General features: G+C 31.6%; 3 protein-coding genes across 4 annotated transcripts; all 3 read right to left on the bottom strand.

Moving 5' to 3' along the window:
* Nucleotides 1-611: 611 nt before the first annotated feature.
* On the bottom strand, nt 612-18,351 carry LOC127720288 (uncharacterized). Of its 2 annotated transcripts, XR_007990689.1 has the most exons (5): nt 18,195-18,351; nt 12,707-12,723; nt 5,764-5,847; nt 4,178-4,231; nt 612-2,203 (listed from the first exon to the last, which is right to left on the bottom strand). XR_007990689.1 is itself a non-coding variant. In XM_052226803.1 (4 exons), the coding sequence occupies exons 1-4, from the start codon at nt 18,196-18,198 to the stop codon at nt 1,911-1,913; spliced, it is 435 nt and encodes a 144-aa protein (XP_052082763.1). In that variant the 5' UTR covers nt 18,199-18,351; the 3' UTR covers nt 612-1,910. The 2 variants fall into 2 exon arrangements, 1 of the variants encoding a protein (XP_052082763.1); XM_052226803.1 differs by lacking the exon at nt 12,707-12,723.
* Nucleotides 18,352-23,662: 5,311 nt separating this feature from the next.
* On the bottom strand, nt 23,663-29,001 carry LOC127719237 (uncharacterized). Its single transcript, XM_052225254.1, has 3 exons — nt 28,869-29,001; nt 26,563-26,709; nt 23,663-24,573 (listed from the first exon to the last, which is right to left on the bottom strand). Exons 1-3 carry the CDS (start codon nt 28,870-28,872, stop codon nt 23,663-23,665), a joined length of 1,062 nt encoding a protein of 353 aa, XP_052081214.1. The 5' UTR covers nt 28,873-29,001.
* Nucleotides 29,002-35,253: 6,252 nt separating this feature from the next.
* On the bottom strand, nt 35,254-63,555 carry LOC127720283 (protein mono-ADP-ribosyltransferase PARP11-like). Its single transcript, XM_052226795.1, has 7 exons — nt 63,352-63,555; nt 57,915-58,022; nt 50,397-52,083; nt 47,463-47,699; nt 46,178-46,374; nt 42,582-42,803; nt 35,254-41,517 (listed from the first exon to the last, which is right to left on the bottom strand). Exons 3-7 carry the CDS (start codon nt 50,784-50,786, stop codon nt 40,944-40,946), a joined length of 1,620 nt encoding a protein of 539 aa, XP_052082755.1. The 5' UTR covers nt 50,787-52,083; nt 57,915-58,022; nt 63,352-63,555; the 3' UTR covers nt 35,254-40,943.
* Nucleotides 63,556-72,089: the final 8,534 nt, after the last annotated feature.

Genomic DNA, 72,089 nt, shown 5'->3' with positions numbered 1-72,089 from the left:
TAAAATACCTATTATAGCTTTCTGCTGTCACACTGGTAGACATTATCTATGATCTGTAACAAAAACTTTGGAAATAATATCTTGCAGAAGATATCCACAACCATATAATATATACAGATCTATTCAGAAACAAAAGTGTAATAATTGTATAGTGAAAAAAAAAAAAATCACCAAGATACCCGACTGAAACTTTTGTACGCAAGACGCACGTTTCGTCTACAAGAGACTCATCAGTGAAGCTCGAAAATAAAAAGAATTATAAATCCAAATAACTTAACTGATTCACAAGAACATGCGCATTATCACCTGCACAAATCATAATATTGCTACTGGTTGCACAGATGAAATTGTGAAGACTGTAAGTTGTTCTCTATTTGTCTCTTAAGCTTGTTTATATTTGAAGACCAATAGAAAATGGAGGAAAAGAGAAACAAAAACATCGAAAACAGTACAAAGATTTATCAATGTCTTGTCAAAACAATGGGAACAGCAGTAAAAAAAATATCTAAAAAAATAAAACATTTTATACATCAAAGGCAAATTGATCCGCAGGGAATTTAATCGTTATTTCATTTTTATGAGAACTTGTATCCTACTGAACGACTACGATGTATTTGTATGTACAACCTGTTTATTGTGAAACATATTATAAAGTGAAATATCAACATGTTTTATATAATATTCACATAACACCATTACCTAATAAGACAACTGAAAAATTCCACCACACTTCACTCGTGTTGTTATTAAACTGTCTATATTTACCTAACATGACACACCTATTGCAAACAAGTATGGTTTGACCACTTTATAAGTTGAAAATAAACATAATTTGAAAAAAGCATAACATGCAGAGACTAAAGAAAGAAAAAAAAATAAAAAGATGCCCAAGATACAACGAGATCAACAAATAGGGATTCAAGAAATTACATTTGTGATAAACGATAAACGATAAAACAACACATAGGAAGAAAAATAAAATAAAAACACACTTTATCAATTTCAGGAGTACGAAGCACTTTCTGGATTTAACTTCATCAAGAACGCTCAAAGCCGAATATTTGAAAGCCAATGATACATAAGCACTGCAATAGTAAACGAGCTACATGAGCAAAACAGAAACAAAATAATTATCCGAGAGAACAAAAAATAATGAGCTGAAATGAATAACAGAACATTTGTTCAATAACAGCAAAAAATACACAGAACATTTCACAATATCATCGATCAACAAATAGGAAGTTTATCCGATTCGTCTTCATCCGAGTTTCCATCACTACTATCAGCCTTCTGTTGAATCAAATTCTCATCCATGTCAATAAAATCGCTACCTTTGTATAAATCGTCATCATCGTCGTCAATGTATTTGTATTGGTCCAAGTCACGTTTATCATTATTCGGATAACTGGGAACTCTTTTAGGTGGAACGTAGATGTTTTTCAAGATTTTTTCTTCTGGCCAGCTCCTCATCTCAAATGCTCTGAGAACCCATTTATTATGATCGTTATTGAGTTTATGAGTTCGTTTGTATTTGCATGGTTCTTCACATTTTCCGAATTTATATGCACCACATAAATGTAATTTGACACATTTTTTCTTACCAACCTTGCATTTTTAAAGAAAATTATAGTCCCTACAGATGGATGGGAAATGATTATTAAGGACCCTTTTAATTTGGTTTTCGCTAAAATTCTCTAATCCAAATCGTACTTTGAGTCGACTATTGTGCTGATTTGTAAAATCATGAGCTAGCCTGCAACCTTTGAAATTGCAATATATGTTTCTGACAAACCGGTGACAAACATGGAAGAAGTGACAGTTGGCATAATCACATTTACCAGGATATTGACGATTATTATAAAGAGAACAAACGCCAGCGGTTTTTACAAATGGTAATACTAGTATGTATTCTATCTTTTCATTTTTTTGAAAAGATGAAACTGCATCATATGCGTTTCAAACCACCTTGGAATATCAGCAGAAGAGGGGAAAAGGTTACATTGTAATAAAAAATCTTCAAATGTGCAGCCACTTTCAAATATTGTGATAACAAATTCCAAAATCTCGTCTGCACTAACACCTTCGATGTTGTAGGTATCCGTTCCACCTGTTTTGTTTGCTATGGCGTTCAAATAATTTCTACTCTTTTTTCTGCGTTGCTTTTGTTGTTTGCATTCTTTTTCGTCATCTAAAGTTTGAGTTTCTGCAAATAAATAGCAAAAATGATTTGATTACATTTTCAAATAATGAGACAATAGCACATTACAATAGAGATGAAAATAATAATGCATGCAATATATTAAAACAATTAAAATTGAGAATGGAAATGGGGAATGTGTCAAAGAGACAACAACCCGACCACAGAACAGACAACAGCAGAAGGCCACCAACAGGTCTTCAATGCAGCGAGAAATTCCCGCACCCGGAGGCGTCCTTCAGCTGGCCCCTAAACAAATATATATACTAGTTCAGTGATAATGAACGTCATACTAAACTCCAAATTGTACACAAGAAACTAAAATTAAAAATAATACAAGACTAACAAAGGCTAGAGGCTCCTGACTTGGGACAGGCGCAAAAATGCGGCGGGGTTAAACATGTTTATGAGATCTCAACCCTCCCCCTATACCTCTAGCCAATGTAGAAAAGTAAACGCATAACAATACGCACATTAAAATTCAGTTCAAGAGAAGTCCGAGTCTGATGTCAGAAGATGTAACCAAAGAAAATAAACAAAATGACAATAATACATAAATAACAACAGACTACTAGCAGTTAACTGACATGCCAGCTCCAGACTTCAATTAAACTGATTGAAAGATTATGTCTTCATCATATGAATATCAGGCACAATCCTTCCCGTTAGGGGTTTAGTATCATACCATCATAACATATATGAGAAGAACATAACCCGTGTCATGCCAACAACTGGTTTTTAAATAAATGTGTTTAGTGCAGATGCAAAGACCTTATAAGTGAATCAATATCAACGCCAAAATACCATGCTTTATAGTACATGTCTATGAAACAATTTGAATATTCAAAGTATAATTCTGTTTCAGTGCTATAAATCTGGAAACATGGTTAATTATCAACATTTATCCTGGTGTGACGCGGGATGACAATTACTCTCATAGTGTTTCCGGAAGTAATTACCGACTAAACTCTATTACTAAAATTTATGAAGCACGAATGTGTTGAGCACAACTAGAAGTTTTTCATGAGATTTACATCGTGCAATATGAGTGAAAATAATACCACAAAATTAAATGCAGTATAAGTTACGTTAACATGGTTGAAATAAAATAAAAATTTCTATTAGTTTTAAACTGTAAAATACTAAAACCATTTTAAGTGGTGGGGATAAAAGACAACCGAATTAAAATATATCATTACATTCGTGATCATTCTTTTAGATTTTAATTTCTGTGGTGAACATAAACATGTACGATAAAAATCAATAGACTTTATTGCTATTTTTGAACCTGCGACACTTGACCAGAGATTTTGCGACACTTGAAATATTGAAGTCATACAACAATAATCGTTGATTTATGGAGCCAGACAATTTGATTTGTGACGTCAAAATTTTACGAGAACTTGTAAGATGTAATGGCGGACTAATTGCTGTTAGGTGTTAATCTCAACCCTTGTTTAATGAACAATTAATAGAAGTGTGCTTTTTGTGCTCACTCAATGTATAAAATTATTAAAAAAATATAACATTAAATATCTTATGGCTATTTAAGTGTATGACCAATCTAGCAACTGTATATACATCTAAATTGTTTTCCTTTTATTCATTTGTTGATAACTATGCATTACAATAATGATATATTTGTTAGACAATATAAAGCTTATATTGACAAAAGAAACTTTATGTATAATAGAACCTAGGTGTGGATCTCCCTGTCTCTACCTTTGACAGAAACTAAATCTGTGAAAACAAATTGCCAAGCTTATCTTTTTAAAATGAAGAAAGATACATTTTCGTACTATCTTATAATGTAAGGATGTTATCATAAACATACATTTTTTCTTAGTCAATGGTATTTTTTCTATTTGTACTATATATGAGCTGTTGTATACAGTTTCTTAGAATTGTATGCTTATCTATTACAGTAAAACTGTTGTTTATGTATAATTGTCTATTAAAAATGCCATAGCTTATACGTACGTAGATGTAGAAGACCACTGGGTGGAATAACTGTTTTGTTTATTGTGCTTATTTCTGAAAATATAGAAATCATTTTTTTTTTATAGTACAGTAGTACCTTTTGACTTGGCTTCGTATGACATTGCACAAACGTTTAAACCAACATGCTTGATTCCTAGTTATAGGCCTTCTATGTAGTATTTTGTCGACTGCTCTTTGTCATGTCGTCGTTTTTATTTTTCGTAAACACATTGTCTATTTCTACATAAGATTGGGCAGCAGTGCTCGAGTCAATATAGTTTGAAGCCCAATCTGATACTATGTTTAAAGCATTGAAAACAAAACTTTCGAAAACATTGTTCCAACCACGGCTATGGCCATCTTTGTCTGGACTAGGGTAAGTTTAGTGTTTCGAATATTTCAAAACTTTATACACAGAATATTCACAGAAAATGATTGATAATTCATATAAGCAAAAAGTGCTGCATACTAGGCTGGTGATACCCTCGGGGACGAAACGTAATGGAGTATATGAACTGCCTAGAAAACAATGATTAGGTGCTAATTTCAAAAACTTTGCAAATGAGTTCATCACGGTCAATTGTATGTCAAACTGTGTTTGTAACTGAACTACGAAATGTCGCCCTTCGAATCGTATTTTGTTTTAGACTCAAAAAAGGACACCGACTATTATAAAATGTATACAATAGGACATACTAAATTTCCATTGGCCATGGGATTACAGGATAAAAGTTAAAAAAAAAAAAGAAAACGAAATCAACGACTTACGACGAACTGACGCAAAATTGTGAGAAAACCTCATATATTCGACCTTCGAGTAAACTAAATTTAAAACTTTTTGATATTCTCGTGCATCTGATTAATTCACAAAAGGCAGAACATTTTGCCTTATCATGAAAACAGGCAATACAATAGGATTAAACATTGTTATACATGCCAATTAAAATGCAAATATATCTATTCATAAGTCGCATCAACAATTTGTATGCATATAGGTGAACTGTACATGTTTTTTGCCTTCTGTTCAAGTACAAATGAGCTTTGTCTATTTTGAAACGTTTGGCCTTTTCAGAATATTCACAGAAAAGGATTGATTATTCAAATCAACACAAAGTGCTGCATACTAGGCTGCAGTCTTCAGTCGAGGACAAAACGTAACTTGAGTATATGACCTGCATCGAAAACAACTGGTCAGGTGCTGATTTCAAAAACTTTGCAACTTAATTTAAGAATCTAATGAGTTTATCACGCTCAATTGTATATATCAAACCGTTTTTGTAACTGAAGTAAGAAATGTCTCCTGTAAATACTATATTTTTTTCAGATTCCAAAAAGGACACAGACTATAATAAAATATATTTACAACAGGATATGTGTTACTAAATTCCATTGGCCATGTGATTACAGAATAAAAGTTCGAAACAGAGAAAAGTAAACAACGACTAACGACAAACTGACACAAAATTGTGAAAAATCACATATATTCGACCTTCGAGTGAACTAAAATGAAAACGTTTTGATATTCTTGTGCATCTGATTAAATCACAGAAGGCAGATGCTAACCGACCCATTGTTAAAAAGGTTACCTTGCGTCTTATTAATAGGTGTAGGATTTCTTCTTTCTGACTCAAACAGTTCCTCCTTCAGTTTTGTCTTAGAACTACCTGTACCTGAGAAAATGAACAAGAGTAACACTTTGAAACTGCAGTAATTGTTTTTAGTATGCATTATACAAAATATGTGAAATAATGTATTCATATTCGCCAGTATCATATCTACCGCAATTGTCAAAACTCTCTAGTTCGATTTGAAACATACTAAAATGTATATCAGAATGTCATGTTTTTATTTGAAGCATTAACAATGCATATAATAATTATATATATACAGATACTATGTGGAATAGTGAAATGTCTGTATATTAAAATGCTGTATAAAGGGACTGAATCAGTCAGCGAATTCGGTTTCTGTTTGATTCCTTAATTATGTTATACTTAGTAGTAAATACAGGTTAATTGTATGTGTAATACAATTGATGACAATCGTGCTATATCAGCCATCTGTGATGATATCAATATCAGTAACGGTTGCAAAGGCTTTATCAAACCCCTATATGTATTACGTCACGTAATCGATATCAGTCACGGTTACAAAAGCTGTATCAAACCCCTTTAATGTATTACGCTATCTCTCGTGAAAAATAAATAAGAGAGATTAGTTGTACTTGAAGTACATGTAAATAATAAAGTTTATATGATATGGCTTTTTCAATATCACACACCGTATCAACTCTCAATCAATATACTCCCTGGTGTTATATTGGAGTCTCGGGTTGATACAGGTGTGATATTGATGCCATATGATATTCTCTATTTATCCTTTTCAGCAGATATTCTTTTCCAAATATCTGAACATGATTAGCACATGTGCTATCATTCTATATGAGGTCACATTATAGGTTGCATACACCTGGATCAATATGGGGATTTTCATGACAAAGATGTATCAGCTAAGTTGTTAAGTTATTTTGCCAATACAAACCAAAATGATTGTTTATAACAAATAACTATTCAATAGTCCGTTTTTTAAGCTTACAAAGTGACATACTTCATTTAAAAAAAAAATCATACTGTTGAAATCGAAGCTTATGCCACTGATAGATAATATCTAACAATAATAAGAACACCAACTAGTCATAAGGAATCGAAACTGTCTTTATTGATTTTGCAGAGTGAGAGGTGGCTAGTTTAAGTTTCAAATATTTATTATTGTTTCCTGTCTAAACAAACAGATTTTCAAATATCTCAATATTTCTCCTTTTCTCCATATTCCCTGTGGAAATATTTTGACAAAAATAAATTCATCATAGATACCAGGACTTACAAGTCACCTAAAAAAGGAGTCTCAAATGGTTCTTGGTCGTTTATACATTAAAAAAAGTAGCAATCTGTTTATTGGATACAGTCTGTAGAGTAAACGCTCGTTAATAGTGGTAGTTGTCTAATAGGCAAATCAGTATAAGTGCATATATTAATCAATTCAGTTTCATGTCTACAATATCTTACCCATTTTTAAGTGAGTTCTATAACAGCAATGAATTAAGAACGTCTATTTTAAGGTATGTAAACCGAACAACGATTTTCGGAAAAATAGATGTAATACGATACTTCTTTGAATCCTTAAGGTCCTGTTATGTTTTTGTTCTTATGTACACCCTGTTATAAGTGAGCCAACACAAATACATAAAACTCCTTAATGAGGTTTTTACTAAAAAATCAACTCTTTTTTTTTTTACATCAGTCGAATGTTCTAACTGTAAAAAGTAAAATAACAAAAAAACCGACATCCAAAGAACTATAAAAAGTAAAATAATAAAAATAACAAACTTAAAGAAAAATTAGAAACGGAAACTCCTTAATCTAAAGCTCAAACATATCAAACGAATAATAAAAAAAAAACAACTGTCATTTTTCTGACTTGGTACAGGCATTTGTTTATGTAGAAAATTGTGGATTAAAGCTGGTTTTATAGTTAGCTAAACCTCTCAGTTGTATGGCAATTGCATAGAACTCCATTTTATGGACAACAAAGTGTGAGCAAAACAAACAGACATAAAAGGTAAAAACTGTCAAAGTTGGGGAACAGCAGTCAACATTGTGTTATAATCTTAGTCACTATAAAACAAATAACTACATTCTATGTCAACAAAGAAAAACAAAATGGCATGTAGACAAAGCGCAAAATCAAGATGAAAGACAGAAGTACAAAAAATGACGGTAGCACAAAACCATAATGGCGGGCGGTATGTACAAATAATGAACCACGCCAAAAGGATATTATTAAAAATGGACTTAACAGTAAAGGTTAGAAATATACAAATTCAAACAAAAAGAACACTATAACACGTAATTAAGGTGATAAACAAAATCAGTACATAGAATCCATATTTCAAAACCATCATGTATTATTTGTGAAGTTGATACGGAATATTTACGAACAAGATCTTAGTATCTTCCAATGACCTGCTTTAAAAAAAACAATTCTAAGGATCTACTGTCGACTGAAGTTTATAAATTCTTATTTAACTTGGTAGCTACTTATCCCGCATAAATAGAAAAGCACTTCAAGGGATCGAATTCTTTTCATGTTTCCAACACAATTTATACAATCCATTTCAGACATCGGTGCATCTATAGTCAGAGCAAATTTCTAATAATGTTCTACCCCAGGAATATATTATCTTAGCCGTATTTGGCAAAACCTGTCGGAATATCGGGTCGTCAACGATATTCTTCTTCGCACGTTATATGGCCTTTCAAACATTTTTTTAATCTGAGCGTCATTAATGAGTCTTCTGTAAACGAAACGCGTGTCTGACGTACAATTTTTTCCCTGGTATTCATAATGAGTTTATTTCCATTTGACTACGAGTGCTATCGTTTAAGATTCGAACACTTGTTTTCCTAAATCCTTTTATCGATAAATCGTGTCAGTACCCCAAACCGAAGTTATATTATACGTGTTTTATCCCGTTCAATTGATGTCCTCTTGCGGGAGGTTTCTGTAATAGTTGTATCACTGAGGGTATAATAGCAAACCCTATGAATATAACGTACACCATTTCGTTGGCAGAACATATTAATTATCAAAAATTAACAACACGAATGATGTAGTATAATCATAAAGCAAAATATCTAACGTTTTAAACTTTTTGACAAAAGGAAAGATAAATCGAAGACAAAAAATTAAAGGGAAGAACTATTGACCTGAACAGTTAAATACGTTGAATAACATTCAAATCAAAACATACAATGATGTACAATACTGATAACAGTTCAGTGTTTTAAACATAACTTTATTATAACTCAATGCACGGTTTGGAATGTATACAAGTTCAAAATATACATTGATGTAAAATAATTGTTAAGGTATAAGTCTTTTCAACATTACATACCCTCAACTCATTTGTTATCAAGAAAGAAATATAAAGTGATACAAATAATGCACAAGTAGTTTACCAATGTGTTAAAATTAAGTAGACAAATCAAGATAACATGATCGTATGCAATCCAAAATTTCCGGATGTGTCGTCAGGGTAATCGCATATTGCTATGCATGAATTATCAACAATACCGATCCACACTCAGTCATCATGTCACTATCAGGACAAAGAAACAAGAAATAGAACTACAGACATTTCGATAGTGTGTTGAAACACATGCACATCATATGTCAAACTTTGAAGTGCTTTGCTAATTTGCATAGCGGTCATTTTGTCTCATCACGAAGACAGTCATTACAATAGGATTATACATGCCATATAAATGCAAATATGCTAATTCCCACGTTGCATCAACAATTTGTACCCTTAAGTAAACTGTACATGTTATTTGCCTTCTATTCGTGTACAAATTGTCTACTTACATTAATATTGTCAAACGTTCGCCCTTTTCAGTTAAAAAATCGAAATCATAACCGAAATATAATTGCTATGAAAAATACCGAAGAAGTCAAATTTTAAGCATTTTTTCTTAGAATTACACAACATATTTGTAAATATCTCCCAAAAGATTTTTTTAAGACACGTTAGTTGTAAATCCAAGACGGAAAATACTGGATTATCTGTAAATGGGATAAAATTTATATTTTTACTCTACAACTAAGGAAAGTAATTTAATCAAAAGGGTCAAAGTCACGTGGTGCAAATCATATGAATAAAGTACCTAGGATTTTGCCATATGTCGTATCGGTCAAACAATTCGTGAAGGTGACCTTTAAACTTGTAGTGTTGCTTCAAGTCGTTTTTGCTTATAACTCTGTAGGATTAGTTTTATGTAAGAGTCACATTCCTATTAATGATGTCCGTATTGATTGAGATAAGTATACACGTGAGACAAAGTTATTTGCGACATAAAAAATCAACCTAAGTCTGCTCGTGCATGTTCACACTATACTGACTTCATATACTGACGCAGAAATTGCTCGAACAGAGTTATGAAGAGGAAGGATTAAAAATGACGCTCCGTAACTTTTATGGACACCACCACGAATTGGTTGATCTATACGATGTGTCTGTGTCTAAACTAACTAATGACATTTTTACCACGTCTTAGATTGTGGTTTAACATCTATGTCGTCTGTCTGTTAAGTACCGAATGTGACATATTCCCGAATATGACTGTTATACCTAGTGTAAATTTGCATTGTTATACAACGTGTTATGGTTTCGGTTGAATAATGTGTTATGTCTGATCGTTTGTTGTCAAAATAATTATAAAATTGCCCTCAATACCATCATTGTCATATTCCCGAATATGACTGTTATACCGAGTGTGAAGTTGCATTGCTATACGACGTGCCTCGGTATTTTGTACATCCAACATTCATGTATTTATGTTTGATGTTTCTGTTATGGTTTCGGTTGGATTATCTGTTATGTCTTATCGTTTATAGTCCAAATAATCATAAAATTGCCTTTCCATAACATCATTGTCATAAAAATTGTTTGGATGAGTATTGTGAAATAATTGTATAAAGTTCGAGATTTCATGTTAGTTACGTAAGCGCGTCACTGTTTTTGATATCCTGTGGTGTTTGTCGTTGATGGAATATGTTCGTTGTTGTTCTGCGGTTTGCATGTTGTATCGACTATTATATTATTTGTTTGTGCGTTTCTCTGTGATGAATGTTCTTGCGTGTGTTTGTGCTGTATTTCTTTCACGTAGTGTTGTCATTTTAGTGATATATATATATTTTGTTAACATTGTCATAAAGCGGGAGATTTGGCATGCCATTAAAACAAGTTCAACGCACCATTTTTTCTTAAAATGTCCTGTACCAAGTCAGGAATATGGCAGTTGTTATCAAATAGTTCGTTTCTATGTATGTTGGCGTTTGTTTTTGTTGCACTTCATTGTTCCTGTTGTTCCTTTGTTTTCCTTTTATAGTTGATGTGTTTCCCTCGGTTTTAGTTTGTAACCCGAATTTGTTTTCTCTCAATCGATTTATGACTTTTGAACACCGGCATACTACTGTTGTGTTTATTTAGTTAGATACGGAGAAATGTAAATAACAATTTTTTGCTCTGGATACTGTCTTTTGGACATAAAAAAGCTTTTGTCCAAATTTCATAAATTCCATGAAGGTTTCGACAAATAAAAAATGCATTGATGTTAAAACACTTTTTACCCGTCGGTATCTAGGAATGCTATGTTACAGGCTTGACATAGAGGGTCGCAGACATCTCTTTATGCAATTATTGCGGAGAATATCATGCATTGTAGTATTGAACAAAAAAAAAAATTGTATGCGTGATATTAGGGGATGACCATTTGATTCTGAGGGAGGGGGGGGGGGGGGGAGGGGCAGTGGCAAATTTGATGATGTCAGAATATTTATTTCCAACATAAAGGCGGTCAGATTATTTATTTTCTTTCAGACCAGGGCCAGAATATTTTTTTTTCTGCTCAGCCTCACATTGACATATCCCCTTCTCGTCCCCATTAAAATCAACTTTTCACTCCCTAAAGCAATTTAACTTTTGTGGAACAGATTACGTATCGTTAGGAAACACATACAAATCCAAACAAATAGAGCTTCATAATGAGGTCAAAAATATATATCACTATATATTTTATCAATATTAAAATACAATAGCCTTACAATCAAGGATGGATCAAGGGTCCAAAATGAGAGGTGTGTTATTATACAAAATGGAACAATTTCTGGCGAGAGTAGCGATTAAATTTTTGTTTAAGGTTTCATAAACAAGATTTCATTTTTTCAGGTCAAAAAGACGGTAGACGTACACTCTGCCCTCCAAAATAACTACTGACAATACTTCTGTAAAAAAAATTAATTTTAGAAATGTTATGCGTCCGACTGTATGAAAATGATGAAATGTAGTATGATTGCAAATGAGACAACAATGCACCACAGTTCGAATGAAATGGATGCAAGTAATTATATGCAACCGTACGACCTTCAACATTGAGAGAAACCCATACTGTATAGTCGGCTATAAAAGGCCCGACATACAAAATATGAAACAATGCAATTAAGAAAACTTACGGCCTAAGGCAAACTTGCAAACCAATTATGTATATCTCTAGAAGAATTCTGTAAAGTGTTTAAGTTATTTGTAATTAATTCAAGTACTGTTTTGTTCTTGATCTACTAAAATTGAAAAATATTTCCAGTGTTTATAAATATAGATGATGTTAAAGATGCTTAATTAGCCGTGGATTTACGGTTGCATCTACCGTTTCAAAAATTAATAGAAAAATGTAAAGCGAGAAATATATAAATTAATCACTCAAAAACAATCACAAAAAAGATTCAGTGGCTATTACCTCTGTATAGTGTGCACTGATCACATATAGTGTGAAAGAGAGGGAGAAAAAAAAAACGACTGACACGACATGCTGAACTGTTCATATAAAATCGGGGAAATACATTCATTAGTGACCATAGTGACCATAGTGACAGTAAACAACAGAAATCGTTTAAGGATTACAACACAAATCGAACCTCAGTGTTGACACATTCTAAAGTACAAAATAATTCTGTGAGTATTATAACAGTAGATGAAACCACAACCATCATCTACAAAAACTAAATTATCAATTACCCCAACAACACACATAACAAAGTTAAATTTCCCCTTCGAGGGAATCTTTTGCCTAGTAGTCAGTATTTCTGTGTTGATCTGAAATATCATTATATTGTCATAATTATAAATTAACTGTTTACAAAACTTTGAATTTTGCGAAATAATAAGGATTTGCAACACCAGTAATAGATTACCTTAGCTGTATTAGCAAAACCTTTCGCATTGTTGGCTATTCAGTGCTCCTGAACTTCGTACTTCATTTTTGCCTTTTTAACTTATTGGATTCGAGTCACTGATGAATATTTTGAAGACAAAACGCGCGTCTGGCGTACAAATATGTAATCATGATATCTATGATGCGTTGATTTAGAGGTCAACATACAGTTTAAACAAAAGACAGGCATCCATGCATTATTTCTAGCTACCATAAACCTTGCCAAATTGTATGCTATAGACTCGTTTAATTTTTTTGTTGAAAACGTTCCTGTATGAAATGATAATATAGAGTATACCATAAGACGTTGTGCAGAATCCATATTTATCTATATTCCACACACTCAGAAAATTAGGAAGAAGAACTGTTACCGGAGAAACATAGCTTACAGACAAAAAACAAAATGCTATGGTCTATTTATATCATCTCAGACAGGAGATTAGTGTCCACAATTGATACAAAAAAATCAAATATTATTTAGAGGGTGAAGCACACTGGGAATATATAATGGTAACGTGTATTCAAAGACATTTTTAATCATGTTTTTAAAGTTAAAAAATAGATAGTTGAAATATTTAGGAAGCATGCTTTATCGACGTCATAATAAGTCTTTTGACGTTACTGAATATTTTAGTATAAATGACCATGGATACGTTTTATTTTTTTTAAAACCAAACCCTTCCATTTTCTTGTTTATATTTCTTTAAGGAATGCGGCTAATTGCAAAGTTTTACACCAGTATTTGGCGGTTTTCGTGTTGTTGAGTCTTAAATTTTCTATATTGTGTTTTTTATGTACTTTTGGTTAACCTTAAGTTGTCTTTGTTTTTTGTGATGGCATCGTCAATGTCTTTTCGATTTATGAGTTAGAGTAGCCTTTTGGTATCTTTTGTTTCATTTTAACGTGTTACTGAGCAATGTAATTTCCATACATTGAATGATTCCATTCTGGGACAGTTTTCCCTCCCGACATCCAGTGAAGATCAGCATACGGATTAGAGGTGGAACTTTCGCAGAGTAGTTGAGCAATGTGATGGGTACTACTAGTATATCAGCAACTGCTCGCTGTTCTAGTGCATTCTCGTTTATTATAGATTTTTTTGGGATTCGTCAGCTCAGTCTTTAGATAATTGGTCATCTGTGTTGTTTGTGTTTTGACTTTTCGTTTTTGGTATAATAGTCATTATCGCTATTTTACGAAATTTTCCTTTGATCTTACTGACTGATAATGTCCTTTCTCAGCACAGTAGAGTGATATGAAAAATTATCGTTAGAAACTTAGGGCGCACGTGCCTTTGTCAATGTAAATTTCAACGTCGTCATAGGCAAAATGGCGATAAACAGATTATCATTGGTCATCTCAACTCGATTGTTTTTCTCACTTTCGTCGTACGGCTCAATCGAGAAAATCAATCTCGTTGAGATGACCAACGATAATCTATAATTATTTGACTTTGATCCTTGAATATTAAGCCATCGATACATAATTGGCTTTAACATTTCGATGTTTGAGTGTTCTATGTGACGGTAAAATAGGAAGCTTGAAGGCGCTTTTGACACATCAAGTTTATAAAGCAATAATTGCATTAGCCTTTTTTTGTCTCTTGGTAATGTTTAACAAGAAAATATTTCATGGATGAAAAAACATGTTTTTTCGAAAAATAAAACATGTGTAGGTAGTGTCGTCAATTTGTTATGGTCTTGAATAGCTTCTGACAAGAAATGTAAGTGACCGTTTCTTAAGATCTAGCATATTTTGTCAAATTAACATTAATGATTGGTCTTCTTCTCAAAGTAAGAATCGAGAAAATATACAATGAACACAAACCTTCAATAACATATTCTGAACACAAAAACGCAAAGCTGAATTTTGATAAACCGTGGTTTTCAGATGAGTTGAAAACTTTACGTCGAAATTACATCAGGGCATTAAATGTGTTTAACAGCAACAGTTCTACATATAATCATAAAACATTAAATGAGTGCAAGAAAACATACAAATTAAAGGAACGTTATCTGAAACGCCAATACATGAAACAAGAAGGTGACATGCTTAGTGTAATCCGCAAAACAAACCGAAAATTATTTTATGCAAAGTTTAAGCCAAAAAAGAAAACACTTAAAAGTAATCTGAAATTAGACGATTTCTATGAGCGCTTAAAAAATCTTGGATTGGAAATGAATTTAGATTTGGACAATGAATCAACTGAAGAAAGTAATTGTTGTGTTTTCGATGAACTAGATGCTGAAATAACACACAATAAAGTTGAGAAGGTTATTAATTTATTGAAGCGAAGTAAAAGTCATGGTCTAGACCTCTTGCTTAACGAATATTTCATCGAACTTTGCGACTTTTTGCTTCCATTTATAGTAAAGTTATTTAACGCTGTTCTCGAGAATGGACACTTTCCAAAGTCTTGGTGCGAAGCAATAGTCATACCGGTTTATAAAAATAAAGAGAACATAAATTTTACTTATAATTACAGAGGAATAAGCCTCTTGAGCAATTTAGCCAAATTGTGTACAGCTGTTTTAAACCAAAGACTGCTAAAGTGGGCATGTGAAAACGACATTATCAGCGACGCACAATTTGGATTTAGACAAAGTCATGGCACGGCAGATGCAATTTTTGTATTGAATTCTCTTATAAATAGGACTTTATCTGACAAGAAACGACTATACTGCTGTTTTGTGGACTACAAGAGAGCGTTTGATAGTATAAATCGTACAAAACTATGGATGAAGCTTTCACGTGTAGGAATCCGTGGAAAGTTATTGACAGTTGTGCGCTCTATGTTCGAAGTAACAAAGTCTTGTGTTCGTTTTAACGGTTCGTACTCTGAATTTTTTGAATGTCAAATCGGTTTACCACAAGGCGAGGTTTTATCGCTTATATTCTTCTCCTTATATGTGAATGACTGTGAAATGTCCTTTTTAATCGATGGATGCATTCCGCTTGAGATGCGGGATTTAAGTCTTTTTCTTCTAATGTATGCGGATGAAATGGTGCTATTTTAGGAAACCGTTCAAGTTCTGCAGTCAATGCTGAATTCATTAAAACTATATACCGTGAAAAACGATTTAACAGTTAACATTGACAAAACGAAGGTAGTTGTTTTTCGAAACGGAGGTGTAATTAAAGATTTTGAGAGATGGTTCTACAATAATGAGAGTTTAGAGACGGTCAATGACTTTTAGGAATTAATTTACAAATGCAATGGAAAATTTCTATTTACACAGAAGAAGTTGGCAGAACAAGGTCGAAAATCAATGTTTGCCATGTTATCTACGTCAAGGAATTACCATTTAAATACTCAAACTCTCCTGTCTCTATTTGATGTGTACGTAGGTAGTGTAATTTCTTATGCATGCGAAGTCTGGGGATTTTATAAAGGTGACGATATCGAAAAAGTCCATTTGCATTTTGCAAAAGACAACTTGGTGTTAAACAGTCTACAAATTCTGCTATGATGTATATGGAACTAGGAAGACTGCCAATGATCGTTAAAAGGAAAATTCAAATTTTTAAATATTGGTTCAAAATTCTGTCAACAAATAACTGTATTTTAAGCTCCGTATATAAAAAAATGTGTATCGATATTGATCGAAAACGTTCAAAATTTGTAAATTGGGCAACGTTAATCAGAGATGAACTACACAACATTGGACTTGGAGATATGTGGATTAAATAATCAGACCTCGTATTTGAGATTGATTTCCCTCTAATTAAACAATGACTTTTAGATATTAAAAAACAGGAGATGTATTCGTTACTTGATAGCAGTAGCAAGTGCCGTATCTATAAATAAATTATAAACAGTTTTGATTTACAATTTTATTTGACAAAATATATTCCTGTTGTGTACCGAAGAGCTCTTTTAAAAATAAAACTTTCTTCGCATTCATTAGCAGTTGAAACTGGACGCTACCGAAGTATTGAGTTGTCACGTCGTATATGTACAATTTGCCCTCAGTGTATTGAAGACGAATTCCATTTCATCTTAGTGAGTCCGAAATATAAGGAACTTAGAGTAAAATTCATTAAGAAATATTACTGGTCTAGACCAAGTGTGTTTAAAGTTATTGAACTTTTAAGTTTAAAGAACATCAAACAGTTAACCAATTTAGGAAAATACATTTTTACTGCATTTCAAATCAGAGACAATATTACATGAACATTCTCTGTCTGTTTACTTGTGTACTTTGAACATTTGTATTGACACCGATGAACTGTAAAGTTCAAGGTAATAAAGAATAAATATTCATTAACATGTTTTAAAATTCGAATATCCGCATTCAGTTAAAAGCGACATATGACATAGCATATACGCTAGGATGTGCAATCGGATAAAAAGAAATATCACGAGGTAGAAGAAATGGTATCTTTAGGATCTATATAGAAGAATTATTAAAGACATTCTGAGCATTGAATATAAATGAATATAGGGAAATCATATGACACTGTAATAGGAAAAAAAAAAAAACATACAAGGAAATTCAAGGAAAGCGACTTTGGTAAAAATTTGCAAACGGAACATTCAGATGTTATAAAATAATAGTTAATAATTAATATGCCAATAAATCGAAGAGAAAACTCAATGAATGCAGTTGAAACATCAGGTTCTCCATTCCCAATTTGTTAAATTGAAAAAGTGCATAAACTACACAAACTTGTTTAAGGGACAACCATTTGATTTTTTGTTGGAAGGCTGGCAGGAGAACTTATAAAATGATATGTAATGACTGGTTAGAACTATAAAAATCGTGTAGAAGACAGGATAAAAATGAATAGTCTGCGACACAAAATGCAGGAAACAAATGTGTACACAAATGAAAACTATCTTTTTTGGGGCAAAAAATAAGCATGCGTTGCAACAATTGAATATAAATGTTTAATCAAGGAAAATCCTCCTTCCCCCTACCAGAATATCAAATAGTCGTGCTCTTAACAATTTTTTTATTAGTTTTTTCAAGCGCATTAATGTTTAAGGCGTTGCTTCAAACCTTACTCTGTAATGACCGGCAATGGCATATTCATTTATGTAGTGTGGAAAACAGCAACAAAGTTTTTGTTTACTTAACAATTTTTATTATTAAATGAAAAAAAAAAAAAAAAAAAAAAAAAACAGCAAATAAGGTCTTTATTATAAATTACAGCCTTTCTTTTTCAGTGTAATTATAATAATATCTTACCCATTTTGACGTTATTATCCCTATTCCGGCAATCCAAGAAGAAATATGCATACAATGTTGAAAATGAATAGGAATTTCCTTATTTAACCCCCGGTTATACAACTAGTCGTATTGTGAAATAATGCAGGTAATGTTAATGTATTTTCCTTAGATATGATCGTCGTTTTTACCTTTATAGCATCTATTTAAAGGTAGCTTATTTGACATCGATTTTTCAGAAATTGAAATGCGAAATTTCTGTGAAATCATTTAGGCTCTGTTTACATATCGATTGCATTTGAATAAAAGTGTATTGAATCAATATTTTAATCATAGAAAACAGTTGTTGCAAAGCAAAACAAACAAAAAAAGTAAATTGGGAAATTGCGGCTACAGTTTACTGGGAATGACGAGATCTGACATGATAATAACATAATGCCATAATTGATTCATTTGACAAGTATATGCACCATTGGTAACAATGGATGTTCAAGTCCCTCAAAGTTAATTCTAGAAAAAACGAATTGTGAAAAAAAAATCCACAAAGAGATGATGCCTATAAACAGTAAACTTGTCTATCTGAAATTTGCTTATCACTAAATAGTACGCTAACAATGCGCTGGATAAGATACGTGTTGGTTTGTGATTAGTTCGTAGACATGCATTGTTGAAAACCAATGGTGATAGTTAATTGATTAATGAAAAAAAACATCTTATGTTTAACCAAAATACTTAATACAGTGTATGTCCTCAAAATCTAAATTACTTAGATTATTCGTCATTAATGTAATTATACCAAATATATTAAATGTAGCATAAAGATGGATGCAAGCATTGCAGTTTTTATATCATTTTATGCAATAATAAGGAGTAGTCACAGTAAAATTACACGTGAATATAAATAGATCGGCTATTCGAATCAAACATCTGCTTACTAATTAAAAAAAAAAAAAAAAAAAAAACAACAAACAAACCAAGTAGATATTTAATCAAAAACAAAATAAAACAAAGAAGAAAAATGAGAAGCAAATAGAAATTAAAGTCTTTGTGCTTTGATAAATTAAATGTAATTTGATTTTAGACATTATTTGTATAACAAAGTATCATAGTTTACTGTTGTCACACTGGTTGAGTTAATCTATGATCTTTTACAATATAAATAGTAAATGATGTAATGGAGATGGTATCCACAACCAAATAATTTAATACAGATATATTCGGAAAGAAAATAGTAATAAATGTTGTTTAAAATAAATCACCAAAGATACCAGGCTGGTAAGGCTGGTAATTTTGTTCACTCGACGTGCGTTTTGTCCACAAGAGTCTCATCAGTAAAGCCCTGATTATAATTTGAGTAAAAAAAAATGATTAGCAAGAAAATGTCATACGTAGAAAAAACATACGTACAAAAAATTCTGCAATTTACACTTTTTCCAGTTCATTGTTTACAAGTGAAACCAACACCATCCAGAAAAAGCTTATGCGCATACTCTTTTGCGCAAATATAATAATGCTACTTAGTTGCACAATTGAACATTTAGCTGTACCAAATACAAATTTGCAAAAAATAACAAAAACATATCAGCTTTAAATAAAAAATGTATAAATAATAACGATGTTTTTCTTTTATATGACATAAGGCATATTTTTTATTTTCATGTGCATTAGGTTGAGGGCTCAGCTACAGTTATTAAAAGACATTTAGTCAAAACTGAACCGTTGACTGCAACAGGAATATATTTACAAAATAAGTGCATATCTGATTTACTTATGGTGGTCGTTTTTGCCTGTAAATTCTTTTTTTTTGGCATTTGTTTATCGAGGGAAAAAGTGGTGTTAATAGCTTAAATAATGATTTTGACCATGGTTCAACTTTATTCTAGTACGACATGCGTTTTGCCTCTATCCAACGCTCAATCACTTTAAACTTGTTAACATTTGTTTCAGGTCGACCCCCTTTGCATCTCGTCATGAATATGCATGACACATTTGCAACTGGACGTTAAGGGAGCAATCAATTCATCCGCTTTGTTTAGTGTTAAATAATCATTAGTCTTCAGTGGATAATTGTCTCAAACAGTTTTCCAATTTTTAGATATGATTTTTATTTGATTTTCAAAGCGATTGTTACAGTAAATATGCAATGTTTTAATTTGCATTTACACGGATAGGTTTAAAGATGTCGACTTCTATATAAGGACCCTACACATGACAATAAGATGAATCTTTTATTGTGAATTAAAATCATGCAAAACAATTGATTCGTTCTTATCGGAAATTAAAGGTTAATGATGGTAACTAAACATTCAGCTGAATATTACCTACCACTTAATAAAACGATTTATTTTATGTCTGAATTTCAATTTAATCAATTCTCAAAAAGGAATGTCGAAGGGTAAAAGGAAGACACACAATGGGATTGATTGATAATATAGTGTTTGAAGATCCAAAATGGAATAATAATTAAACAGTGTAAGAAATTTTTATGATATTATGTTAGATTGTTTTCCTCAATAGCAAGAAGATCTACAATAAACGTAATTTTAGCATAACTGTTTACTTTTGTATTCATATATTGAGTAACGTAGTCCACATCAGGGGTTACATCGTATCCAATCTAGGCAAACTAGGGGAGGGGAGTAGAACCGACAAATCTTCATTGCGGGACAATAAGTCATATAGCGAAGCGAACAACGATGGCAATCTTGTCTATATAGGTGACAAAATTTGCTGTTTTAAGTTTTTCTTTATCTGGTATAGTTTTAATAAAAGAAAAAAATGTACAAAAAAGTGTTCTTAATGGGTACAATTTATATAAGGATTCAACTTATGTTGGCGGTTTTATTTATTTGTAGATATTGTCTTACTGGCCATTTTTTGTTATTTAAAGTTTCCTTCATACACAATTGTCTTTGCAAACGGCGGAAAATGTGTAAAAAATCAGCTAAGTGACTTATTTTAAGATTTAGCTGACATTTGTTGTTGTTAAAAGATTTCAATCACTTTACTTGTGGGTAGATCTTATTTCCCCCTGCAAGAAATATTCAAATGGTTCTTGAACGTGTAGATAGCGTGAAACCCTCACAACTCGAGGCATCGGACATCTCCATTTCGACCACACGTAGCTGCGTATGTATACATCCGCACAGCCAAACGGACGCACCCCTTTAGTAAGGGTTTACTGTCGGACGAAAGAAGTCCAGAGATGTCAATATTTCTATACCCAAGTCAATGCTTTGGTTTTGAATAAAAGGAGATAAGGGTATACATTAATGAAACAGCAACCCAACGACAAAGAAAATTCAAAACATTAAGAGGCAACATACAGTAATAGAAAGATGCATATGCAGAATTTCAAGCTCAAGACAGCCAATTACTAAAAAGTAAGGAGTTAACTTAATATCGTCAAAGGTATCCCAACAGGAACAAAAAAAATTTTGTGTGGTTGAAAAATATCACCTTCACTTTTTGAATCTCGATCAGCGGAAATCAAAGAAGGTGTACTAAAAACAGACAAGAAAAACACTTCACTATATAGTAACGGTAAAATAAATGATGAAAATGGATAGCTTTTTAACGTTCAGCGGCAAATTAAATGCATATTCAGGACGAGAATATATAACTATAGTATGAATATGAACCCTGCTTTGTACTAGACCGACACATTGAGCCGGAATGTAAACCTGTTAGTTAAAAAGATAATAGTTCGCAGGAACAAAAGTCACCCTACCCGGACATATTGCTTACTCCCAGTCGATGTGTCTTTTCTATTGTTCCTTAATGCCGCGTGCTTAGCGTTGAAACAGTAAATACCAATTTTAATTTCTTTGTTCGAACAAACGAACCCCTACACTCAAGGCGATCACGCTCCCACGAAATCTTTTTCTTCATCCTTTTTTTGCTATGGGGTTCTTATCTACTGTATTATTACAGTATATTATATATGATTATGTCAGACAGATATAAAACTAAGAAACGAAAAGGTATTTTTCAAGGGGTTATACTTAATTAAGACGAGTAAAGGAAATGACGGGTGACTAAAATAAGAGTGATTGATTTCATGTAGTACATTGCATTTCAATTTAAGAATGCTGATCAACCTTGTCAAAATTTCTCATCTATATACGTTTTGAGCCAACCACTCAAGCCTACGTAACTTAATTCTGAATATGTTACATTTAAACTGTTTCAATACGATTTTAACCATTGATGTTTACAGGCATATATTTTTTTTTTAGAAAAAAAACAAACAAAACAAGATTTATTAATTTATTGAATTGAACAGACAACTTTAAATATTTGCATTTGCCAGTCACGTAGTGTAGGAAAATGATATAACCATCTAGGTCCATTCGATTAGAAGTTGTGTAATTAACTGTTTGAATATCTAACTGTTGGAACAAATTTACTTTCTGTTTTCATATGGTCTGGTCTTTACGAATCTATTTCATTACTGACACATTAAAAACATCAAATATATAAACCAAGAATTTTTTGTGCACAACATTCATTAGTCATAAATTATATAAGTCCTAATCGCTTTTTGGATTTACCTTCATCAGGAACACTCAAAGCCGAATATTTGAATGCCAATGATGTATAAGCACCACAACAACTGAAGAGCTATATGACCAAAAAGGGCATAAAATAATAGCCGAATCTATCTAAGGCTTTGCCTGCGAGAGAAGACTGTATACATTTTTTTTTCACATATGACCAAATAGAAGAAACAGAGATCAAGGTTATTCTTAAATAGCAGGGAGTCACAATATAAATACAATATACATTCGTATGTTGATTATAGACGTTTACTAAAGTTAGGGTTGTAGTTTCATTCCCTATATCTCCTTTAAAAAACTTATTCCAAAATGCTTGTCAGGTGAACTCAAGAATATTATTTTATCAAGTTCGGGCTGTAGCCGCCAGGAAAACAGAAAACAATGTATAATTATCAGACAGAGGTACAAAACATTTCGTCTTATTAGTGAATGCTTAGATCTCATAATACTAGGATAAGTTTTCCAAGTCAACTTTACTGATATGATTGTAACTGTCTATTTCTTTTTTTAAAATTAGTTTAAAATTTATGCAAAATGTATTCAATTTAAGGTTTGTTCTCCCTCAAGCAATCTTTCATTAGACGGTTTTGCCATTCTTGTACATTTATTTTTGCATCTAATGCTGATTCGTGGCTCTTCATTTTTTCCTACGGTTTTTGTAATCATTTAAATGTTGAGTCTCTTGTGCGCAATCTTAACATAAATGCTACTGCTCTTCGAAAACTGTTGCGAACTCTTGATTTTGATGTTTATTATGGTTCATCTTCATAGCTGAAATGTATTCAACTGTAATATAATATCCTATTCATACTATGTCTGAGAAAGAATAATGATGAGTTGAAATGAATAAAAGCACTTGTCAAACATTTGTTTTATATCTGCAACAAATACACAGAACACTTCACAATATCATCTTCAAATAATAAGCTTTTACGACTCGTCTGCATCCGAGTTACTATCACTACTACCGGCCTTGGGTGGAACATAATTTTCATCCAGGTCAATGTTTTTGTTATGGTCAAAGTCACGTTCATCAGTATTTGAATAACTGGGGGCTCTTTTAGGTGGAACGTAGATGCTTTTCAAGATTTTTTCTTCTGGCCAGCTCGTCATCTCAAATGCTCTGAGAACCCATTTGTTATGATCTTTATTGAGTTTATGAGTTCGTTTGTACTTGCATGGTTCTTCACATTTTCCGAATTTATATGAACCACATAAATGCAAATTGACACATTTCTTTGTACCAACTTTGCATCTTTCATGAAAATTATAGTCCTTACAAATGGATGGGAAATGGTTATTAAGGACCATTTTAATTTGGTTTTCGCTGAAATTCTCTAATCCAAATCGTACTATGAGTCGACTATTGTGCTGATTTGTAAAATCATGAGCTAGCCTGCAACCTTTGAAATTGCAATATACGTGTCTGACAAACCGACGACAAACGTGTAAGAAGCGACAATTGACATAATTACATTGTCCAGGGTATTGTCGATTATTATAAGGAGAACAAACGCCAGCGGTCTTTACATATGGTAATATGTATTCTATCTTTTCATTATTTTTGAAAATATGAAATTGCATCGTATGCTTTTCTAACCACCGTGGAATTTCTACAGAAGAAGGGAAAAGGTCACAATGTAATAAGAAATCTTCAAATGTGCAGCCATTTTCAAAGTTGGTGACGACAAATTTCAAAATTTCGTTTGCACTGACACTTTCGAAGTTGTATATATCCGTTCCACTTGGTTTCTGTGCTATGGCGTTCAGAACATTTTTGTTCTTTTTTCTGCGTTGTTTTTTATGTTTGCTTTCTTTTTCGTCATCTGCTGTTTGAATTTCTGCAAATAAATTGTGACAGTAGGACATTAGAAAAGAGATTAACTTAATAATGCATGCAATATATAAGAAACAAGCATGTCTTATAATAAACTGTCCATAAAAGAATTTGCATATTCAAAGTGTGTATGATTCTGTTTCACTACTATACATCTGGAAGAAATTTTTGAATATCCTACTGTTTAACAACATTTATGCCGGAGTGAACCGGGAGGAAATTTGCTCTCATAATGTTTTCTCAAGTAATTACGATTTATTCTCTTTAACTAGAATTTGAGAAGCATGAACAACTAGAAAGTTTTCCACGAGATTAACATCGTGTAATATGAATGAAAATATTCTCACGAGTACAGAATGTGTTACGTTGACTACCATCGGACATTGTTGAAATAAACTGCTGAAATCAAATTATATTCTAAATTAAAACAGTAAAATATTAAAAACATTTTAAGTAATGGTGATAACAGACAATTGACTTAAAACATAGAATTAAATTCTTATAGATTTAATTTTTTTTATGGTGTAAAATCATTAGACTTTATCGCTATTTTTGAATCTGCGGCACCTGATCCGAGTTTGTTTTTGCGACACTTGAACTATTGACGAAACTTTTGCATTGTGGCGTCAGACAATTTCTTTTGTTACGTCAATAATTTACGGGAACGTGTATAATATCTTGTAATGGCAAACAAAATGCAATTAGGTGTATAATCTCAACCCCTGTTTAATGTAAAGTTAGTAGTTGCATGCGGTTTCCGCTCACTCAATTTATAGAATAAATAAAAATACAACAGAACTAAATATTTCAAGGCTGTGATATTATTTAAAAGTATAAATATAATCTAGCACCTATTTTCAAGTTGTTCAATTGTAATAACTATACACGATCATCTTCCCCAAATTATATATTTATTTGACGAGACGATATTATGGTGAGAGAACCTTTATGTATAATGAAACTTAGTTTTGGAACTAACTGCTTTAAATTTATCATTTTAAAATGCAGGATGAGATCTTTTCGTAGTCACATATAATGTCAAGATATTATTATACACATAAATGTACTTTTTATCTGACTCAATGCTATTTGTCTATTTGTACTATATATGTGCTCTTGTATTCAGTGTAATGTTTCCCTATCTTTTACAGTAAAGCTATTGTATATGTATCATTGCCTTTAAAACATGTGTTAGTTTATATGTAGCTGTAGAAGACCACTTGGAGGATTAACTGTTTTGTTAACTGTGCTTATTTCTGAAAATAAAGAATTTATCATAATTGTCATTGTACAGTAGTACCTTTTTATCAGTGCTTCGTATGACTTTGCACAAACGTTTCAACCAACATAATTGATTCTCAGTTATAGGCCTTCTATGTTGTGTTTTATTGACTGTTGTTTGTCTTGTCGTCGTTTTTATTTTTCTTCAATGGATTGTTTATTACTATTTAAGTTTGGTCAGTAGAGCTCGCGTTATTAGAGTTTGAAGCTTTAATCTGATATAATCTGCTGGCTACTAGATTGATGATACTCTCGGGGAAGAAATGTTATGGAGTAAATGAACTGACTGGAAACAATTAGTCAGGTGCTGATTTGAAAAAAACTTTGCAATTTTATTTAATATTCAAATGAATTTACCACGGTATATCAAACTATTTTGCAACTGAATTAAGAAATTTCTCCTTGTGAATCCTATATATTTTTTTCAGATGCCGAAAAAGACACCAACTAATCTAAATACATTTCCCTAAGATGTATCCAATAGGATATGTGTTACAAAATTTCCATATGTCATGTATGTGATCACAGAATAAAAGTTCGAAAAAGAGAAAAGAAAACAACGACTAACGACGAACTGACGCAAAATTCTGAGAAAAACACATATATTCGACCTTTGAATAAATTAAATTAAAAAGTTTTGATATACACGTGTATCTGATTAAATCAAAACACAAAAATGACGAAAATGATCAATCCATTTCTAAAAGCTTACTTGGCGTCTGATTTCTAACAGGAGTAGATAGTTTCTCGGTATGATTATCACGACCTGTCGTCGATTGTTCAGTTACCATGTTGTAGTGTATTCTTTTTTTTGTCTCACAAAATTCATCCTTGAGTTTTGTTTTAGAAGTACCTGTACCTGAAAAAATGAAAAATAGAAACACTTTGAAACTGCAGTTATTTTTTTCTGGTATGCATTACATGAAATGCGTGTAATAATATATTTATAATACACACTTATTTGTATTCGTTTACTTCATTATAATAACTGATCATAAAGGGCATAAGCTGCAAATATCATATCATATCTACTGCAAAGCCCAACACTCTCAAATTCGACTTACAACAGACAAAAACGCATATCACAATTTCAATGTTTTATTGGAAACATGAACAATGCATCTAATCAACATCTTTTTACTCAAAACCATCTTATCAACTATTGACATGACATCCGAAGATTGCCGATGGCCATGTGCTCCCCATATGAATATGAATATATATATATATATATATATATAAGTACGTCTGAACCATTGACAACTCTACGAAAATTTTATCCATCGGATCACCAGTGATGGTGATACAAGGCTGAAAACACATTCTGTATATATAATTCGTCTAAATAACAGCCCAACAATGTTAGATCTGTAAATTTGCTGAAGCAAAATTTTTGTTCTTCCCTGGCCGGGATTCAAACTCATGCTACTTTCGTGGCACCAAATGGCCTTGCACTATGCCCGGCGGGCTAGACCACTCGACCACCTAGGCTCGACAAAATCAAGCTTTTGGTGGCTATACATAATCACTCTAAATATCAGCACAACAATGTTAAATCTGCAAATTTGCGGAAGCAAATTTTTGTTCTTCCCTCGCCGGGATTCGAACTCATGCTATTGAGATATCGAGACAACACCGCCTGCAATGTGTCAAGCGTTCTAGAACACTCGGTCACCTAGACTGAAAATATATATACATATTTAACAGATAAATATAGATATCATGTGCAATGGTGGATAATATATTTTTTAAGAGGCTGAATCAGTCAGCGAATTCGGTTTCTGTTTGATTCCTTTATTTATCCTTTTCAGCAGATATTCTATTTCAGATTTCTGAATATTTTGAGCACATGTGCTATCATCCGAAATGAGGCAACATTATAGGTTGCATACACCTGGATCAAAATGGTGTGTCTTTCATTAAAAAAAATGTATCAGCCAAGTTGTTAGGTTATTTTGACGATATTGAACTAAAACGATTGCAAATAACGAATTCGTATTCAATAATCCGTTTTTGTTAAACAAACAAAACAATATACCTCATTTTTAACTTATTTATTTACAATTTATTATACTGTTGAAGTCAAAGCTTATGTCACTGTAAGCATGGTTAGATTATATCTAACAATAATGAGAAAACCAACAAGTCATAGATAATCATGACTGTCTTAATTGCTTTTCCGAGTGAGGGGTGGGTAGTTTGAGGAATTTCAATTATATATTATTGTATCCAGTCTGAACAAACAGATTACGAAATGCCTCACTATTTCTCCTTTTCTCTATATTCCATGTTAAAATATTTTAACAAAAATAAACTCATTATAGATACCAGGACTTACAAGTCACCTAGAAAAAGGAGTCTAAAATGGCATAAGAAAAAAAAACTGATGTTAAATCCTGCATATTCTCAAAAAGTAAAATCACAAAAATACTGAACTCCGAGGAAAATTCAAAAAGGAAAGTCACTAATCAAACGGCAAAATCAAAAGCTCAAACACATCAAACGAATTTTCGTAACTGATGAAGTTGTTCAAAACAAAATCAAACAATCTAAGAATCTTAGACAATCAGTCTCGATACTGGATAACCATATATTTTTTTAGTGTCTACTTTTAAGTCTTTTTATGAAAATTGGGTCAGCAGTATTGACTGAAAAATTGATAGTGCCCTCGACTTCGTCTCGGACATTGTAAATAATTTTGTGAATACTACTGTCCCTTAGGCAGTCTATATATCACAAAAATGTCCTTTTAATAAGTAACTTTTGTAGAATTACATTGACCTTCACAACAAAAACAGTAATCAATTCAGCTGGATTCTGGTATTCTGAAAAAATAGCATATTATCGGTAATGGCAGACATTGTTTTGGATCATTTATACATTTTAAAATTAGTAACAATCTGTTAATTAGATGCAGTCTGTAGCGTCAGTGGTCGTTAATAGGGGTTAATGTTAAACGTGCGAATCAGTATAAATGTAGTTATCAATCAATCCAGTTAAATGCATGAAATATCTTACCCATTTCGAAGTGAGTCCTTAAACAGTAATAAATTTAAAACGTCTAGTTTAAAGTATATAAAGCTAATAACGATTTGCAGAAAATAGCTGTAATACGATACTTCTCTTTGAACCCTTCAAAGCTCTGCATAATTAATTAGACTTCATTGTATGAAAATTTTATATCTAACATTTTTAAAGATATAGAATAATATGTAAAGTGTTACATACTCTACTAAGGAAACACAATGGAAACAAGGCGATAACTATCAATTTATCTAACACTTAGTCATTGTGTCTCTTATTTAGATTACTATTTGAACACCCCAAACGAAAAAATTATGTTTTTGTTATTAATTAGATCATACTATTAGTGAGCTAAAACAACTACTCTTTACTGAGGTTATTACTTCAAATAAATTCATTTACTGAAGTCAGACGATTGTTAACCAGTTATTCATCAACCCTACAAGTACTACTAGCATTTCAAGGAATCGAACTTTTCTCGAGTTTTCGTCAATATGTAAACTATCGTTTTCCGAAAGCGGTGCATTGTTTGCTATCTATAGTCGGAGCAAGTTTCCACTCGAGTACGAGTATTGTCGTTCAATATTCGAAAACTTGTGTTCTAAAAATTCATTAGCGATAATTCGTGTCAATACACGAAACCTAAGTTGTATAATGTGTTTTCCCCCTTCAATATGTGAGGTTACAGTAATCATTATATCATATAGGGTATTATGGTGAACTCTATGAATATAACGTTCAACATGTGTAAGACTAAACAGATTCATTATTAAAATTCAACTATATAAATGATGAAGTATATTTATAAAGCGAAATATATAAGGTCTTGTACTTTTTTTACAAAAGGAAACTTTTGTATAATAACATTAACCTTCACAACAAATACAATAATTCATTCAGCTAGATTCTGGTATTCTGAAAAATAGCTTATTATCGGTAATGGCAGACACTGTTTTTGTTTCATTTATACATTATAAAACAGTAACAATCTGTTAATAAGATACAGTCTGTATCATTAGCGGTCGTTAATAGTGGTTAATATCAAACATGCGAATCAGTATAAATGTAGTTATCAATCAATCCAGTTAAATGCATACAATATCTAATTCATTTCAAAGTGAGTCTTTAAACAGTAATAAATTTAAATCGTCTAGTTTAAAGTATATAAAGCAAACAACGATTTTCAGAAAAAAGCTGCAATACGATACTTCTCTTGAATCCTTCAAAGCTCTGCATAAATTAATAAGACTTCATTGTATGAAAATTTTATATCTAACATGTTTAAAGAGATAAAATAATATGTAAAGGGTTACGTACTCTAATAAGGAAGCACAATGGAAACAAGGCGATAAATATCATTTCATTTAACACTTAGTCATTGTGTCTCTAATTTAAATTACTATTTGAACACCCCAAATTAATAAAATTACGTTTTTGTTATTAAGTAGATCATACTATTAGTGAGCTGAAACAACTACATATTACTCTTTACTGAGGTTATTACTTCTAATAAATTTATTTTCTGAAGTCAGTCGATTGTTAACCTGTTATTCAACAACCCTACAAGTACTACTAGCATTTCAAGGAATCGAACTTTTCTCGAGTTTTCGTCAATATGTAAACTATCGTTTTCCGAAAGCGGTGCATTTTTTGCTATCTATAGTCGGAGCAAGTTTCCACTCGAGAACGAGTATGTATAATATGTCCCCCCCCCTTTATTTTGTTAGTTTATAATTATGTGAGGTTACAGTGATCATTATATCATTTAAGGTATTATGGCGAACGCTATGAATATACCGTTCAACATTTGTAAGACTAAAAAGATTCATAATTAAAATTTAAATATATAAATAATGTAGTATATTTATAAAGCAAAATATATAAGGTCTTGTACTTTTGTTTACAAAAGGTAAGAGAAATAAAAGACAAATATTTAAAAAATCAAAGATGTTAAATACTGATAAAAGTTAAAGCTTTTAAACATAACATAAGTTTTATTCTTTTGATATTTATAATTCTAAACTTTCTAATCTTGAACCATGTTATCGAAAACTCGTGTCAATACCCGAAAACAAAATTGTAGTATATCTTGATTAATGATAAAGCTTGATTATTGTAAACACAAATCAGTTACTTCATTTATATGATTTTAAGCTTTTACATAAAATAACACCATTACCAACTTAATCCCAATTTATTATTCTTTTACGTGTGTATGAAATAACAAATCTATTTATTTTTAAAAATTTACCTGTGATAATATAAACGTCACAAAAAATACGTCACTTTTTGTGACATTGATCCATTCATGTCACGCGCAGTTTATTTCGTTTGTGGTGTCCTGGTGTGCTGTCGTAAATTCGTGGGAGGTGACCGTTGTTATTCTGTGGTTTACATGTTGTAATGAACTGTTATATTATTTATTTATGTATTTCTCTGTGCTGAGTGTTCTTGCATTTGTTTGTACTGTATTCCTGTCACGTAGTGTTGTCATTTTAGCGGTATTTTTAACATTGCCATATAAGCGGGAGTTTTGGCTAGCCATAAAACCAGGTAGTTGTTATCTACAGTTCGTTTCTATGTATGTTGGCGTTTGCTTTTGTTGTAGTCCAGTGTTTCTGTTGCTCTGTTGTTTTCCCCTAATAGTTGATGTGTTTCCCTCGGTTTTAGTTTGTTTCTCGGGTTTATTTTTGCTTAATCGAATTATGACTATTGAACAGCAGTATACTACTGTTGCCTTTATTGATTGTTTGTATTTTTGGGGGATTACTTATCGCATTGGATGTATTATTTCAAAACACGATGAATAAACGTTTGACATTTTAAAAAATAACAAGAGGCTTATTAGAGTCTGAATCGGTCATCTGGTAAAGATATGCATTTTGATATTTTTTTTGATCTGTGTTGCTATCAGTAATGTTATTCACGTAGATCATGTACTGTTGATTATATTTGTACTCATCTTTTTTTTTATAATTTTCGAGATAATCTTTAAAAGAAAAGAATTAGAATTAGTCACAAATCGTCATTTTAGGACAAAAACTCCTTATGGAGTCAGTAATCCAATTGTTTCAGTCATTTAGATTTTTTTTTAGCTCTTCTATAGCTGATCACTTTTGCTGCTTACATATTCTACCAACTTTAATAGTTCTCAAGAAAATTTGCAAAATTATAAAAATTAGTCAAAAAAATATTTTTAATGGCAACAATTCCTAAAAGGACTTATCCAATGGCTTTGATCATATTGGTTTTTTGTAGATCCTGTGTTTGTGAACATTTTTGCTGTATTCAATTTATTTCTCGCCAATGACGAAAGTCGCAATATTCTAGACATAGGAATTACGGCGGTGTACATTATTTGTTTACAATTTTATATTTAAGAAGGTTAAAGACCTGGATGCTTCATACACTGTATGCAGATACCTTATGTTTCGAAGTTTCCTTCGTCATATGTCCATTGTCTTTGACCTAATTTTCATGATTTAGCCTTTACTTGAAAAAAAAAATGTGAATTTCTCACTTATTAAGAGTAACAGGATAACTATATTTGGTATATGGGGTTCCTTGCAACGTTTACTTTTCCGTCAAACAGGGTTCATCTGACTTCGACCGCATTTCATGGATCAGTGATCAAGATTTAAATTGGGTGATTAGGTCCGTTTTCATGGTTCTTTGGTCAGTGTTAAGTTTTTGTGTTTTGGTCTGTTTTTTAAGTACTATAAGCAGTAGGTCAAATATATTTGGTGTATAGAATAACGTTTAGGTGTACAGGTCTGTCTGTCAGATGTCATCTGGCCTTGACCTTATTTTTAAGGTTCATTGGTCAATTTAAGTATTGTGTTTGATCTTTTTTTTAATTACCTTAAGCAATAGGTCAACTATATTTGGTGTATGAAATAATTGCAAGGTGTAAACGTCTGTCTGACAGGATTTATCTGACCTTGACCTCATAGTCATGGATCATTAAAATTGTTAAGTCTACGTGATTCTTGTAGTAAAACTTTTATCTTTAGTCAGTAAAGCAGGCTAGCATTTTCATGCACCGGTCCTAAGTCAGGAGCCTGTTGTTCAGTGGTTGTCGTTTGTTGGTGTGATTCATAAGTGTTTATCTTTTTTCTTTTTATATATAGGTTAGACCGTTGGTTTTCCTGTTTGAATTGTTTTTTTTTTTAAATTTTAAATTTTAAACATATTTTATTAATAATCACCTGTTACATCAACCCTAAGTTGCCCAGGGAAGCAACAATGGGGGCCCCGATTTTTACAAGCTCATTTGTCGGGGAAAAAGCAAATAAGACACATTATTAATAATTAACATCTATCTTTATAAATATCATCTATCTTTGTACAAATAACATGTAGTATAATCTATCTATATATTTTTAATATCACACCAAATATAATCATTTGAATAAAGTATTCATTCTATCGGGTTTTTTTCCCTCAAAAGAGCTACCTGTATTTATTAGGCAGTTTCAATTTTATAGCACTTCACTCCGTTCTTTTGTTATGTTAATTTCTATTACATTAAATTTCTGGTCGAGTGATCTTTTGCCACGTGCTACTCGTTAAAAATTAACTTAAAAGAAGATTAATGTGTAGTTCTTTCATAAAAATTGGATTTAATTGTTAACTTTTTACACATTCTGACTTGGATGAATAGTTATATCATTGGCAATCATACCACATCTTCTTATTTATAAAGACATTTACGCGTATGCACTCTTGTTACTTATTTTATTGTTCTTGAGATGAGTGGCATTAAAAATCGTCTTTAAGGACATAAAATCCATAAGGAGTCATCCAGTGGTTTTTTCACTTGTTTTGTTTTAAGTGCAGGCGGATCTTTACATTCTGAGTATTTTTACCCGATCAGATTTTCTTTATCTAACATGAAAATGAATGCATTTTACCTTTATGTTCTATTTTAGCCATATGCACTTCCCAAGTCTAATTGAAATAGAATAAGTAGTTTCAGCAGAGAAGAATTTTGAAAGGAAGACGACTGACACAATAAAAAGAAAAAACATCGCCGTTAAAGGCTATAACACCTTTAGTGGTCCAATCAATTTGGGTTTTTAAGATCTTGCACTTAATAAAGCGTTTTGATAATCTTGATTTGCATTAAATATTCGAATTTTATTTCGAACACTTTTTGAAATTGACCAAGTATTTTTTTTAACATCTTTATTAAATTGAATTTTAATTTTTTTCATCGAATATTCTGTTTATCTGAATAATTTCATTCTTATAATTTCATCGGTTATAATACCTCCTTCAATTTGCGAAATGCCTCGATTCTTTTATTAGAAGTAGAAGCTCAACTCAAACACAATCCCAATATTTATATGTTTGTATTTCTTGTAAATAGCTCTTTTCATCATTCACTTTAATGTTTATTTGGTTTTCGCTCTTCTCGTTACATAACAATTGCAATTTACCAAGTGTATCTTATTCCTGATTGTGTTATTTCTAAATAGTTTGATTGTGCATGGCAGGTGATGTATTTCGTGACAGATGTACTTGCTCTCACTTCATTTGGAGTTCACGGGATTCCATCAGTTGTTTCTCATTGTTTGCAAATACTAATTAACCATATACTAAAGGGATTTACGAATTAATAACACTGGTCAACTATTATTGTCTCTTAAATCTATTTACTTAAATCTAAACTTAACAATGAATATAACACTTATTAATGTTTGATCGTCCGTAGCATTGGTCAAATAACTTTAAACAAAAAAGTGGAACAAAAGATACCAAGGAGACATTCAAAACTCACAAGTCAGTCGAAGAAGGTCTGACAACACCATGGCAAAAAACAAACAACAACATAAAGACAAATAATTCTACAAAAACTACATAAAAGATATAAAGACTGAGCAGAATGAACCTCAACAAAAACTGGGGTGTTCTTATGAGCTCTAGAAGGATTAGCAAATCCTGCTCCTCTAGTGGCATCCGTTATGTAAAAAAGCATCTTGATGGTCTAGATGAAGCTTAGCATTTGTGGTTTTGGTACCTGGTCTTGCGATCAAAAGGTTATAAAACTGTCCACTAAGCATTCGTCATTTAATAGCATTACACATGAAGAAATAATTTATTTGAATAGGCTTCATGATCTTTGTTGTATTGTAACCTAGATTTCGAAAAACCTGACAGAATGAAGATCAGTTAATGCTTAAAAGCCGAAGTCTTACCATATGTACATGTTCTTGTCTTGGACATCCATGTAAATATACTGCTGCACATAAATTAAACATTAATCAATCAATTTAAGGAACATGTATGTTTTTTTATGTTAAGCATCCGTGCAGCAATCAATTAATCATTCAAATCATTTTACATCATTTTTTTGTCATTCAGTTAAATTTGAACAGACAATGATATTAATTTATTTATTAAAAAAAAAAAAAAAAAAAAAATATGTTATGTGATCAAATAAAAATGTCCTATTAACATTAATCAATTTCGCGCAAGCATATAACTTTTTGAAAACAAAACGCACATCATTGTTACATATACAATATTGATACATAGTTATATAATATGAAATATAACAGAATCAACTTCAAAAACAAACAAAAGAAGCAAGCTGTGCACATTCATTTCATTTGTATTATAATATGATTGATTACAGGAAAAGTAATCAATTTGCACTGATAAACATTTGATCTGGCCCTTGAATTAAAAAGTTAATAAAGTTTTTTTTTAAATTCAAAATCACAATAGGCTTCAAAGATATAAACCTTTTTTAAATATATATTTGAAGTTTCTCATGAATGAAATATAGATCAAGCACCATAATGATTACATCAATGTTGTTATTCATAAAAAGTTTAGATTGATGAATTATATATATATATTTATACATATACAATGAGCTGCATTTTTTTTTATCTGCATCCGATTTCACTTTGAAAGTTGCACGCCCGATGAAGCTAGTTTGTCTAGCGAAATATTGTGTTTAATTTTATCGCATTGTAAATAATTTTCAACATTTTTATACTTACATTCTAAATAGAATGTTGACATAACATTGGTAGGCAATTCATATTGATACACACATATATATTTATACCCCGATTGGTTTGTAAGTAATGGACATAAATCATATTACAGAGAAAATGCCCAACTGTGAAAAAAGAAACTAGAGGCTCTCAAGAGCCTGTGTCGCTCACCTGTATATACTGTTTTTTGAAATCATGTAAAATAAGGTTACAATCATAATAAATAGTATTCAGTATCCTGATAATGATCGAGGCCAAGTTTGGTTAAATATATTTGGCCCAGTAGTTAAATCAAAAGCAGGTCATCATATTTTAGTCTTATAATAGTTACTGAAAATCCCTTATCATTATTTGAATTAGTTTTCAAGTTGGTACCATTTGAAATTATTTCCCGTAAACTTCTATAGTAAATCCCTATGTACTATGTTTAGCCATGGCGGCCATGTATGTTGGATGACAGGGTCATCGGATACATTTTACAATCAAGATACCCTATTAACAATTGTGGCTACGTTTAATTCTATTTGGCCCAGTAGATTAAGTTGAGAAGATTTTACGAAAAATTGACTATAAACTCCTTAAGGAGTCAATTGACAATTTTGGTTATAATGATTTATTTGTAGATCGTACTTTGCTGAACATTATTGCTGTTTACAGTTTATCTCTATCTATAATAATATTCACGATAATAACCAAAAACTGCACACTTTCCTTAAAACTACCAATTCAGGGGCAGCAACCTAACAACGGATGTATAACTAGATGCAGTTATTTCTGCACTTTTGCTCTTGAATCTACTTTTGTATTTCATGAATATTCGTATCTACTTCTTATACATTTTTTGCAAGGAACATTGGCTTCATCTTAGATTATAACCATATATTGTTAGGTATTATAGGTATTAGACTCAACATCTTAATACTATTGTTTGTTTTATAGGTATTAGACTCAACATCTTAATACTATTGTTTGTTTTAGCCTAGGCAATGTGGGCAGATACTTTATAAAATAAATACACCATATAAATGTACAAACAAAGAGTTTTCATAAAGTTTTGAATACAATCTAACTTACAACAAAATGTAAAAATCTAACTATAAGAAACATAATTTTGAAACTCTCGTTATATAATTTCCACTTTTTTACTTTAATGACATACTTTATTACTTCTCAATATTAACAACAACATAAAATCAATGCATTATTTTTTAGACAAATAATTCTACAAAAACTACATAAAAGATATAAAGACTGAGCAGAATGAACCTCAACAAAAACTGGGGTGTTCTTATGAGCTCTAGAAGGGATTAGCAAATCCTGCTCTTCTAGTGGCATCCGTTATGTAAAAAAGCATCTTGATGGTCTAGATGAAGCTTGGCATTTGTGGTTTTGGTGCCTGGTCTTGTCCATCAAAATGTTATAAAACTGTCCACTAAGCATTCGTCATTTAATAGCATTACACATGAAGAAATAATTTATTTGAATAGGCTTCATGATCTTTGTTGTATTGTAAACTAGATTTCGAAAAACCTGACAGAATGAATGTCAGTTAATGCTTAAAAGCCGAAGTCTTACCATATGTATATGTTCTTGTCTTGGACATCCATGTAAATATACTGCTGCACATAAATTAAACATTAATCAATCAATTTAAGGAACATGTATGTTTTTTTATGTTAAGCATCCGTGCAGCAATCAATTAATCATTCAAATCATTTTACATCATTTTTGTCATTCAGTTAAATTTGAACAGACAATGATTTTAATTTATTTATTAAAAAAAAAAAAAAAAAAAAAATATATTATGTGATCAAATAAAAATGTCCTATTAACATTAATCAATTTCGCGCAAGCATATAACTTTTTGAAACCAAAACGGATACATTGTTACATATACAATATTGATACATAGTTATATGATATGAAATATAACAGAATCAACTTCAAAAACAAACAAAAGAAGCAAGCTGTGCACATTCATTTCATTTGTATTATAATATGATTGATTACAGGAAAAGTAATTAATTTGCACGGATAAACATTTGATCTGACCCTTGAATTAAAAAGTTAATAAAGGTTTTTTTTTTTAATTCAAAATCACAATAGGCTTCAAAGATATAAACCTTTTTTAAATAAATATTTGAAGTTTCTCATGAATGAAATATAGATCAAGCACCAAAATGATTACATCAAGGTTGTTATTCATAAAAAGTTTAGATTGATGAATTATATATATATATTTATACATATACAATGAGCTGCATTTTTTTTTATCTGCATCCGATTTCACTTTGAAAGTTGCACGCCCGATGAAGCTAGTTTGTCTAGCAAAATATTGTGTTTAATTTTATCGCATTGTAAATAATTTTTAACATTTTTATATTTACAAACTAAATAGAATGTTGACATAACATTGGTAAGCAATTCATATTGATACCCACATATATATTAATACCCGGATTGGTTTGTAAGCAATGGACATAAATCATATTACAGAGAAAATGCCCAACTGTGAAAAAAGAAACTAGAGGCTCTCAAGAGCCTGTGTCGCTCACCTGTATATACTGTTTTTTGAAATCATGTAAAATAAGGTTACAATCATAATAAATAGTATTCAGTATCCTGATAATGATCGAGGCCAAGTTTGGTTAAACATATTTGGCCCAGTAGTTAAATCAAAAGCAGGTCATCCTATTTTAGTCTTACAATAGTTACTGAAACCCCCTTATCATTATTTGAATTAGTTTTCAAGTTGGTACCATTTGAAATTATTTTTTTTACAATTTTCCCGTAAACTTCTATAAAAAATCCCTATTCACTATGTTAAGCCATGGCGGCCATGTATGTTGGATGACAGGGTCATCGGATACATTTTACAATCAAGATACCCTATTAACAATTGTGGCTACGTTTAATTCTATTTGGCCCAGTAGATTAAGTTGAGAAGATTTTACGAAAAATTGACTATAAACTCCTTAAGGAGTCAATTGACAATTATGATCATAATGATTTATTTGTAGATCGTACTTTGCTGAACATTATTGCTGTTTACAGTTTATCTCTATCTATAATAATATTCACGATAATAACCAAAAACTGCAAAATTTCCTTAAAACTACCAATTCAGGGGCAGCAACCTAACAACGGATGTATAACTAGATGCAGTTATTTCTGCACTTTTGCTCTTGAATCTACTTTTGTATGTCATGAATATTCGTATCTACTTCTAATACATTTTTTGCAAGGAACATTGGCTTCATCTTAGATTATAACCATATATTGTTAGGTATTATAGGTATTAGACTCAACACCTTAATACTATTGTTTGTTTTATAGGTATTAGACTCACCATCTTAATACTATTGTTTGTTTTAGCCTAGGCAATGTGGGCAGATGCTTTATAAAATAAATACACCATATAAATGTACAAACAAAGAGTTTTCATAAAGTTTTGAATACAATCTAACTTACAACAAAATGTAAAAATCTAACTATAAGAAACATAATTTTGAAACTCTCTTTATATAATTTCCACTTTTTTACTTTAATGACATACTTTATTACTTCTCAATATTAACAACAACATAAAATCAATGCATTATTTTTTTTTACCAAAAACTCAAATGAATTATTTCATGGTAGTCATGATAATAATATAAGTATGTTAAATACTAAAAATTCTCAACCACAGCGCATTTAATCTTTTAAACCTGATAATTTGCTTTTTGTAAAGTCTCATCGATAAACTTGTATAAACATTCAAGAGACACAAAATTTGTGTTTTTATTGTGCTGTAGGTTATCAAATAGGGCTATGAAAGTCACTCACAACTTGGAACCTGCAAAACGTTATTGTACGATCTTTTATTTTTAACATATAAAGGTAGAAATCATAATTGGAGCCTGTCTAAAATTTGTTGAATGAATTTCCAAAATTTAGATTCGAAAGAAAATTAAATTCAGCACTATGAAACACTTGCATCTTTTGGGAAAATGTCGGTGGAAAACGCTTCTATTGAAATGAATTTGGACAAGTAGGAAAAAACCACACTTAATCCACAGCAACCACCATATATTTTAAAGGTAATTTTGCATACAGCAAATAGACATACAACCTTAAATGACCATGACCCATGTAAAAATATAGTACTTTACCTGTCACATTCAAATTGGTAGTATAACCCTTGTCATAATTGAAGTCCATCATACTATTAATAATTGATAAATCAAAAGATGTGGTACGATTGCTATTGAGTCAACTATAATCTCCAAAAATAACAATGGAAAAGGATGTTAACAATCCCATTTAGACAAACAAAATTTAGGCAATACATATTATGAGATTGAAATGAACTTTTACTATATCATGCTTATCAATAGTGGAAAACAAAAGAGATTTTGCATATCAATTCACAACACGATATCCGTAAATGCAATTGAAAACCCAAAGCAATGGAATATTGTTTTTTTTTAATCTAAAATTATTTCTTGAAAAAAATTTGGCCTTATTGGACATTTGGACTGTCAATGTTTGATATATGCCAGTCAAAAACACACTGAAACAACAAATGCTATATATTTCAAATTTTTATCTGTCAAATGATCTAAACTGACAATTTTCAAGAACTCTGAAATTTAATATGAGTCAAATTCAATTCAATACTATTATGACACACTAAAATTTGAATGACCAACTATTGTCTGAAACAGAATATTTTGTCTGTCATAGTAAACTTTAACAAACAATTATAATCTGTAACCATATTAACAGGAAATTTAGTTGTTAGTAATCAACTTTAACAAAGAGTAAACTCATTTACTCCTGTCAAATATCAAATCATGTTTTACCAGACAAAATACATAGGATTTCATTAATGATTTAAGACGATTCCACATGCTATTTGAAAATCAGTTCACATTTTTTATGTTTTTCTCTGACGTCATATATGTATCTAAGTTAGGATATTGATAGCATATTTATATATAAAACCTGGAAACAAAATCCTTCGTCAAAATTATGAAAAGTTTACTTCCAACGGAAATTTTAGCAGCAATTTTGTTTACTGAACAACACATGTATCTTCATTTAAACGTGCTTTCAAAGCTACTGAGGATTTTCCTGCACTTCCATCAGACGACTTAGGGAAACTTTGTATTGTGGAAGGTTTCGGAGCAGTAATGGTTTGATCCACTGGAGGCATTGCTTCTCTGTACATAATTAGGTATTCAGGATAACACTGATTTCTGTCAAACACAACAAAGATTTGAGGATCTTGATCTTTATCCACACAGGAATCATACAACTTATGTACCTTTCCAGGGATTTCTGGAGGTCGACGGAGGGAAGGATTTCCTGTTGTAAACTGCCCAACCAAAACTTTGGCTCTAAACATGAATCGAATATCTGTAGGTAAATCTGCTTTTGTATAACTATGGCTCATTTTAGCAAGAACAGCAAAGTAGGAACCTTCCCCATATACAGTAGCAATGCGACCACTTGTTCTAAAGTCAAAATTATTAGTACAAATACCACGGCATGCATCCAACGAATCTGTGCCGTGGAATAAATCTCTCTCGTTAATACTTTGACCACGACCGTCTTTTTCTGCATCAGCTAAAATGAGCTTCTTCTTTCTGAGGTATAAAAGATAACAGTTGATAAGTTCCTATGTACATGTTATGCAAACTGTATATGTATATAGAATGTAATAATTTTGAGTTATTTTTGCATCAGGTTTGCGGATTGGGTTCACAAAGATGCAGTCATATCTTTGTGGTGGTCTTTTTTCACGAGTAATTGGACATTGAAATATGTGTATAGGGTAAATTAAGTGATTGAATGCTTACAGCAACCATAGCAAACATTAGACAAACACAAAACATATCTCAATATAAAGTGTATTTATCTTACGGCTGATAATATTTTTAAAAAGAAAATTGTAACCTTCTATCCTTCAAACTTTTGATGTATCCTTCATTTTTCTTTTAAGATTTTCCAACATTTGACATTAAGACAATATGTAACTAGAGGTACTGATCGCAAAGCCCAATTCATTGAAAATGCATGATTTGCTATGGGCAACCCAAATAAATTTTCGGACCAAAAACAAAAAAGACGGTTAATAATAGCAATCATAAAGATGCTTAGAAGTTTTCATTACACATTAAATTAACAAAAATACCGAACTCCAAGGAAAACTCAAATCGGAAAGTCCCTTATCAAATGGCAAAATCAAAAGATCAAACACAGCAAAAGAATGGAAAACAACTGTCATATTCCTGACTTGGTACAGGCATTTCCGTATGTAAAAAATGGTTGATTAAACCTTGTTTTATAGCTAGCATTTAATTATGATTCGGGTTTGATGAGAAGCCGATACAAATGTTTTACCATTGTGTGCAGATATGACAAATTCCGTTTCCACGTCATCAAAAAGAAACCCCAACAAATCATTCAGATGAAGAAATGAAATAAGAGGTGCAAAAGTGCATTATATGTTAAGATTTTACGAAAATGAGAGAAATTTCTGTCAAGCAGTTCAGCAGGAGTTATGGATACAAATGTGGAATAAAAGGACTAACGAACAAAAGAGATCTTCCCACTCGCTTTATCATGCTCACTTTAGAAAGTTGGAGTATAATTAGAATATCTAATGATGGATGTTTAACATTAGTATTATAATAAAAGCCAAACTCACATGTCATATTCACTCCATAGTTTTCTATTCTGAATTCTAAAAATAAACTTAGTCTCAAATAGAGTTTGGCTCATGGAATCTTGTAGCGACTTTAATACTTCATTGAACTCCTTCCCTTTGATGTCGAGTTCTACCAGTTCAAAATCATGTGCACAATCCCAGTGGTAGAAATGCACTGGCTTGGCTGTTTTCATAGCAGCTGGGAACTGTATACTATCTGGACTACATAAGGAATGAAACGCAGAATTAAAAAAATATTCTAATTTATTCTTTTAAGAGGTTTTAACAATGAAAAACAATTCCTAGCCTTGATTGCTGCTGTCAGTGTGAAGTTTAATGTTTAAGAACTAAGTTAATGTTTTAGTAACAAAACAGAACAAAGATAGATCCAAATGTTTTTGCCAAATATTATTTCTTGATCATGGAAAAGATTTTGTCCATGAAAAGTAACATTGCTTGCAAGTTTGACAAAATTATTGAGTTCCTAAAAAAAAATTACCCCAACTGTGTGAACCTTTTTGCATAAAAACTAAGTCCACCTATCAGTATGAAAAAGGACAAAATTAAAAAAAAAATATTTACAAAAGTTTGCTGCAGAATTTATCTCTAAATTACAAACAAGAAACGCTCTAAGAATTATAAAGTTCTATGAAGGTCTGATGAAGTTATTGATATCTAAAATAATACTTGTAGTCTAGAGCTAGACTAAACACTTAAAACCCGAGACTGTATCTAAATGTAAACAGCAAAAAAAAACTTTGTCAAAATTCTGAAAAAAAATAGTTAGTAGTCTTCTTTACTTATTTAAGTAGATAAATATTACTTATTATTTTGCTTACAATTAATTATTATTACTAATTTCTACTTGCTAAGGGAATCACTTGAAATTACGAAACTAATATTTTTACTTAACTTTTAGTTCGCTAGCTGACATGCATATTCAGACCTTTCTTACCTTTGCAGCACTATTACTTAACTATATGGCTCAGATATATATTGAACAATTCACAGTTGTATTCAGTGTAAATAATTAATTGTAAGTCGCTGATGGATAAATGAATACATGTATATCAGGACATCGTAATGCGATAGGAATCTGATCCATACGTTGTACTAGACCAGCACACAGATCCGTTTTATTTTACGTGGATGTTCACAAGGCAACAACAGTCAACAGGATGGCATGTCGCCCTGCACGTGTATTGTAAACATCATTTTGATTTTGATCCGACCAGTCTTTGTTCTAAGCTACTCGCACAATGAACGGAGAAGCAGCAAATACCAGTTTCCAGTCTTTGGTTTTCACTGCTAAGGACCGAAACTTCGACCTCCCACACTCGTGGCGAGCAACTTACCACATAACCATTTCGGTGTTGTGAGTCTCTTATTATCATTTTTTTTTTTGCAATGCCAAATACAAAATTCCCATGGCAAGTGATCTATGGTTTAACAAGATCAGATTATAGTAGACTGATTGAAAAGTACACCAATGGAGGTTATGAAAATAGGTAGCTGTAGGCAATATACAAAATAAAAACCAATGACTTCATACATGTAAGTAATATTCACAAGCTTTGGATTGCTTGAAATTTCTTTGTTCTTTTTGGATATAACTATGAATTACCTAAACTAACTATTTTGAATAACGTGGAATAACACTTTAACCTACTGAAAATTAATACTTTGGATTTCTTGAAAGTACTTGGAGTATTATGTTATCATATAATTCACAAACTGTCATTCGTTAATTCATGTCATGGTTCTATTATAAACACACATTGGCTGTGTCGTACTAAAATATCACCTATTGGCCTTATATTACTAAATAGGATTGTAAATTACAGTTTTAAATAGCTAGTATTTGGTATTAAGATAAGATACTTTAGCCACTCAGAATGAAGCTTGTATTCTACTTTGGTAAGCTGTGTTAAAAAATGGCAAGAACTGAAAGTGATTTTAATTAAAAACGTTTGCAAGAACTGAAAGTGATTTTAATTAAAAACGTTTGCAATGGTAAAAAAATGAAAACAACACGTTATAAATGTCATGCGTCCGAAGCGCTTTTCTGGATTTACCTTCATCAGGAACGCTCAAAGCCGAATATTTGGAAGCCAAGGATGTATATAAACCAAAAGTGTTGAAGAGCTATAAACCAAAAAGGACCTAAAAAAATAGCCAAATCCATCTAAGGCCAACTTTGCCTGAGGGAGCTGAAACCTTAGTTAGCTGGACGAAAGACTTGCACGATTTTAATTTGACATGCATACCAAGAATGCAGAAATGCACAAAAAGAGCATAGGGATGTTATCATTTTTCTGGTCACTGTGTGTGTACTATTTGAAATGAATAAAACATGTAGCACCAAAGGGTGGCTTGGTAGGTTAGCTCATGTTGAACATAACATGAAAGAACTCAAGAAAGTATATATTGAATAATCAATCTTGAAATGTAAGTTACAGCTTCTGAATAATATTATATCATAATAAATCAATTGTAGCTTTTTCCTATTGGTCAATACATGTTTTCATATCCCATCAAAGAATATTGACTTCGGACAGCATCTTTAGTTAAAATACTTACACCACGTTAACAAAAACATGTATTGGCCGATATAAGAAGGCTATAATTATATATTATTGCTTTAAATCACTTGGTAATTTTTTTAATTACTTGCATTTACGTTGGTTATTACTTTGAGTTACTAACATTTACTTTGGTAATTATTTTAGATTGCTAATTATTTCTTATGAATATATACTTATAAGTAACATTCAATCATAATTTGCATTTACTATAAATTACCAAACAGGATTTCTTGAAAATACATAAAATATAACTTATAATTGCTCATATATATGAATTACAGGGATATTTTTTTCTAATATTAATTACTCAACATTACTGAAATGAATTACTTAAAATTTACAAGAAGTACTAGCACTAAGAAATAAATTACTACTTTTGCTAGTTATAATTAATAATTACTAACCATAGTCAATAATTTTTACTTGATTTTAGTAATTTTTGAAACTACTTTATCATAGTAATTCAAATTAATTTTTTTCTGAGAGTGTAATTGCATTTTAAAGTAAACTATGGATAAATTGAAATAAATATTGTCAACATTTTGCTGTGGATAATGTCTTTTGATCATGAAAGAGAAGTATATTCAAGTTTCATAAAATTCCATGAAAACTTGACAAATTTATGGATGGTTTTAAAAAAATGTATACCACAGACTTAACCTGAATTTTGACGAAACCCCGACGATATAATGAAGGAACACTATGTCTCACTCCAAGACTTATGTCTCAGGCACGAAAAAGTTACCTTAGATATTGCATCTTTTTAGTCTTATACTCATTTTAACAGTGGAAAAATATGCAGCATTTTCAATACCATATACAATGAAACCTGTCCAATACTTACTCTTTTAAGACCGACAAATTTGTTTGGATAACACATGTAAATACTTGAAAACATTCACTGTATGCTCTGATATAAGAGTTCATTAAAACACATTTCTATTGTATGCAGAATTGAGTTTGATCCCTGTACGCTAAAAAAAAATTCAAATAATTCAACTCTCAACTTACAATTTTTTCTCATTCACATCATCTTTCGAAACAAACAGTGGACGTCTGGTAATATTTTGTTTTCTATCTGTTTCGAGGTTAACCTGGATCATCTTCAGGAAATCTATCCTGTACATACAAAAGTAGTTCTCCCTGGTATACAAATAAGTCTTCTGTTTTGTCTGATACTTCCTCTCAAGGGTGAACAGAAAAACATCCTATGAAAACAAATAAATTCTATGAAAAAGAATAAAAAAAAAATATTTCAAAATGATGATATTTCTTAATTTTTTCGAAAAACAGCACCGCACTTTAGCAGGGGATGTACTGTCAGACAACAGAAATCAAGGGATGACAATATTTTTATACCCCAAGTCAACCATGACAGTAACCCTTATGCTGTCGCATTTTTTTACATTAATTTTTTTTTGTATAAATGTGATGATGATGATGATAAATCGGTGTTTAAAAAATCTAGTGGTCACGTTACATGCATAAATCAGGCCCAAAACATGTTTATCTGCTTACCCTGCCGAAGCACATGAGATCACCCCCAGTTTTTGATGGGTTTGTCTTGCTCAGTCTTTAGTTTTCTATGTTGTGTTTTGTGTACTGTTGTTTGTCTATTAGTCTTTTTCCTGTTTAGCCATGGCGTTATCAGTTTATTTTCGACTTATGAGTTTGAATGTACCTTTGGTATCTTTTGCATCTCTTTAATGTGATATGAAAATTAATCCTAGTTTGTACTAGTCCGACATGCTGAGCAGAATTTTTAACATGCTTGTTCACAAGGTTACAGTTCACAGGAATACCTTTCATCATAAAAGGATTCCAAGATGACCCGTCTTTGCTGTAACTTCTACATGTCACATGTGAAGTGGAGGAGCAGCGCATACTTATTTTCAAGTCTTTGTTTGACCCTGTCAAGGATCGAGCCAACGGCCTCGTGCACTCGGACGACAAAGCTACCATAACACCACTTCCGTGGTAAACACAAACTTGAAGTGTGACAAATATATAAGTTTGACACCCTAACATCAAGCTTTATGCAAACGAAAATCATTATGATTGCATTTTAAAATACATGTAACTTACTTTGTGTTCTCAATATCAACAATAATTTATCTCTACCATCTGTATACGAAATATATGTGTCAAAACTGGATTGTAATTATTAACATTGCAATGACTATGTGGAATTCAACATATATTACAATTTGATTGATTAAGGATGAAAAGCACAATTTTTTCAAATTAATAAGATACATATGTGTATAAAGCATCTAAAAATGTGAACCGTGCTTACCTTATTGTACAGATTCCATTTTTTACTGTCATCTTTCCAGTACCATCTCCACTGTGTGAGATAACTATCAACCATCATTTTCTTCTCAGTAAAGGATGGGGTACTCAGACGTCTGACATTACACCACCGGTCATGCTGGTTGTCATCAACGGCTGGTTGACCATCAACATCATAAATTATGGCCTGCATCTTTGAGAACCAAATATGATAACTGTATTTACTACCATTGTATTTCACCTAGAATTAATTTAAAATGTCTGTGACTTTTATATTATAGCAATAGTATATCATTACATTTTGTAAGTTTTTTTCACCTTTGAAATCCTGTATTCATAAACAGTATATTCAATCAACCTTCACATGAACAACGTTTTGACTCACGAGCCAGAAAATCAGTCTGTCATAAAATGTCTTATAAAATTTATGTGGCTTTTTCAGACATTTACACTGGCTTGTGCAATGGTGTTTTTGATTAATTATGAAACCCGCATGTAAGCATATATTATGTACTTTCAAATATATAATTACTTACATGTATATCTCATAGGCTATTTGTATTCGAACGTATGAGAGCTTATATACCATGCATTTGTTAAATTAATAATACTATTGAATTTGATATAAGTATTTCTCTTTTGTTCCAATTGTAAGAGATATGATGCCATTTGTTCCTACTACTATACCACACCACAACTTAGTATTGATTTACTGCAATGTTCACAAAAAACCTTCGTGTGGCAAGCTTTACACAACAACTTAATTTGAAAAATACAAAACTTTTTTCGGATAAATTTTTCAGAATTTGTCAAAAGATTAACATCAAAATAGAAAAATGTTGGAAACTTTACCTATACAAATGAACACTTTGAGATATTAATTTAACAATGCAGATTATTCTGAAAAAACTTTCATACACTGAGGACATAGTGAACTCGTGCCATCCTAGTACTATGTCTTGCCTCATTCTACATATTCAAAAAGAAAGAGATGTGATTGCCAATAAGAAAACCATCAGTCAGACTGGCAGAGGATGTAAACTACTATAGGTTAAAGTACTGTATTCATCAATGCGTCAAACCCATATCGTATAGAAAGCTATGAGAAACACTGGCATGGCAAAATGTGAAACAATTCAAACAAGAAATCCAAAGGCATAATTTACGTCAAAACCAATAACATAAAAACAAAGCATTGTAACCAACAACAACACTGAATCACAGGCTACCAACTTGGGACAAGAACATATCAAATGTGGCTTGGTTAAACATGTTTGGGATACCTCAATCATTCCCCTCACATGGGACAGTGGTCTAATAGCACAACGTTAGAACTGTAAAAATCAGTTGAAAAGGCATGACTCACCAGATCAGAACAAAGCACATAAACAAATCTTACAAAATGATTTTAGGAGCGCATTATACACATTGATACACCCTTCTTTTGTTTCTTGAAATTGTTTCAATAATATAATGGATTATTTAGAAGGTTTGTTCAACAGAAACCCGTAAATTGCCCCTGTAGAAAAAGTAGCATTGACATATATATATGTATATCCTAAGGCATATAAATATTGCCTAAAATATGCCTGCTAAAAGTACCATAGCTCTGAAATATCAGACACGCAAATTTGCAAAATAAAAAATGAAAATTTGCTTAAATCGTATATTTGAAAGTCCCATAACTCTGGAATCAAAAATCAGAAATTTTCAAAATCAAAAGATACCTTTATAACTTTAACAAATGAGTTCAAGCAAATACATTAAAACACTCAGGTTAGTGTACACCATGTAGATCATTAACTTGAATATGTCAGATAAAGTCCTATAACTCTTGAATAATAAACACAGAAAATATTCAAAATTAGTTACCTTTTATTAATCCTTTGTATAGGAAAAGTTTTAATTAAACCAATCTTATACTCTAGTCAGTGTGTTATGTGTAAAAAATTGCCTTTAATCTGGCATTTAAAATCATGTAACTTTAAAAACAAATCTCAAAATTTCATAATCAAAAAGGCGCTTTCTTGGACGTATGCTAATGTGGTGGTAAAATTTTATTGCGAATTGGTAAAGCAAAGGAAGGGGTATGATAAAAGCAATAATTTGAACCCTGAAATAACAAAATAGTAAACTTTTTCATGCCTTGTAAAATTCTGTAAATGTTATTGATAAATGACCAGATATATATAATCTGGACTTAAGTGCAGAAAGATCACTTGTGATGTCATAATAATATCATTGATATGTTGAAATCTACATATCTTATCTAAGAAAACCATTTCACGCATAAACTTTTATTCAAAATATATATGAGAAACAGCTTTACCCACAAAGATATTGTACACCCATTGATATCCTTGTAAAATATATTTTGTTGCAACATATTTTCATGGGTAAAGCTATTTGCCTATATTCCAAATATTAATAAGAAGATCTCAAACTAAGCCTGTTTTCGCTGTTTTGTAATAAATGTTAGAAATCTTTGACCTTAATGCCAATATGCAAGACAAAATTTTAAAGACAAATACTGGTGTTTGATAGACTTATGTCTTATAACATATGAATGTTTTTGGTTGATTAATAATAAGTTTTTATTGTCGAAACTGTCCCTTTTCATATTTTCCTATTAATACTATGACGAAACCATCTGCCTCACCAAAACATATTGAAAATATGTGTATGTTAATATAATATCTCAATGGTTAAAACATTTAAGTTCCTAAATAATTTAATTGTCTATTATTTATGACAAATGACCATTAAGTGACCAGAAAATATCACCATATTAATTCATCACTAAAATAACATAACTTTGAAAGGATCTAACAAATATAGTATTGTTTGAAAATGTTTAGGCTTAATTAGAATTCTTAATTCTACCTTCTTCCAATAGAATAAAATAACAAAGTAACTATGGAAACCAGTATAAACTTACTTCAGTTGATTCAATATCAAGTAGATTGCAGTAACCTTTCTCAATTTTCTCATTTTCTGCCAAAGTCAGAGAAAACCATTTGCCAAACATTTTTATTTGCCACAAGTAGGGAATAGCGCTAGGCAGATGCAGGTTTTTACATGATGCAGCTTGACATTTTTCCTTAGACACAAAAATGCAGATTTTGGAATTTTCTGTTTCATCCTTTAACATAGAAGGGTCCTTTTCCTGATAATCTGGATCAGATGGACTCAGTTTTGAAGGTTTTGGCGGAGGCTTTGGCTTTACAACATTACCAGAACTGGTTCCCTGTTTCTCCTGTTTGTACTTTTCCATCAATAACCTCTCTTTTTCTTTAATGTCAACATATTGTTGTTGTGGTTCAGACATTTAAGGAAGACCTTGGTCGTCTTTTCCAACATTTCCAGAAATGATATCTTTTGATGATTTGAATCTGTCTCTGCGTCCAGGTTTCATCTTTCTTCTTTCCCTAACATCTTCTATACTAAGATTTTCAACAGAGGTTATCGACTTATTGAATATTTTGGCTGGACCAGATGCAGTACTTGGAACAATTTCACTACTGACATTTACATCACTGTTATAACGAACACTAGCATCGTCATCATAATCTTCATCTTGCCTGATGTTAGAATCATCGGAATAATCATCATTTACTTTTTTCTGTCTGGGTGGTACATATATAGACCTCAATACGTGTGCCTCTGGCCATTCATTCATATGCCATGATCCTAGAACCCAATTATTATGAACCTGAGTGATAGAGTGAGTTTTCTCGAACTTGCATGGGTCTTTGCAATTTCCAAATATGTTCTTCTCACATAAATGTAAATGTGGGCATCTTTTTTCTCCATTTTCCACCTTACAACCATTGTTGTATATATAATCTGCACAAACTGACGGAGAATTACAATTAAGGACAATTTTGATGTCAGTATCACTGAAATCGTTGATTCCAAGTTTATCCTTTAAATGCCGATTGTGTGGATTTGTAAAAGTATGAGACAGTGGACAATTACTTTCGTTACAGTTGCCTCTTATGAAGCGACGACAGATGTGGAAAGAATTACATTGATCATTCTGACATTGACCTGGATTTTGCTTGTAATTCCATTTGCCACAGATTCTGGCATCTAGACAAAATGGTTGAAGATAAACAATATCGTTTCCGTCCCAGAAGACACGAAATTTCCGACTATGCTTTCTAAACCACTGACAGATATTAGACCCCTTAGGAAAAAGATGACATTGCTTTAAAATTCTTCGAAAGGACATCCCCCACTAAAAGATTTGATCAGGAATTTGAAAACATCATTTTCATCTACACCTGGTATGTCTTCATCGTCCTGTTCATATTTCCTCCCATGTTGCTGTTTACCACCTCTTCCAGGACATTTATCTCTATCTTTTCCCATTCCTCTATGATTTCCTTAATTGTCCAAATCTTCATTTTCGTTTACTTTAGTTCTATTTCCATTATATTCATGTCCTCCTCTTTCTCTTTTTTGTTCACGACCTCTTCCTCTATGTCCTTGATAACCACGATTAGTTTGGTAGCTGTCATCAGTTAGATGTGACTCATCTTCATCCTTTTGCCTGTATTTGCCACCTCTTCCTCTGTTATTACCTCCTCTTCCTCTCTTGTGCCTTCTAGAATCTTGGTTACCTATATCAAAAAAATTATTCAATGTAAACATGATAAAGGAATCTTTTAATTGTATTTCTTATGAAATAAACATATTTTGCCACTATGTTTGCCATCCAGTCTGTAGGAAATTATGAATCATTTTATATAATACACCAATAAAAAAGTTTAAAAAACGGACTTACTGTTGAAGTTTCAGACTAGATGAGATTTGAAAATCAACAAAAACCATACCAGTCTGCAAAACTTCGATGCATTATTTAAAAGTGTTTGTTTCAAATTAGTATGTATTAACAGATAATAACTTTTAATTTTGTGGATTTCGTAAATATGAATTAAATTTCAGTGTAGAAAAGTTAAAATCGACTTAACATATGTATGACGGGCGGGCTAATATTCGAATTAATGAAATATCAATATAACATTGTTCTTTTTATCAGCAATTCTGTCTTCACAATATATTTTTTGTTTTGAAATATAAAATGAAATGAGATAGTAAGTGAATTTATTTTCACGCGTAGAAAAAGTTGTCATAGTTGTTCGGTTGTATGAATGAAGTCGCGTGCATTTCTTTGATAAATTGAATTGGATGGACATAAATGCGTGACATTGCTGACTGTAAGGTGACGTCATTGCCTAATATTTTCGAGTATTTGGTCCAGTCCAAGATATAAAAAAAAATATTTGGGAGTAAGTTCAAAGGGAAAATATACAAATTGCCGTTAAAGGGGTGATGTCAGGTGCCGTGAGTAAGGGTAAGCAGATTCTGCTCTACAAGTGACACCCGTCATATGCAGTATATATGCGCATAGTAAGTACAAATTAAATGATGTCACATTCCAGGAAAAGAGGACTGGACTATGGTTATGACAATTAAAGCATATGCTAGGTCATCTGTGACACAGATATTCCATATTTGTGATGATGTCCTATACTTTCGAAAGGATGACTTTAACTTAACCATTTGGAACCCTAATGGTTCACTAGTTCCCCTGTGAACGACCACCTTCTATGATATTGATAAATCTAGCAACTAACAAGGTCCTTACAAGTTCAATACAAAAAAAACGTAAGACCAAAAAAATGTATAAAAGAGACAACAAGTGTAATAGTTTTATTAAGAATAGGCACATTCGTTGGAAAAGCTCAACTATTTTTTCAAGAATTTATTCAATTCAGTATTTTTAGTTCAATTAATGAAGAATCCTTAGCGCTGCTAAATGACGCTGCTAAATGATTATGATAAGGTGGTAAATTTGCCATTGAAATTAATATTTCAAAATGAAAACTAGAATATGGTGATCTAGTCATTTTAGTTGTAACACTTACAAACAAACTCTTGGTTACATCTTCTGACATCAGACTCGGACTTCTCTTGAACTGAATTTTAATGTGCGTATTGTTATGCGTTTACTTTTCTACATTGGCTAGAGGTATAGGGGAGGGTTGAGATCTCATAAACATGTTTAACCCCGCCGCATTTTTGCGCCTGTCCCAAGTCAGGAGCCTCTAGCCTTTGTTAGTCTTGTATTATTTTTAATTTTAGTTTCTTGTGTACAATTTGGAGTTTAGTATGGCGTTCATTATCACTGAACTAGTATATATATTTGTTTAGGGGCCAGCTGAAGGACGCCTCCGGGTGCGGGAATTTCTCGCTGCATTGAAGACCTGTTGGTGACCTTCTGCTGTTGTCTGTTCTATGGTCGGGTTGTTGTCTCTTTGACACATTCCCCATTTCCATTCTCAATTTTATCTTTATCAGTAAATGTAAAAACCAAAATTCAGGTAGATGTGACCTGTATTTTATGATTCAAAACCATCAAAATTGAAGTTCACCTGTATTTTACCATCCATACCATTGTGTTCAAATGTCAAGTGGTACTTTATTTATCAACTGGAAACCTTTAAAATCTTAAGAAAGGGGAATAGCTAAAAAAAGGTAAATGTCAAAACCATCAATATCAAACTGGTCTTTTATGGTCCATGACAATTTTTTTCAGTTGCAAACAATGTTATCAAGCGGTATTATCATTATCATCGGTACCCTTTTGATGAAAACTTTAATGAAAATAAGGGGAACAACTCTTGAACAGTTAATATCAAAACCCGCAAAAGCTAGATTGAACTATACATATATATATATATATATTCCATGTTATTGTGATAAAATCTCAAACCGACATAAGAACTGATAGAAAAAAAAAAGAAATACGCATCATTAAATATCTCCCTACTTCAAGGTTTGGGTATTATACATAAACAGGTTTACTCTTCTAAGATATGAACAGATAATCATCAGCCACCATAGTATTAGATGGCCCTTATTTCCTTCTGGTGACCCAATTTCTTAACACACACAAAATAATCCCAAATTTCAGCAACGTTACTTTTGATATCCTGATTATTGTAGGTCTATCTTAAGATTCGCGACCTGATCCCCTATTTATCTCTTAAAACCGGACCCGTGTTGAAGACCGCTCTTTGACCTATAATGGTTAACTTATATAAATTTTGACTTGGATGGAGAGTTGTTTCATTGGCACTCATACCACATCTTCTTATATCTATCCACAGTAATAACTCTCTCCTCACTTGTTTGTCAAAGTTTGGCATACTTTTATTCACTGTAGTTGTTTCTGATGATCAGGTGTGATAAGATGAAATGCAGATTTTGTATTTGTTGGTGAATAAATAAAACTATTACTACTATCAGTTGTATATACGAACTGTAGCATGTTGTTATCTATCGATCTATACTTCTAATATTTAGTCCCTGATTTAATATAGATCTGGTATCTAAATATTTATTTAGTATGTTTTTAAATTTATTATAGAGGGATGGTTGTTGGTAAAAGTAAAGTGTTACTGTCTTTTTCTGTGCCATCTAATGATGAACTGTTTGACTTGTTTTTGAAAATCAAAATAATATTACTTAATTGCAATTGGTCAGGAAGTATTTACGTGGTCATTCCTGCATCAGGCATAGTAATCAAGCATAACCTCTCTAACATTTTTAGTAAATTTCTATTGTTTTGAAAGACAGAAATAGGTCCAAAACAAATGTTGTGTAATATCATAACTCCAAAAAACTTTGTAGATTCATATGTTTTTGATTCTTTATCTTAATAGGGTAAATAGCGGCAACACTATTAGTAACAACAAACTAATCTCCCCTGAGGCCCTCACATACAAACTAAAGTATATCTAAAAGAGACATTTACACATACTTAATTTATATAATCATATAGTTCAATGCATCATTATAAAAGATAAAACAATTAGTTTTTCTAATTGATATTTTAGTCTTAGAAACATGAACTTTTTATCATTTGCCATTGGCTTGAACAAGCTAGCTTGCAGTAACTGTGAGTCCTCTCAGATTTGTAACAATGTCTTTTATGTTTTTTTTTAGTTTTATTTGTTTTTGTGCTTTGAATCGATCTAATGAGTTTCAACTTATCTTAATAGTTTATTCTTATGTTGTGCTGTTACGCCATAGTCTCGGGTAAGGGAGAGATGGCGCGCCCAAAAACATGATCAAATCCGCAATTCAGTGGTTGTCGTTTATTGCTATACATCATAATAGTTTGTTCGATTATTGTTTTGTACATAGATCAGGTCGTTCGTAATATCGCTTGAATTGTTTTATTTTTGTCATTTCGGGGCCTCTTATAGCTGACTATGCGTTATGGGTTTTGGTCTTTGTTAATGACCGTACGGTATACTTTAGTATATCTCTGAAAGAGAGTTGTCTCATTGGCAAAAATACCTTATCTTCTTATTTTTATAAGGAGGTAAATGTAGTAAAATTGAAAAAACAAAAACACATATGATAAAAACATCAAAATAATACTTTGAGAAAACAGTAAATTATAAGGAACTTTCGCATTTGTGATGGTCATGATGGCAGTTGATTTCATAGAACTGATCCATAACAAACAAAAGATTTCTTAAACAGCCTAGCTTTTGGTTTGGGAACTACCGGATTACATTGAGTAACACCTCTCAAAGAGTATGGCTTATTATCTGATATCAGTTTAAACTTTTCAACTAGGTGTAATAATGCTTTCATTTTCACATATTTATAGAGAAATCATATGTGTGGTGCTAAATTCCATTTCAAACGGTCATCCGCCAAATGTTTTTTTTTTGGTACAGAAGATCAGTATCTAAAATGAATCTTGCTGCCCGTTTTTGAAGTTTAAATAGTCTGGTTATCCTTTCATGTTTATACCCTCATTGTACTATGAGTAGCACTTAAATCTGAAATTAACTGTATTTTAGAAAGAAAGTATATTCTGGATATAATATAAGAATCTATTTGATTTCTTCAGTGTGTGTCATCAATTTTAGCCCCTCCTCATTTTATACATGAAGATTTTTCTTACAATCTGAGTTTATCTGTAAGTTTGGTTGATAAGTCTGAATCAATAACTTCTGCTTTGTCCCAGTAACCAAACATTATGTTTTATTTGTATTGATGAACATGCTATTCATTTTGGATCACTATTTAACTCTGAATAAATCTTCTTTAACATCATTATGTATATTTTCTTTCCATAAGGGAATGTTGTTCATAAATACATAAATAACACAAATAATATATGACCAAGTATATAAGTTTGGTGGACACCGAAAGTCTAAAAATTGATGTCCAGGGTAAACCTTACAAATGTTTACCTGTTGTGATTTGTTATTCTGGAATGACTTGAGATACCTAACACTAGGCTTATTAAATCCATAGCTTTCAAGTTTTAAACAAAGAATGTCTTAATCTATCAGATAAAAAAAAAAAAAATTTGAAGTCTTATAATATTGCAAGGTTTAAATTCTTGGTAACCATTTATCAATGATATTAAATAGGCAGTTTGACAATGTGGCCTAAACCAGATTCCGTAGGATGTAAAAAAAAATTACGAAAGTATTTGCACAAGTTATGAGAAACATATCTTTCTATTTGTTTTAATTAAGTTGAAAGAACAGATATAGTTTTGTAATTTGTTTTTACCATCCTTGTAAACTGGTGTTACCTTGGCATTCTTTAGAAAAGAAGGATGTGTACGAGTATCTATAATTCTGTTGAACATATATGTGAGAGAAGATGCAATAGAAGGGTACTCCATTTTAGGATAGTTGGTCAATGTTATCCTTACCTGATGTTTTATCAAGATATTTTAACTCATCAAATAGCTCATTCGTGGTCACTGATTGTAAGGTAAATTTTTCATGTTTATCAAATTGATTTTTTTTCAAATTTACCAAGATTCCTGAAATCTGCTCTGTATAACATCACGGCTGCTCAGTTTTTTCAGCACATAAAGTCATAAAAATTATCTGCTATTGAAAACAAAACAAGTCAACTTGATATTCATATATCATTGTATATTCTGCCATCAAAGCTGTCCAGTTGCTACTCCCATAATTGTTTTATGAGGACCAGCTTAAAAATGTTAAATACATTGAAATAATGATGACAGGATTTATTTTGGTAAAGGAAACAAATCCCAATTCTAGTTTGTTGCAATATTAATTTCCTAATCTGATTGATGAGTGCCCCATTTGAATAAAATCATTAATTTGTCAAATTGGTAATACTGTAGGACTCAAATAAATCAGTTATTAAAGGTATGATTTATGAAAATTGCAATCACAAATATGGACACTACTTCAACTAGCTGCATGCCTATATCAATCCAAGATTGCTTTGATATCTGACGACATATTTAGGTCTGACTTGGGCCGTCGACAGACGTCAGAGCAATCTTGTACTTTGCTCAACCTGAATTTTGGGTATAAAAACATAATCCAATAGGTAAACATGAAATATATTTTAAATTTATAGATATATCTACCTTGGGGCAGATATGGTGGGTTGTATGGTGGCATCACTACTGGAGGATAAGGTGCTGGTCCGTGACCTGAAGGTGATCCAGAGGGAACAGGAAAAGGTACCATGACATCTGTAAAAAAATAACATAGAAATCCATATATATGTAAACATTGAAGTATTCATTGATGGACAATATGTTTAACTTGTTTCACCCCTCCACATTCTGTATGTGCCAATTTAGGAGCCTGCAATTCAGTGGTTGTCGTTTGTTGCTGTTTATCATATTTGGTTTTCTTTCATTATCTTGTACATAAATTATGCCGTTAGTTTCTCGTTTCAATTGTTTTACATTTGTCATTTCGGGGCCTTTTATAGCTGACTTTGCGGTATGGGTTTTACTCATTGTTGAAGGCCGCACGGTGACCTATAGTTGTTACTTTCTGTGTCATTTGGTCTCTGGTGGAAAATGTCTCATTGTCAATCATACCACACCTTCTTATTTAAAGTTTAAATAACATGTATACTGGTTAATATACTCTTAACTTGTGATATTTTTAACCAGTTAAGTCCACCGAAGAGAAACATTAAAATAAGTTAATTCAATATGTCAAAGTGGTTAAGAGAATAGTATTAGATGCTCCATGGAGCATAAAATTGAGATTGAAAATTGGGAATGGTTCAAAGAGGCAACAACCCGACCGAAGAGAAGAAACCAGCCCAAGGCCACCAATGGGTCTTCAACACAGCGGGAAAATCTCGCACCCGGAGGCGGGCTTCAGCTGGTTCCTAACCAAAAATGTGTACTAGTTGTGTGAAAATGGACGTCACACTAAACTCCGAAACATATAGATGAACTAAAATTAAAAAAAACATACAAGACTTACATAGGCCATAGGCTCCTGATTTGGGACAGGCGCAAAAATGCCTCGGGGTTAATAGAAATAAGAAGATGTGGTATGAGTGCCAATGAGACAACACACCATCCAAGTCACAATTTGTAAAAGTAAACCATTATAGGTCAAAGTACGACTTTCAACACGGAGCCTTGGCTCACACCGAACAGCAAGCTATCAAGGGCCCCAAAAATGACTACTGTAAAACCATGCAAACAGGAAAACCAACGGTCTAATCTATATAAAAACGAGAAACGAGAAACACTAATGATTCACATCAACAAATGACAACCACTGAACAACAGGTTCCTGACTTAGGACAGGTGCAAACAAATACAGCGGGTTTAAACAATTAAGCAGGTGCCAACCTTTACCCTTACCTGAAACAATAGTGTAACATCACAACATAAAAAGACACACTATAAAATATCAATTGAAAAGGCTTACCTCAATCAAAAGACATATGAACAAAAACAAGTAAACATACACTGAACGAATAAAATTGATCTATGACACAATGTTAATACAAAATAATAAAAAAAATGGGGGGAGGGATGTAAAACAATATCAGAAAGACAACCATAACCTTGGACAAAATGCTGCCAAATAAAAAATCGTACACAGGTAAATAAAAATAATTTTGTTGTAAGACATACATGGAGTAGGGAAATTATTTTTTATAAAATAAATTAATTTGGTGTTCATAGTACGAGAACAGAAGTGAAAATTTATCGCCATACCAAACACTTATCAAATGCGGTATATATTAAAAATAGTGAGACGAAATATAACACTAATTAAGTAAACATTAAATAACAAAAATGCGTTACAAATTGTATCAACAGGTCAAACATGTTTTGTGAGATCTTAACCCTATACCTCTAGCCAATGTAGAATAAACAAACACACAGCAATACGCACAGTAAAACTCAATTTAAAAGAAGTCGTAGTCCAATGTCAGAAAAGGTAACAGAAGAAACTAAGCAAATTTACAATGATACATAGATTAACAAAGGACTACTGGCAGTTACTGACATGCCAGCTCCAGACCTCAATTAAACTGATTGAAATATTATGTCTTCATCATATGAATATCAGGCACAATCCCTCCCGTTAAGGTTTTAGTATCATACCATCATAAAATATATGAAAAGAACATAACCCGGGTCATGCCAACAACTGGTTTTAGAATAAATATGTTATTTCCGATGCAAAGACCCTATAAGTGAATCAATATTAAAGCCAAAATATGCAATCTTTAATGACCTGACAACAGTATCGTAACTATATCCCTTCTTAATAAGTCTGTTTAAAGGTTTTGTTAGCTTTTGAGGTGAATACTGACATTTTTGTGCTTTGTAAAGAATATTACCATAAAAGATTGGATGTGAAATACCCGAACGTATAAGATGTCTGCATGTTGAGTTATATTTACGAATGATGTCTTTATACCGATGATAAAATTTAGTAAATGTTTTGACTAGTTTATGATATCGAAAACCCTGGTGTAATAACTTTTCAGTAATACATAAATTTCTCTCGCTAAAATCTAATACGTTGTTACATACACGAGCGAATCGTACAAGTTGAGATATATAAACACCATAAGATGGTGACAAGGGAACGTCACCATCTAAGAATGGATAATTAACGATAGGAAACGAAAAATCATCTCTTTTATCATAAATTCTTGTATTAAGCTTCCCGTTAATGATATAGATATCAAGATCGAGGAAAGGACAGTGGTCATTGTTAGTATTAGTTTTATCTAAAGTAAGTTCAACAGGATGAATATTTTTAGTATACATACTGAAGTCGTCATTATTGAGAGCCAATATATCATCCAAATATCTAAAAGTATTGTTAAATTTTTGTATCAGATGTTGTTTCGAAGGGTCTTTGCTGATTTTAGTCATAAATTGTAACTCATAACAATACAAAAACAGGTCCGCAGTAAGTGGTGCACAGTTAGTCCCCATTGGAATTCCGATAACTTGACGATATACGGAAACTCCAAAGCGAACAAAAATGTTATCAAGTAAAAATTCAAGGGTAGATATAATATCAAAGCATGTCCCATTGACATAGTTCTTTTGTTTGTTGCTACTAAAAAATGTCCTAAAAGAGTTTGAACATATGTATTCGCATTCCGACTTTTTAAATGCCCATTTAATTAGGTGTGTAAATTTTAGCTTAATAAGAATATGAGGCAAAGTGGTATATAGGGTGAAAAAATCAAAACTTTGAACAGATTCAAAATCACCAATATATGCATGCAATTTATCAAGTACTTCCAACGAGTTTTTGACACTCCAAAAGTAGTTAATTCCACTATTTTTAAAGGCCTTTTTTGAACAATTTATTATCAGGTTTTTGATTGTACCAAGTGTACTAGTAAGTAGAATAGACAATTTAGTAGTGGAACAATGACTTGAAGACGAAATAAATCTATATTTGTAAGGTGATTTGTGTAACTTCGGAAGCCAGTACATAGTTGGGACTTTCGTTGTATTTGGTTCTGCTTGTAAAGAAGTAGCTAATAGTTTATGTTTGTTACAAATATCGTTTTCTGAAAATGAAGTCAGTTGGAATGTTAGTGAATTTGTGATTTCCTTTTGCAGAACCTCAATGTAAAATTTACGTCAAACTATAATGATATTATTAGCAGCTTTATCAGCCGAGACAAAAACAAATTCCTTGGCTAGTTCTTTTAGTTTATGTTTGATACGAGAAATAGGATTTTTATGGTTGTTGTTAAGATGCAATTATATGGAATAATCTAATTTGCACAATTACCATTTTTCACCTACTACAATAACAAAAGCTGTAGAGGCTATAAAGAGCCTGTGTCGCTCACCTAGGTCTATGTGCATCCTAAACAATTGGACTCTTCAAAATTGAAGACAGAATATAATTCCAATGTCTTTTTTTGAACTTGTATTGTTGATATTTTTTTCGGTTTACAGTTTCTTTTGATCTTCCTTGGTTTCTGCCCAACACAAAAAGGCTTAACATTTTCAATTAATGACAATAATTCCTATACAAAGACAATTTCCAATGTCATCTATGCTAAAATATTTAAACATATATTAAACTATTTGCTGATGACTTTTATTCTTTTAAGTATCTATCTATCTATTATAATGTTCAAGATAATTGCACAAAAAAAAATGATAGTAAAATTCATCGTTTAAGAACAAGAACTCCTATAAGAAGTCGTATGGCAGTTTGAATTTTTATAGACAGTAGGTAGATGCCATCATTCAAAACATATTTAAGTTGTCAGGTTTTATCTTATAATAGCGGTATTTAAGATTTGAGGCAAAATTGCAATGCGTACTTGATTTGGCATTTTACATGTTTTAACTTTTTTAATTCGAGCATCAATTATGAGTCATTTGTAGACGAAACGCGGGTGTGGCGTACACAATTATAAGCCCGGTATATTTGATAAGTTTTGTTTGCCCCATGTTGTATTTTAGGCATTTCAGCTATGTTGAATGGCAGAAGGCGTCATCGGGACACATTTTTTAAAAAGCAAATACACCAATAAAGGTCAATAACGGACGACGATGGACAACGACGACGACGATAGACGACGGCGCCACGTGATGGCAAAAGCTCATACTGGCTCTGTGGGCCTAGTGAGCTAATAACATATATAAAAGCATTTTATGCACGGATTCCAACACTAGTTGTGAAATCGTTTATATAAACAAATCTTAAATTTGAGGTTATAATTATAATAACAATCGCTAGCAGTCAAATTATACTTCAACAGATGCTCATTTCGACATTAGCTTTCTTTTGTGACCATTGTGATCAATCTTTTCCAGATCCTGAACATCAACAGTAGCTCCTGTGTTTTATATCACTTTTCTTATTAATGGTCATTCATGGAATGTGGTAATGATAGCAGATATTTTATAGTATCTGTTAAACAGAGGCGAAAGAGAAATTCAAACTCATATCAATTGCCAACACTATTGCAAAAAAAAAAGAAGAAAAGATCGAAAGACAAACAACATTATGCAAAACATAATATAGAAAACTAAAGATTAATCAACACGGATCCTACCAAAAACCGGGGTTGATCTCAGGTGTTCAACATAGTCACCAAACTTTGAACTATTTGGTGAGAGGACACAATCTTTATAGCGGAAAGTAAAGTCAAAGGATAATGCGAAGTTTTTTTATAATGTTAAAGGATAATGCTAAAGGATATGTTAAGTTTATCCACAAATTTTCTATGCTCGAGAGACAATTTAGAGCTTTACATACCGTATGATAACTGGCTCTTGATGAAGGCCGTGTATTGACCTAGATATGTATTTTTTGGGGTTATTTTTTAATGTGCTATCTCATTAACTTTTACCTAACATCTGCTTTTATTCTTCTTTTTTTTACTTAAAACATGCAGTTTATCTTTTTTCTCACCTAATCTCGCCGCCTATTTATTTTGCAAATCCGATGTTTAGCATATTTTACTTTCAACCCTAAATGTATTTACCATTTAAAATACATATTAAGTACTTTATCATTAAAAACACCACTTGAATGTCATACCTTTTGCGTGTCCTGTTCTTGACTGTGGTCGTGCTGAATGGCATTCTGAACAATGTTCATTCTCCGAACTGTTATACTCATGACAATTCAAGCATACCCACATTTTATTCCCTTTTTATGAGTGCTAAAACAAAGCAAACTATAAAAAAAGTATCGTAGTTATTGTCATGTGATCTCGTCTTGCATGTTCATTTTATTTTGTTTGTTTCATTGATTATCACTTCGTTAACCCATTTCTCTGACGTCAGTCTATTGTTCTGACTGTAGATTATTTTTCAAGAATCCACTGACCACAGTATTAACTTAAGAGAACGAACTTATATTATAACTTTAAACTTTTAACTTACGATCTTTTATCCTCTCAAAAACGAGTGGCAGGTGTAGGATTCGAACCCGCGCGTATTTTCTTCGTAATTAATAGAGTTTTCAGTCTATGCATGATACCACTAGACCACGATGGCTGACATCAATCATTATATGAATAGTACTCTTAAAGCGCTTACTTGTCAATACATGTCATTTAACTGTATTTCTGTCTCATTGATAATTCGCTTTTGTAATCTAATGCAATATATATCTCTTGGTTTGTTCATGTTTATTGAATTTGTTTTATTTTTGGGTGTTATTATCTTTTTAAAGAAATGGGTTATAACTACTTCTTTGACAGGAAAAACAGAAACAAAATCATCGCCATTATATGAAAATGAAATATATAATACTTCTACATGTTCTAGGATTAAAACAATATTTTAATTCAGAAAAAAAAAATACAATGAGAAAAATTCATTCTGGATACAATGTTCGAACTTTGCACTGTTAATATCACCGTTATGACATTCGTTACCAACGACTAGACGATCACGGCTATGAACAGCTTGATGGTAAGTTTATGAAATCAACATAATTATTCATTGTACATCCGTAGAAAGAGCAATTCTGATGGGGATTCAGAATGCGTACCACAGATAAAACTAGTTTATTGACCGGTGAAAAATATATGCCATATGTAACAACGTTAAAATAATCTTAACTTAATGAAACGGAAACAGTTTAAACCAAATTTAAATATAATTGTTCAATTTAAATCGTAAGCACATAATTTTAATACTTTAAAAAGCAACATGAATTTGAGCATTACGAAATGGTAGATTTATGGCATCTACGCTAATAATATTTATTTGACTAAGAATGGTATAACGATCTTTAGTCTTCATTATACCAAATCACGTTGCTAAATATTATGTATATATAAATTTTGAAGATTCTAAATTTTGGTAGTTAAAATTTTTTAACTTTTCAAAACAAGATAAATAAATTCTGTATATTAATATATGTCTTTTTGAATAAATTAAATATACCAAAATCTTTTCAATTTAAAAAATTTGTGATGATTAAACATTAAATGAAATATGTATATACAAAAATAAAATCTGGTGTTAAAAAGGGGAGCTAACACCCCATTTAAGTTATATTAAACTTATCAAATGTCTAAATATAGATGCGTGTGGATATAATCATTTCCAGCTATTATAGAATAAAAAAGACAAAATACGAAACTATTTTTATGAAATATCGTTGATTCATTGTCAAAAGGTAAAACAGACAGTTGTTTTACTAGAAATGGGTTAAGCTAGAGAATTGATAAAAAGTAGTCGCTCGTTGATTATCGTTTACGAATCCACTACTTCTTATCAATTCTCTATTACATAAATGTTTGTTGATAATTATTGTGGCGTCATAATATTTAAATTTAAAACTAAAAAGCAAAGTTATATATGTTTTATATACTTTATTGGCTAAGTTTTACTATAAAACAGGTGTACGTGGACTTTCTTGTAAAAGAAAATCCGTTATCTTATAAAATCTTCAGACATGTGCTGCTATTGAATTATTGACTTCCCGTACTCTAATTCACCGATATTTTCCCGTTTGCTGTGACCTTAAATACGCAACCTCTCGTCAGTACCACCGCACAGCGCAAATGCGAGGAGAAAACTGTGGTGAAAGAATGTAAACAAACGTGCATTGGAAGATGAATAGTAATACGTTGTTGTCTAAAGAACAAATTAAATACATCAAATCATTTGACAACTGTTATGGAAAAGTTTGACAAACAAACATAAACGCATGGAAAATTAAAAACAAATAAATTACACCACTCTGTAAATTCAATTATGTTGCACGTGCTCCATGATAACTATGCGTGTATTGTTTATCAATATCGCGATCTGGTTACCTTCAGCAACAAAGTCGAAAGTTGATTAAGTTGCGATCAAAATTCCCATAATGATAAGGTATTTGTCGATAATACGTTATAAGTTCAAAATTAAGAAAGATGAATGTATAAAACGTTGATAGAGAAATTAGTTTAGTTTATATTCAGGCATTGGGGTCAATAATTTCCTTAACACTATAATTACAAGAAACTCGTTTCATATGAATTTAATAAGAGGTTAGTTAAAATCGAAAAAGAATCGTATATCTCTATATAGATTTGGTGTCACGATATCTCAGTAGCATGAGTTCGAATCCCGGCGAGGGAAGAACAAAAAATTTGCGAAAGCAAATTTACAGATTTAACATTGTTGGGCTGATGTTTAGACGAGTTTTATATACAGAATGTACACAGCCATATATCACCATCACTGCTGGTGATCCGATGGATAAATCTGTTGTAGAGTTGTCACTGGTTCAGACGTACTTATATATCTCTCTCTCTCTATATATATATATCATTTTTAACAAGTTTGGACTCAGACTTGTGTTATCTGGTGGCGAGTTTTGATAAAGACTTGTACAGGAGTAGAATCTTGTGGGTGCCAGGAGCGCATATGCCTTTTCAAAATCTAAAATTATGTTGAGTTGTATTGTTTTCTGTTTCACATTGAAATAGTAATACTGCAGATACATCAAGAAATCCCAAAACATTAACAATGAAGGAAAACTCTTAAGAAAAACACTTGAAAGTTACCATGACTGATGTGGTTCTGCAAATATGTTCCATTTATGATTTTTGTCATGCCTAGAGTCCAAAGACCAAACTGCAATTCAAAGGATTCAAATAATAATAAAATTGATCGAATTTTTGAAATATGAATTTAATGCAAGAAAAAGTTTCTTCACCTTAGAATTTCAGTGAAAGTTTTGATAATGATATTAAAAATGCAATGAATAAATGTAGCGGCCTTTCAGTCTTGTGAGTTTCATCCAATTCAAACTGTTGAAGATGTGATCAATTGTCATGGTAGGCATTAGTAGGCGATGCCTTTTGTATTCGAATTTATCATGCCTTAACTCATAAGACCCAACTTCAATTTGAAAGGATTTAAGAAAAATAAAAGCTGATCAAATATTTTGAAATTTGAATTCAATGCAAGATGTAAAAAAAGCAATACTTTAATACTTCAAAATATTAGAAACAAAATGTTTTTATCATATGATAAAAAAATGCAATAAACAGATTCAGGGGACCTGTTTGGCTTTGTTAGTTTCGTCCCTTTTACACTGGTTAAAATGTTATTATATGCAATGGGAATTATCAGAAGGCTTTGTATATGAGGTGTCGGACCAAAAGGCTATTCGAATAGTAAAGAGAAAATGGCATTGTTTCATAATTAGGGATCATGGACATACTTTTTTTTAAAAGAATGAAATAAAATTGTTTAAAAGCTGTTAAAACTTAGATCAGAATGAAATGAAAAGATAGCTGTTGAGGGACCAGTCTTTAAAATATTACATTTAGTAGATTTGAATAAGAAATAAGCATTATGTTATATTAATGTAACATAAAAGGTCAGATTTAAGATTTTCTACTTTCAATTTCATAGATTGCCTCTCTGAAAAAATAAATGTACACTGCATAGTAAATTCACACAAAAAACCGACAAATTCATATTAAAACAAACTCTGATTCGAGCCAAAAATAAGCAAGGTATGTCGATAAATAAAGTAGATGTAAAAGTAATCCTTATTTGATCTACATGGCTGAAAACAGTAATTGACCAAACAAATAAAATTACATACATCATGTAGCATATTAAAAGTGTTTTGAAAGCACGAAAAAGTCTCTGACTTAAAAAAAACCCCAACAATATCAACCTTCAAATAACTGTGCACTATTTAAAAATAAAGTGATGTGGTATGATTATAATATATGAATAAGGGAAATGGTAATTGCAAATGAAACAACTATCCACCAAAGTTCCAAATGAAGTGGATGTAAGCAATTATAGGCAACCTACAGCAATGAGAAAAATCCTATACCGTTTAGAAGGTCCAACATGAAAAATGTGAAACAATTCAAACGAGAAAACCTAGGCCTAATTTATAACAAAACAATTTATGAAAAACAAGTAACACTTACGCAATGTGGTGGTGTTTAACATGTTTTTGAGCGCTCAACCTTCCCCTAATCTGGCACAGTGATGTAACAGCACAACATAAGAATATGGTGTAAAAGTCAGTTGCAATTGGCTTAAGTCAAAAGATCGATGCACAAACACAACTAACATAAAATCAGTAGACACAAAGCACTGAAATAAGAGTACTCACAGTTACTGAATGCTAGTTTAAAGCCAACTACAACTAATAGATCAATCATGTTCTCCCAGACTAAAATATCAATCAGTACACATCCAACGGATTTAGTGTAAAGACGTAAAAAAACAGTCTGAGTAACGATTGACCTTGTGTTATATCATAATATAAGTAAACAGTATCGACAGGATGTAAAAGAATGAGTTCTTATAACTGGACAACTATAGCAATCTATATTTAGTGATTTTATGATTTTTCAAAAACAAAATCAATGTTAGTACAATATTTAAAAGTGTTGCTTTTAAGTTTAATTGATAACCTTAAAGAATAAGTTTTTTCAAAGGATCATTTTTTTTACATGAACCGTTTCTACATCTACGGGCTTTATAAACAACATCACTGTAATAACTAGAATGTGATATCCCGTTTTCAGTAAGAAGTTTACAGGTACAGCCAAACTTCCTAACCAAATCTTTGTATCTATGAAAGATTTTAGTAAAGGTTTTAATTAATTTCGTCCCCTTTGTCTTAAATGTCTATATTAAGTTTCCCGTGTGGAACTGAAATATCCAAATCTAGAAACAGACAAATATTGCTGTTTGTGTTAAATTTATTCAACGTAAGTTTCTTTGGGTAAATTTCCGCATTAAAATTTGAAAATTCGTGATTATTTAAAGCAAAAATATCATTAAGGTATCGATAAGTGTTTTTAATTTTCCCTTTCAGACAGATCTTAACTGAATGTGGCCATAAACTGTGATTCATAACAATAGAAGAACAAGTCTGCTATTAAATGGGCGTAATTGGTTAACAGTACAGAAAACAATGGTAGTGGAACACTTCCTAGATAAGATGAAACGAAATTCGAACGGGTTTTTGTGTAGTTTATGAAGCCAATACAAAGTAGAAACTTTTAATTTTCAGAGATGGCATTAAGCTGAGCTATGGTAGGGACCTGATAATTTACTATTCAATCCTCTGTGGAGTGCACGGCTGTGAATGTACCATTTCAATCTCCAGGATTTTAGTGTAGTATTTACGTCTAACTACCACTCTCACATTTGTTGGCTGCTTTGTCAGCCAGTACGAACACAAATCGTTCTGAGAGTAGTTGAATTATTTTTAATCCTAGAAATGTGCGTATTTTTTTCTTTTTATTTATATTTAACTTATGTTTAAAGGTGATATGCAAATATCAAAAATCTTCAGACATTTATTCAAATAGGAAGCAAGTGACATTTTGGCAGATTTCTACAGTTTACACTATTGTTTACAATAGGTCGAAATAGTACCTTAAATGACCTGACGATACTTTTTCCAATTTATTTTCGACGGGGGACGATTTTTTTCTGTTCCATTTTTCAGACAGTTATTAACGATCTAGAACGATGTTGAGGTCCCCTGTTATTAAATGGCCATACGGATCATATCTAAACTTGATTGCCTATTAGACAACTATCGACCACAGTTCAATGATGTAAGGCACCATAGGTCTGCGAATAGACTTACAATCTTCAGGTATTTTAACTTTTGTAGTGGTGCTCAAGGTCTGAGTCATAGAGGGCGTAGAACCTACACCGGTCCTTTTTTTGAACGCAAGACGTATCATTTCGTTTACCGAAATGATCAAAATTGGTCAATATTTTCATTGTTGCGGACTATCAAGCCTACTTTCCTTGAACCCTGGACTCTGGACTTTTATATAATTAGTTGATAGGAAAACAAGCCCACTAGAAACAGAAATGGAAGTAGAAGTAAAAAGGTTATTACTTATAGATAAATAGCTGATAGTTAGTTAACAAATAACGTTCCCACGATAATTCAACCGTTCAAAAGTACATTAAACGATTGCAGGTTCTTATAACCCCCCTACTCCCCTATAGTCCTGAAGTATATGCAATGTCTTTCGAGGACTTTAGTGTTATCCAGTTGATCTTTGCCTTCAGTGGATAAGTAATTATCCGCAAGATTTAAGGAATTGAAAGCAGGACAGTAATATAGTTTAGTTATGTTAGCAAGGTCCAAGATATGCAAAGGGGTCATTTCAATTTCAATGCTGAACCGTATGATATTTTTTCTATAAAACTCTCGATTCCAATTATTATCATTCTGTCAAAGTATTTTTTTTTATAATGAAATTGAGAATGTTTATTTAATAATGTTATTTTTAATTTTTAATTGTGTGTTGCACTAGACATACAATCTTTGTCAGTACATTAGGCAAATGAATGAGTATTTATAGGGATCTATTTTGCCAATACAACGTATAAATGACTTAAAGGGAATTAACTACGATATAGACACATTTAGAAACAAATAAAATTTGATTCCTTTTGTTTCAAGTATTAATAAAAGCGGAACTTTTAAGTAATATTTCGTTATAAGCAGTCAGTTTGGCCCAGATTTGTAAAAATAAGCTCAAAAACATCGCTAATGTATTATTGACTTGCAAGTCAACAATTTAACCTTATTGAATCAGTATTAACGTGACATTCAATGTATCATCTTAGCTAGAGATGAGTTATGCATGTACTAGGCGTGTTTAGCAATCAAAAGGAAAAGAATGTCAACATTGAAAGTGAAACAAGGCTGAATCATTTGGTTGGCTGATTCGAGCCACAAAAAAAATCTTTCTTATACAGATAGAAACGATGATTAACACATTTTTTTAACCTATAATATAAATTAATCAAACAGACTTAGAAAAATCCAATTGCATGTGCTCGCTTTCTTTAGGTCTATTTTCATGTTTATTTCAGGTTATATGACTATCGGCAGTCTTCGGAGGTCAACTCGATGTTTAATTAGATCACATCTTGACAAAAATACACACGAAATGCTAATACATATAATCGTGCCCATGCATTTTAAATTGTTTAGTTTAGACTTTTTGTAATTTGAAAATACTTGTTAGTATGTAATAAATCAAATATGATAATTTAAGTAAAGTCGGTGGACATGAATTTGACAGCTAATGTCCCATTAAAAATAAGAGTTAATTAGCAAAATCTGCCTTCTAATGGAATCGATTTCAATTGAGCTCATTGTGATGTAGAATACATCTAGTGATTCAATTAAATTCAAGAAAAGAGAAGCAATAATAATTCTTTAGCTGCCCTATTCTTAACTTTTTTGATGGGTTTAATTGGTTAATCATATATACAAGTTACTAAGATAGAATTTCATATAATGAAATGATTCTAGTATACACAATCTAACTTGAAAAAACTCCTGCCTTACCTGAGAAAAGTGTGTGTTTAAGAGCTTTTAAAAAATGCACGGATGGAATTCAAGTTACAAATATAATATTTCATATAATAAACTTATTGTAGTATACACAATTTTACCTGATAAAACCAGCATTACTGAGAAAATTTAGTGTTTTAGAGCTTTTTAAAAATATACGGAAGGAATTTAATATTACCTGTTACACAAAAAAAAAATTGTTAATGGTTCAGCAAAAATAATTTTAAAGAAGAATTGAGTTGCCTAAACTGTTGTTTTTGCAATACTACGGAATAGCTTACCACCCTTACCCACAAAATAAAAATCATGTTTTTGTTTATCAAAATCTAAATGTTTCAGAAATCTCAATCACTCGATCCATAGATTATGAATCGAAATGCACACTACACATGACCTAGCATTTATATATATATACTGCTTTGCTTGTTAGTCTTTTATTGGTTATTCGTATATATATTACATGTATATCTAGGACTATGAGATAATATTCCCAGACTATAGCATTTTGTATTTTCACATTTAATAGTGCATTAAATAGAACTTTTAAAGACTTGCTACGATGATTGTGCGACATCTCACCTGTCAGACATCGCATAATAAAATAAAAATTTAATTCGTAAGCAATACAGCTCATAGAATATATACATTTAACCAATATTTACAGTACAACATCATCAGTGTCTAGCTAATACTTAATATACAAGCAATAACAAATTCCAACGGCAGAGAATGTACAGTACAATCAATACTTACGGCTCTTTTTAGCAAGATATACATATTTTTTTTAAATTATTCAATTCTCTTATACTATGGACAGACAATAGTTGCACAACTTTGAAACTGGCACTCAAGTATTTCACGTAAACAACAGAATAAAAAATAATTATCAAAGTGACAACAAAGGTAAAATTACAGGTAACAATTTAAGCGTAACAAACCACCCATTATATCTTCTT

The sequence above is a fragment of the Mytilus californianus genome, unplaced genomic scaffold (genome assembly GCF_021869535.1).
Source record: "Mytilus californianus isolate M0D057914Y unplaced genomic scaffold, xbMytCali1.0.p SCAF_11, whole genome shotgun sequence".
Classification (NCBI taxonomy): domain Eukaryota; kingdom Metazoa; phylum Mollusca; class Bivalvia; order Mytilida; family Mytilidae; genus Mytilus; species Mytilus californianus.
The sequence above is the reverse complement of the archived record's forward strand: the minus strand, read 5'-3'. Positions and strand labels throughout refer to the sequence as shown.

What these genes read in the sequence shown, in the direction of transcription:
- LOC127720288 (XM_052226803.1), bottom strand. An exon ending in ACCTATTAATAAGACGCAAG is followed by an intron (nt 4,232 to 5,763) that starts GTAACCTTTTTA and finishes CTATATTTTCAG; the next exon opens with AAATAAGCACAATAAACAAA. An exon ending in CAGTGGTCTTCTACATCTAC is followed by an intron (nt 2,204 to 4,177) that starts GTACGTATAAGC and finishes ATTTATTTGCAG; the next exon opens with AAACTCAAACTTTAGATGAC.
- LOC127719237 (XM_052225254.1), bottom strand. An exon ending in TGTTAGAAATCAGACGCCAA is followed by an intron (nt 24,574 to 26,562) that starts GTAAGCTTTTAG and finishes ATTTATTTGCAG; the next exon opens with AAATTCAAACAGCAGATGAC.
- LOC127720283 (XM_052226795.1), bottom strand. Translation starts at nt 50,786, where the DNA reads ATGTCTGAACCACAACAACAATATGTTGACATTAAAGAAAAAGAGAGG. An exon ending in TTGATATTGAATCAACTGAA is followed by an intron (nt 47,700 to 50,396) that starts GTAAGTTTATAC and finishes AATTAATTCTAG; the next exon opens with GTGAAATACAATGGTAGTAA. An exon ending in AATGGAATCTGTACAATAAG is followed by an intron (nt 46,375 to 47,462) that starts GTAAGCACGGTT and finishes TTGTTTTCATAG; the next exon opens with GATGTTTTTCTGTTCACCCT.